Source organism: Triplophysa rosa, linkage group LG20 (assembly GCF_024868665.1).
Source record: "Triplophysa rosa linkage group LG20, Trosa_1v2, whole genome shotgun sequence".
NCBI classification, from domain to species: Eukaryota; Metazoa; Chordata; class Actinopteri; order Cypriniformes; family Nemacheilidae; genus Triplophysa; species Triplophysa rosa.
Genome location: NC_079909.1, coordinates 8080665 through 8151979, shown reverse-complemented (window position 1 = coordinate 8151979; position 71315 = coordinate 8080665). Strand labels below are relative to the sequence as shown.

Sequence of the window (71315 nt, the reverse complement as noted above, 5' to 3'; positions counted from 1 at the left end):
TGACACGAAAAGGGATAATTTTGATCTGTTCTGGGAGCGACCTAGGCTCTTCCGCCCTGACGGCCTGCACCCCAGCAGCATCGGAGCGGAACTTCTGTCTGACAACATCTCAAAGACGCTACGCACCGCTTGACTACGTCTCCCAGCGGTAAGTCAAAACTTTAACCGTAGTCTGTGTTCCTCCCACTCATCTGTTATAAATGTTACTGCTTCCAAATGCATAGAGACTGTGTTTGTCCCCCGAATAATACTACAAAATAACAAAATAGCCAAATCTCAGAGAAAAAATCTAATCGTGATTAAACCTGAGGACAATGTAATAAACGACCAAAACAAACTCATAAAGTTCGGCCTACTTAATATTAGATCACTAAATTCAAAAGCAGTTATTGTAAATGAAATGATCACAGACAACAGTTTTGATATACTTTGCCTTACCGAAACCTGGCTTAAACCAAATGATTATTACGGTCTAAATGAGTGTACCCCACCAAGCTACTGTTATATGCATGAGCCACGTCCGGTTGGTCGAGGTGGCGGTGTCGCAACAATCTTTAGAGACTTTCTTACTATAACTCAGAGAACAGAGCATAAATTTAAATCATTTGAAGTGCTTGCGTTGAACATAATTGATCCAATTGATAGTAAAAAATCATTGCTTTCTTGTACGTTGGCTACTGTGTATAGACCCCCTGGTCCCTACACTGATTTTCTGAAAGAGTTTGCGGACTTCTNCGGACCAATATCGACGGCACAGCACTGCTTTAATTTTAGTCTCTCCGCAAATCCATCGTCGACCTGTGCCTTGTTCACAAAATTGTGTTAAAAAAAAAAAAAGTTTTACCCACGTGAGCTGGAACGCCTTTAAAAATATACTTTAACCATGCATTACTAATGTGGGAATCCGAAGGAAGGTTATGCAGCGACTGTGTTCCACAACCAGGCACTGACTCCACAATATTTTGGGATCTTTAACGGCATGTTTATTGCTTGCTAGTTCTATCTGGTTCCTCGCCATTTGTGTTACTTAAGTACTGTCATGCACGAACCAGTGGGTGGGGCTAGAGAAGTAGTCGTTGATATTCTCCTGTGGAGGTGGTGTTCAACCTATCAATAAGTGCATTCCAGAACCTGCCGTTTGCTGGGCCTGGTGTCATTAACAGTTGTAATCTCAGTAACAAGGACGTTTTCTGTTCTGACACTTACATGATGTTCACATGAATACAATTCCCTCTTACAAAACAAAAGCTTGGGTTAAAATTGTGGTTTTAATTCATGGTAGAAACATCTGATACGTTTTACATACGTTCTTAATTAAAAACATTTTGCAGACATCTTCAAATGTCTATATGACATCTGACAGGAAACGTCTCGGAGACGTATTGCAAAGCAAACATCATGCAGATGTAAATACAGGTCTCCCACATGTTACTATATGTGTTCTATCAGGGTGGCAGAGTGAAATCAGTCATGGCATGTCATACAATAACCGCATTTTGTAGTAAATATCACTCTATATTTCGTTGTTTATTTTTTTCAAACTTTTGTAATTACAGATCAATGGAAACCTTATGAAAGATTTAAAAATCAAATCTCGACTGTGTGAGATGCATTGTGAAAATGGGCCAATAAAAAAACTAAAAGCAACAATAAAGAGGTACTATATTTACATTTTTAACTTGATATTGCATGTACATCCAACATAAAGAAAAATGTTTTTGTATTCAGTGATAAAAACTAAATATTTGCCATGTTGTTTTTCAAGCTGTTTTTAATGCAATTTATGATTTTAAGGGCCCTTTGCAAAATGGCTCAAGAAAATCCCAAAAGCTGGGATAAACACGTGGACAAACTCATGTTTACATTAAGAACAAAAAAAAAGAGTTCCCCCTTTCAAAGACTATTTGGACATGAGGCACGCCACCCATCAAAAGTCCCTAAACACTTTAAGGTGGGTGTGAATTGTCTGTTATTGATTTAATGTGATAAATTTGAGACATGTTAAAATGGAAATAAGATAGAACTTATTTTACAGGTTGCCAGTCCGGCATTATCAAGCCCGTCGTCTGAGGAATCCCCATCCAGCCCAGCGTCTGAGGTATCCCCGTCCAGCCCAGCGTCTGAGGTATCACCATCTGACCCAACGTCTGAGGCATCACATATGTCAGACACGTCCACCACTCCAGCTGCTGGAAATACATACATCGTAACACCAACAGCCACCCATGATCCAGCTGAATTTCCAATTTGCTTGAAAGCAATAGATTCAGAAATCATTAACAGACGTAAGTGAGAAACCATGTTACCCATATAATACATGTATTATGGAAAGTCATCTCATAATATATATCTTTTTAGATATCGATGAGGCCTGGGCTGGAAAAAAAGTCCAGGTGTTACTATCGAAGATTGGACCATACAAAATATTTTATTTTGACATTTATAACATTTCATCACAAAAACAACTTGAATGTGAAGTAAGACAATTAAATGTTTAAACAATCTTATTAAAGGTTTCAGTGATTACAACTATAGATAAGGACCGCTTGTGGAAATGAAACTATTTATCTGTTAATCCCCAATTGTTTTTATTTGTTCCTGTAGGTCATGAATGGATACATGACAAGTGTAATTAGAAATCTAAATGAAAATTCTCCCAAAAAAGCATTATTAATTGATTCAAATGAAATGACAAAGATATGGAAAGGAAATGCTTGGAAGCTGAAGGTTTGTTGGGTTTCTTATTTCCAGAAATTGATATTAAAAATGTTAAATAAATAATATTATAATACTCCTGTTTTTCAGATTGACCTCACAACGTACAGTTGTGTTTTAGGCTTTGTGAATGATCACAATCACTGGACTGTTGTGGTAAATGGAACACTTTACTTTAAAAAGACTTTCAAGATTTTCTATGATTAGATGCAGATATGGAATGCATTATGAATTATGTATATTGTATAATGCTTTTATCATAAATGTTTCGGTTACAACTGTAACCTCAGTTCCCCGAATAGCGGAACGAGACATTACCATATGGGACTCCTCCCCCTTCTGGACCCTTGTGAAGTAGTATAGGCTCACGCCAGTGTCAATGCACTGGACAATTGCCCTGTGGCATGCATACATCTAATTAAAGCAGCGGCAATTCCGTCAGAATCTAACCGAACGCTGACAGATATGCTGCGTGCACGGCGAGGTTTGGTAATGTCAAGTTCTGCTATTCAGGGAACCCAGGTTACATTCATAACCGAGACATTTCCCATCACTGCTTCACTCAACATTACCATGTGGGACAATAATAAAATCCTACCGTGGGCGCGGCACAGACAAGGAATGACTCTGTATACACTTTCAATAGCAATATCGACCCCAAGCTTCTCTACGCTGTGCTGAGAAGCTTGGTCAGTGATAAGTCAATTCAACCAATGATCAAGCAGCACCCATGCTCTAAAAAAATTGCATACTAAGGGAAATACGTACTACACTGACAGGGTTGGCTAAAAATAGTAGTATACTATAAAGATAGTAAAGTGACACGGCCGAAGCAGGGACAACTGTACCTAATAAGAACAGAAGGTCTTATTAACTATCACACAGCTCATGCTTAAAATGCATACAGAGGAAAAGACACTGCTGCACTAGTAGGGCAGGCTAAAATAGAAGTAGAAAATGTGTATGCCAGCACAGTGATCTTGCCGAAGCGGGGCTTACTGTAATTGTTCCCTGAAAAGCACTCTCAGAACTAAAGAATGTATATCCAGTTTATGGAATCTGGCTAACGTGTTCTGAGAAGACCAGCCAACCGTGAAACAGATCTCCTGAATAGACGTACCTTTTGCCCAGCTCCACAAAGAGGCGATGGCCCTAAAAGAGTGAGCTCGAACTTTAAGCGGGCATTCTTTACATTGGCTCGAATTTGCCTTCGCGATAGCATGCACAATCTAGTGAGAGAGTCTCTGTTTGGAGACAGCTCTTCCTTTCGCGCAGCCAACATAGCAAACAAAAAGCAGGCTAGCCTTGACAAAATGCAGCTGTGCGTTCAATATACTCCCTTAAGGCCCTAACTGGGCAGACAGCAGGCTGAGCTTCAGCACTCTGCGAGGACAATAGAACAATACCAATGGCCGTACGGAGGGAGGATGTAGCCTCCTTGCTCCTCTGAGAAAACTGTCCACCAGCTGGTGCTTGCCAATCAAGAGGCCGTCAATCGGGGAGCGAAAAGAGGGAATAGTAGCCACATAGACTTTAAGCGTGGATGGCTGACTGCCATTATCCATCCTGTGCTGGAGGAAAGTCAAGATATCCATCACAGAGCTCTTGAATGGGTCCCGCAAAGCCGGGAACCAAGGCTAGCTCGGCCAATACGAGGCGACGAGGATCACTAACGCTCTCTCCCTCCTGATTTTGCAAAGAGTCAGAAGCAAAATCTTCACTGGAGGAAAAGCATACAGTCTGGCTCTCAGCCAGCGCAACGTCAGCGCATCTCCCGGGAGAGGGGCTTGGGGTAGCAAGACGAATAGCTGGCAATGCATGTTCTCCCTGAAGTGACTCCATATCCAACTGACTGAGCTCTGAAGCCTCCACTCTCCCTGAGGTATCCCCATACTTGATAAGATATCGCCCGCGGTTCAGGGGGCCGGGAATGTGCGCCACTCTGATAGAGAGGAGATGGCAATCCGCCCATGGCAGGATAGGGCTCTAGATTGAGCAGCACCTTGGTGATTTATGTACGATTTATGCTGCCGAAACCATGAGATCCAGCAATCTCTGAAACTCTTTTAAATAGACATTTTTTCCCACCGTGAAGCGTTACAGCACTGACAAGAAAGCGCTCACACGCTCCTGTGAAAGGTGAACTCGATTCTCGAAGGAGTCGTAACATACACCCAAATAAGTTGTCTTTTGACTCCGAAAGAGCATGCTTTTCTGTCTGTTCGCTCAAAAACCCAGGGAACTCTGTGTGGCTTAATAGCACTTCTTTTGAATGGGCCATAATTAGCCAGTCATCCAGGTAATTCAGAATGTGCACGTCACTCTACCGGAGGGGGCGAAGTGCCGCATTCACACACATCGAGAATGTCTGTGGAACTAATGCCGAGCCAAACAGAAGAACAGTGTATTGTTTAGCGGCACCCTCGAATGCAATCCTTAGAAAGTGCTGGTGGCGTGGGGCTATTTGGACGTGAAAGTATGTGTCATTCAGGGCCAGCATGACGAATCTGTGCCAGGATCTGTCTCAAGGTCAACATTTTGAAGGGCCATTTCCGGAGCACTTTGTTTATACCTATCAATCCAAAAGTGACGTAGCCAGCCGTCTTTTTTTGGGACAACAAAATAGCGGCTGTAGTACCTGCTCTAATGCTCACTTGGAGGGACAAGCTCTATCGCTCCTTCTCAAGCAGACTTAGAATTTCTTATCTCAGTACTGGGCCATTTTGAGGCAGGTCTATATTGGAGCGAATAGCCGCGCTCAATCACCTCCAGAAGCCAGCTCGAAATTCCTGTGAGAGCTCTCCACACTTCTAGGAAATGAGCGAGGGGTGTTACCCATTCTGTCTGTCCCTGAGAAGCCCGAGCCAACTCCCGGTTTAATGGCCACATCCTCTGCAGGGAGTTGCGAGAGTCTGACATCATCAATATTGACGGCTCTGTGTCGCACCAAAAACGTGTCTGCAGCGGGAGAGAGCTATTCTGTGACAGTGTATCGTTTTTACTACACAACACATTTCAAGACATTGTGAACAGTGCACACTTCACCAGCAACGACCTGGGGAACGTTGTGCTGAACATTGAAACGTTTGGGAACCGGGCTCCCCGTGAGTTTTTCCTCCCTCTCCACCCACATGTCAGGACGATGGCTTGGCGGGACGGCCGGTAGCGGAGCATTGCCACGGGCTCCTGTGATCACAGTTCCTCTTTCTCGGAGCGGACCACTGTTTTGGGCGAACATCTGGGCTGAGTCGCTAGTTTGTGTGGGGCAAGCTGTCCAGAAGACAACTGTGCTCTAACTGAAGAAGGCTGAGACGGTCTGCGTGGCAAAAAATTACTCATTGCCTTGACCCTTTTTTGAGCTTCTGTGAAACGCTCGATAACCAACTCCACAGCATCACCGAAGAGGCCGGAGGGAGTGATTGAAATGCGTTAAGAAATGCCTTCCTGTCTGCGTCCTTGAGGTCAGCTAGGGTTAACCATAGGTGGCTCTCGAAGACTATCAGCGTTGGCGATGGGTCCCCGGCAGGTCTTGCAGAGGGTCATTACAGGAGTACTTGAAGTTCCCATGATAAGGCTTATTCGTGATGAATCAAACGATGGCAGCGTGAAGGTGAAGATTCTGATGGAATTGCCACTACAGCCTCCTTGATTAGAAGAGCTATTTGCATGCCGCAGGGCAACACTGGCGCGAGCCTATAAGACTTCACAAGAGTTCAGAAGGGAGGGAGGAGTCCCACAGGGTAATGTTGAGTGAAGCTATAATGGGGAACTTTTTTGTTTAGAAACCATTTAATGTACATTGAAGTGACCACTTTAAATCCTTACATTCCATTTTTTTTATTTTCAGCAATTATCATTATTTAATTATTAAAACACAGAGGCCCGGTTTCACAGACAAGGCTTAAGGCTAGTCCAAGCCTAAAATGAATGTTTGACCGGTCTTAGATGGCCAGAAACATCTTAGAAAAATACATTACTGTGTGGCATCTTGAGACAAAACAATGGCACTGAATTATTTTAAGGCATTTTTATAAAAGCCACATAAATATCTTAATTCAACTAAGGCTTAGTCATTGCTTAAGCTAAGGCGTATATGTGAAACCGGCCAACAGGCTTTGCTGCTGTCGGAGAAGAGAGCCATTTTTGCTGATCCTTTGGGAGAGAGCTCCAAACATTTAAAAACCTGCCAGGTCATTACAAGGTACTAGCTATTATTTTTCCTACAGAATGTGCTTTTAATGTTGAAACTGAGAAATAAACAAACAGTTTACCAATGTTACAATATGTTGTTTTTTTATGTGAAGAAAATTTTTGAAAGAAAATAACTGTGTCGTGTCTGGATGGAAGTTTGGGTCAGTGGCTCACCCACGACAACAAGATGCCACATCATGTGGAGTGCTGGCTTTGAAAGTAAGTAATGAAAAAAGTTTTTTTTCTTCTGTTATCCTCCTAACACGTCAAAGAACAACCATGAGAAATTATGCATTATGATACAAATTATGCCATTTTTCATCCTTAGTCCACAGGCAGGTCAATGTCAAGAAGCAATCAGGAGTTTCTCTAAAATAAATGATGATTGGCCAAAGGCAGTCATTCTTAATGGTTTTGTGCAGTCATCTGATACAAGCTCTTGTGTGTCATCATGTTAATTGATTTACCCATACTAGTTACACTTTACATTAAGGATCCCTTCATAAAGCATTTATAAATGTGTTTATTAATGATTAAGTCGTTTACAAATGCATTATAAAGCAGGTATAACGGCATAAATAAAAAGTGAGATTCTAACGAAATACCTGCCAAATAGTGAGCCATTTTTATATGTTCATTATTTATTTGACTCAAAAGCAGATTCATTATTATCTTGATGATGTTTGCAAAATTGGCTGTCAGACTGGAGACTGAAGGGTGTTATGTTGTTTTATTTATAATTATATATTGCATATCTTATGTCACTTTTGATACCATGTTGCTTACCTGATCCTATTCCGAATGTCTTATGGTGCCCTCCAGAATGCCTTCAGATCACGATGTTTATCCAAAGCAGTTTTTTCTTGCTTGCCAAGATAAATTCATCAAAACTTTGATCACTTTTTTAACACTACATGCACAAAGGTTGACCTAAACTTGTTTGTTTATGATGTTTTATTAATGCTTCAATTACTTCCAGTAGTTAATAGCAAAACCAGAAAACATGTATTTATTATTTATTGTAGAAACAGAATGCTTGCACTAGCACTTTGTCAATTCAAGCCTGTAACTTTATCTGTTTCACAGGATATTGTGGGCCAGATTAAAAAAAAATACAATAACCTTTGTGCAGGTTTTATGAATTTATCTTGATAAGCAAGAAAAAACTGCTTTGATTAGGCATCATGATCTGAAGGCATTCTGGAGGGCACTGTAAGACATTCAGAATCGGATCAGGTAAGCAACATGGTTTGAAAAGTGACATAATATATGCAATATATAATAAGAAGAAAAACCAACATAACTCTCTAGTCTGACAGCCTATTTTGCAAACAACATCAAGATAATAATGAATCTGCTTTCGAGTCAACTAAATTATGTAAACATACGTTTAATAAGCATTTATAACATGCAAGTTAAAAATGTACTAGTTTTATTTCTGATCAAACTTTCATATTTGTTCTTGTTCTGCTCTTTAAGTTTGCTGAATGCATTGTCAAGAACAATGCAATTGATGTAAACATTGTAGAGGAGGTTGAGGAATTTAGGAGGGAAATCGCTTACAGTGTAATTCAAAACAGTGGTAAGTATAATGTAACTCCTTTATTTTAGAGAACACCTTAGGTTTTTTAAAAATTGAATGTTTTTCAAATGCATTTTTCAAATATAATTGACTCTTTTAGAAGACCTAAGAGAGCTGTGCCATGCGTGTGGTGAAAAGAGTGACCCAAGCAACCGAGTAAGTGAGAAGTTTAAAGTTTTATTTAATGTCTAAATTCAGTACAATTACAAAAAGCTGAGCTGTACATGGAAAGAACAGAATGTAGGGTCTTGAAATGTGCTGTAAAAACCAGGGAAGATTTGGTACTGTAATGTTAATCATTAACTGTGATGTACTAATTTGTATCAAGGCCACACATTTCGCCGAACAAAGAGCAGCTTCTGTTCAATACACCATGACATCAACCATTTATTTAGAGCAAATAGTCTACTGAACTTTTCATTCCCTCGTCGGTAGGTAGGAAGCGGCCCTGATACGATGATCCTCGCCGTGGGCGATGCGTTGCGTACCATCTCGATCAGACTCCTGAAGTCCCTCTTCAGGATCTCCGACTGCCGCATCCTGACGTCATTCACCCCCGCATGCAGAACGACAGCTCCGACGTTAGCATCGTCCTTCAGGATCGCAGGTACCTGCGCAGAGACATCAAGAACACGGGCGCCGGGAAAACAATGAGTGCGCACCTTACCTTTAGTGGAGGAAGCGCGTACGTTCTTGACTCTGCTTTGACTTGTCCTGGTCTTGGACTTGTCTTGGACTCGACAAAGGTGGACTTGACTACAGCCCTGGTTACACTACATAGTTTGATTAATGGCATATGGCATTACGTCCCTAAGCGACACCGTTCAACGTTCCCTCCATTTCATGTATCAACAAACAGTTCGTCTTCGCCATGGTACCACATACAGTTTTTGGGGTTTCATTTATTTTCTAGAATTGTTGGCATCTTTCTTGTTTCCCGTTCGAACCAAAAATGTGCTTTCTTGCTTGAAGCCATGTTGTTTGCTGTAAAACGAAACGGCTGTCCACTGCCGTGCGTGTGTAACCTGTGCGCAAAGTGCCACGAAAGTTCCTACGCACCGGTAATAGTGCGATTAAGGTGTGTACATGTCTATACCTCACTTCGATAATGCGACTAAAATAGGAGTACTCCACCCGTCTTAATTCTATTTGTGTTTACTACGATTATGAGTTTAGACGGATTAAGCTAATCAAAAAGCTCTGTTTACATGGTCCATTCTTAATCAGAGTATTGTCTTAATCGTGTTAATATCGGATTATTGTTGTCCATGTAAACGTGGTCAATGTGTTGCGTTTGGAACTCAAACAGACAGAGAGGACTTCGACCACTGAAATGCTAATGGAAACTGAAGGAAGCGGGTTCCCCGACCAGCGGAATGCGATAGAGAACAAACGGTTGGGAAACCTGCGACAAACACTAGAGTGCCTGTCTCCCATGCCGGACAGATCGCCGGTTTGAAGCCCGCTTGTCGCAGATGCGAGTAAGGCCGAAACAGTAGCAAACTCGGGGAAGCTCGTCATACTCGGGTAAGCTTTTAGAAATGGAGACAAGTGGAGCTTTGGACTCGGTCATGAAGGCAGATTGCATCTAGAATGTGGTATCGTGACCTGAGGACTTTTCCATCTCTTCAAATGCGGTAACTGTCATATTTAAACTAGAACAGTTCTACTTGCATTTTGTTAAAAATTACTCATTATATTACATTTAGTGGTTTCTGTAATACCGCTTTGGCTTGAACATATGATTCGTGCAATGACTAATATATATTTTAAGAAATGGAATCAGATCACTTTCTCTCTTGCCCCGCCCACTCCCCCACTTCTTCTCACAGCGTTCACACCCATTTAGTCCAAATTTTTCAAAATGACAGTGAGGTAGACTGTAGCTGAAGCTACCTTTTATAATCTGAAGAAAGGTTCTTCAGACGTTAAGGGTTTTTTACCGAAACATTTAAACAAATTTTTTTCTTATAAAGCATTGTGAAGCCCCTTTATTTTTAAGAGTGTAGATGCTATCTTTATTAAAGGAGCTGTATGTAACATTGACATCTAGCGGTTGAGCTTGGTATCGCAGTCCAAATTCAAAATATTGGCGAGGGTTTTTCCCCTCCCCTCCTCCTCCTTAGACTCTCACAGGTGTTGCCAGACACTTACAGGAGTGTAATGGAAAGCATAAACTCTTACAATAATTTATACGTTTGCAGTGGTTTTGTTGTTTGCAAATATAACTCAATCAGCAGCTTGTTTCAGAGGTTGCGTCCTCCGGAGGTCGCATTTACGGGCCATATTGCTGTCTCGTTTAAATAACCATAATAAAATTGTATATTACTCCTCGTAAGTTGTAAAATAATGTAGTAATTCTTTATAAGTTTGCAACCTAATAGTACCGGAAAGGGTGGAATCTGCTCTGACCCAGATCGTTTGTTTGCTGCAATATGCAGTGATTGTCGCCAACTGGCAACCGAGCTGTCGAAATTCCCTAGTGGGTAAATCGTCAGTGGGCGGGGTCACATGGACCAAAACAAAAACAGACATTCCGGCACAGAATGCACATTTCAGAGTGGAATAACTGGCTATAGCATTGTTTTTGGACAAACCTGTCATGATCCTGCTCCGTCTTGTCATGCTTTTTTAGTCTTACGGCAGGATCATGACAGTCCCACGTGTTCAGTGTGGGTTAGAGGCATGGCATTGTTTGTTTCGGCGTGCCATGTGCTCTCTCCGGTATCGTCTTTGTCCCCGCCCTCTCGTTCCCTTATCAGTGACTGTAATGGTTTAATGCCCCGCACCTGTTCCTCCCTTGATTTGGTTCCCTATTTTATGCACTTGTGTTTTCTGTCCTGTGTGAGTTCGTTTTGTTCTATGTCTTAGAGAGACATTACGTCTTGTTCCTGCTCCGTGATTCCAAGTCAAAGTCTAGTCTAGTCAGTGTTAGTTTGTCAAGTGTTGTCTTAGCCCAGTTTAGTTAGTCTACGTTCGTTTAGTCTGTGGTAATTATTCCCTCTGTCATTGTTGTTTTACCCCCTCGTGGGTCATTGTTTTGTTACGATGCTGTCTGCACTTAGGTTCTCTGTCCGCACATACCATGACAAAACCAATATATGAACTTAGCATGTTTTCTAATTGTCTACGAACATATTTAGGTATTGTTTTGATTTAATACAGTAAAATTATTACTTACAGCTCCTTTAACTGACCACAGATTTGAACTGTAAACACATACATTTTCACCTAAACAACTCTTAAAACGACATTTTGTGATAACATATGCATTTCGGGAAATATAGCTGTTAAATGTCCACACAAGTCACCTCCCAATGCACCCTCTGTAAAAGGGGTGGAGCAAGGACACATCCGGGTATTTTAACGATTCTTGTCAAGATGTGAACTTTGAATTGTAACAGTACTTGGGCTGCTACTGATGACGTTTAACAAGTCCACAAGAACACAAGTACAGACAAGTACTCATATTGAGAAACGGCCTAGCCAGTATTATTTTGGGTTGCCAGTAGAAGAACCAGTGACAGACTGGCCGTCTGGAGCACTGGGAGTTTTCCTGGTGGGACGCTTCTCATGTGAGCAGCCTCGGGCAGCGTCAACGTCCAATGCGTATGCACGAGAGCATGCGGTGCAGACACAGGAGTCACTGTTCACAATGCATGTGTGTTGAGCAGACGCAGGAGCGTGCGTTCTACGTCATCACCACATGTATGCGTCGTGTACTCTTCTGTGCGCACGTTGGAGACTGACGTGTGCAGGGTTTAAGACATGCTTTTTTGGGGCGGTAATAAAGCGCAAATACCAGTACAATGAAGAGGGCAAACCTTAGTAAATTATGTTGCGTGATTCATTTAAATACTCTCCTCCCATAAAGTTTGCGTCTGAAGAGGAAACTCCTAAAAATGCATATGCAGTTAGGTAAGTCGCAAAAACAGTCGTGTCTGTGAATTTCTATTAATTACCACACAACAAATGTTGAAAAATTTTGTGTGGATCAGAAAATGTTTGTACTCAGGACCCACACCTTAACTGAGCAGGTGCCCATGCTCCACACTGCAATAGCTATTGTCAACTTTTTTCTCTTTTCCCAAAATATTTTGAATTATTATAATATTGTCTAAAAATTTCAGCCACAACAGGGTTCAGAATGAGAAAACAGACACATCACACCTACATATACAAAGGCACCGCAAGAATTTCAGAAACTACCTCTTCTGGATCTTCCAGGTAGGACAAACATTTCTTAATTGTTTAATTTCACTTCAAATACATTTTTATGTTAAAGTTTTAATGAAAACTATATGCTATAAGCTTATGATGTAGATATAAGTCCCTATTGATTGTGTATATAATCATTTATAAGTGATATATATATTGGCCAACAAAGGCTTGAAGTGAAAAATACTTTGTATTCAGGCATGCATAATTATTAAGTAGGATTTCTTTTACTCAACTCAACTCAACTTTATTTATATAGCGGTTTTTACAATTTTCATTGTTACAAAGCAGCTGTACATGAGACATATTGACTATAAGCAAATCAATTAAAGTTAAATACCTGTAAAAACAAGAAAAAGGTGAAAACACAGAAGACAGACATACCCATATACAAATGCTCCACACACACAATATGCACACGTACTAACACACATAGACACACACACGGACACGCACGGACACACAGACAAGCACACGCACACACACACACACACACACAGACAATATTATTTAATTAATATTGCATATAGGAATTTATAGTCTGTTATATTTGACCTGTGCTTCTCTCTCCTTTATCTTTAATGTGTGCTCTCACTGTGTGTGTGTGTCTATGTCTATGTGTGTTAGTACGTATGCATATTGTGTGTGTGTGGAGTGTTTTGTATGTGGGTATGTCTGTCAGACAGATTCATTTAAAGCTCGCGGCTGGCTACACGGTGCCTCGGGTTTGAGCGCGGCTCTGAGCCGCGCCCGCCCCCAGTGCCGTGTTTACCGGAAGTGCATGAGGAACTTAGTAAGACCTGGAACGCCCCTCTGCGGCACGTTCACGTCTAACAAAGTTCTGTCACCCTCTCTTCCCTCGAGGGTGAGACAGCTGGAGGATACGTCGATGTCCTCCAGGTGGAGTGTGCCGCTGTGGTGCACTCGTGCCCGTAGGCGGCGGCCACCTGGGTGGGGGCTCGACCTAGACTCCCATCCAAAGCATGTGGGGTCTCGGCATCTCTGGTGTCGAGAGCTTACATTGCGGCGGACAAAGCTGCCTCCTCTCTCCACGCTATGGCTCCTGCCAGGGCGTTGAGAGAGCTCAACGAGGGTAAGACCGACCCAGCGCTTATGCAGGAACTCCGCGCCGCCACCGACCTCGCTCTACGGGCAACCAAGGTGACCACGCGGTCCCTGGGTCGGACGATGTCCACACTTATGGTCCATGAGAAACTCCTCTGGCCGAACCTTGCACAGATGAGTAAGGCCGAGAAGGTCCGCTTTCTCGACGCACCCGTCTCGCAAGGGGGGGGGGCTGGTTGGTGATTCTGTCTACCCCCTCGACAGTAAAGAAGCAGACAGGGGATATCAAGCATATCCTCCCGCGCCGCGACTCGGCCGCCTCGGCCGTTGAGTCCCGTGCACCGTCTGCTTCCCAGCAGCCCTGGTCCTCTTCGACGCCCTCCGGTTCTGGCACCCCCACTCAGGCGGCCCCCCAGAAGAGACATCGAGGAGGAGACCATCGCCCCATCAGCAGCCGCGGCAAAAGCAGCGGCCCTCATGGGAAGACACCAGGGAGAACCATCGGGCCCGACCCCGGCCATTCCACGCTGGGTGGTCGGTCCGGGACGCCTGCCCCGTCCCCAACGACCCACTCGCTTAAGAGTTCTCTCTCTCTGGGTGTGTATCACAGCCGGTCTCACCCTCTACACGACGGTTTTCGGCAACTCGACTCACGGCGAGACCCAATGTCGAGGATAATCAGTAGCCCTCAGCACTCTCAATCGACAGTGCGTTGTGCTACATCATCGCCAGGCAGGTAAGTCAGCAGAGCCGATCTCCTCTCCGGGGGCCTCCCCACGGCAAGGAATCCGCACTGCCAGCCATCGAACCACCCCCTGGGAGGTCGATGAAGCAGATCGTACCCCTAGCCCCGGTCTCGGTCCCTGGGAGCCTGACTAGAGCCCCCAAACCGTCATGCCAGGGGGATACAATCTGTCTCGGCTACGCGATACAACTTACCAGACGCCCGCTCGAGTTCGGGACATCCTCTTACCTCAGTCAGAGGTAGGATGCTCCCGTGCTTTGGGCCAGGGTGACCACCCCTCTGGCAAGCGATCGTGCTCGTCCCTCTGGCCGAGATATTCAACGGGTTCTGCAGCCCGTACTTCATCGTCCCCAAAAAGGGGGGTTGCTAGATCTGCGTATCCTGAACAGGCACCTACTCAAGCTGGCGTTCAGGATGCTCACGCAGAAGCGCATCCTGGCCAGATGTCAAGATTGGTTCATGGAAATCGATCTGAAGGACGTTTACTTTCATGTCTCTCTTTCGAGGGCGGGCATATCAGTACAGAGTCCTCCCTTTCGGTCTGTCCCTGTCCCCACGAGTCTTCACGAAGACCGTGGAAGCCGCCCTCACTCCCCTCGGGGAGAGAGGTGTGCGGGTACTAACTGTCTCGACGACTGGCTCATCTGGGCACACTCGCGAGATCTGTTGTGTACACACAGGGACCTGGTGCTCCGGCACCTAGATCGGTTGGGACCTCGGGTCAACCGAGAAAAGAGCAAGCTCTCCTCTGTGCGGAGCATCCTCTTTCTCGGTATGGAGTTCGACTCTGTCTCCATGACAGCGTGACTGACTCAGAGCACGCTCAGTCAGTGTTGAACTGCCTGAAACACTTCAGGCAGTCAGCGGTCCCCCTGAAACTTTCAGAGGCTCCTGGGCACATGGCATCCTCAGTGGGGGTGGTCCCCCTCGGGTCGATGCACATGCGACTGCTCCAACACTGGCTACAGAGATGGGCTCCCTGGAGAGCGTGGCACACCAGCAGCAGGCGTATGGTTCTCACGCCTTTCTGCTGACGCACCCTGACCCCCTGGTCTTCAATGACCTTCTTGCGGACAGGGTCTCCCTAGGGCAGGGGCAAGGCACGTTGCGGTGACGACGGTTGCCTCCCTGCAGGGTTGGGGTGCCGTGTGCAATGGGCACGCAGTGTCGGGGCGGTGGATGGGCCCCCGCCTGCGTTTGGCATATCAACTGCCTAGAGTTGTTGGCTGTGCTACTTGCACTGAAGAGGTAGCAACCTCTCGTGCAGGGCAAGCACGTGCTGGTCCGGTAGGACAGCACAGCTGCCGTGGCGTTATTAGTCGTCAGGGTGGCATTCGCTCACGGCAGCCAACACGACTCGCCCGACGTCTCCTCCTCTGGAGTCAGCAGGTGATCAGCTCCCTGCGAGCCACACACATCCCAGGCGACCTGAACCAGACAGCCGATGCGCTCTCTTGTCAGTCGACGCCTCGCGAAGAGTGGCGACTCCATCCCCGCGCAGTCCAGCTCATATGGGAGCAGTTCGGCCAGGCGCAGGTGGACCTGTTGCCTCCCCGGACTCCTCCCATTGCCCGCTTTGGTACTCCCTGACCGAGGGACCCCTCGGCACGGATACCCTAGCGTACAGTTGGCCACGGGGTAAGCGGAAGTACGCCTTCCCCCCAGTGAGCCTCATTGCACAGGTCTTGTGAAAGGCCAGGGAAGAGGAGCATCAAGTGGTACTAGTTACGCCCTATTGGCCTAACCGGACTTGGTTCTCGGAGCTAAGGCTCTTGACAACAACTCCCCCCTGGCCGCTCCCCCTGGCGAAGGACCTGCTTTCCCAGGGGAAGGGGCACGTTCTGAGAGAAATCCAAAACACGACAAGGCAAGACAAAACTAGAAATCCAGACAGAGAGTGCTTAGAATTACAGTGTGACACAAAATAAGACTTCGCAATGATTGAAAGAACAGATCAGGCTTATGTAGACAGAAGTGACAAGGTTAACTACAAACAGGTGAGGGTGATCAACATAATGAGTCCAGCAAAGGGTTATGGGAAATGTAGTATGCAGTGACAGTCCGAGTGAGGGAGAGAGTGCCCTCTTGTGGACAAGTGGGCACTGCAGCTGACAGACATTACAACTAGAAACTATTTAGTCTGTTATCAGAGTTTAAACGCATAGAAATATGTTCTTTGACGTGTTAGGAGGATAACAGAAGAAAAAAAACTTTTTTCATTACTTACTTTCAAAGCCAGCACTCCACATGATGTGGCATCTTGTTGTCGTGGGTGAGCCACTGACCCAAACTTCCATCCAGACACGACACAGTTATTTTCTTTCAAAAAATTTCTTCACATAAAAAAACAACATATTGTAACATTGGTAAACTGTTTGTTTATTTCTCAGTTTCAACATTAAAAGCACATTCTGTAGGAAAAATAATAGCTAGTACCTTGTAATGACCTGGCAGGTTTTTAAATGTTTGGAGCTCTCTCCCAAAGGATCAGCAAAAATGGCTCTCTTCTCCGACAGCAGCAAAGCCTGTTGGCCGGTTTCACATATACGCCTTAGCTTAAGCAATGACTAAGCCTTAGTTGAATTAAGATATTTATGTGGCTTTTATAAAAATGCCTTAAAATAATTCAGTGCCATTGTTTTGTCTCAAGATGCCACACAGTAATGTATTTTTCTAAGATGTTTCTGGCCATCTAAGACCGGTCAAACATTCATTTTAGGCTTGGACTAGCCTTAAGCCTTGTCTGTGAAACCGGGCCTCTGTGTTTTAATAATTAAATAATGATAATTGCTGAAAATAAAAAAAATGGAATGTAAGGATTTAAAGTGGTCACTTCAATGTACATTAAATGGTTTCTAAACAAAAAAGTTCCCCATTATAGCTTCACTCAACATTACCCTGTGGGACTCCTCCCTCCCTTCTGAACTCTTGTGAAGTCTTATAGGCTCGCGCCAGTGTTGCCCTGCGGCATGCAAATAGCTCTTCTAATCAAGGAGGCTGTAGTGGCAATTCCATCAGAATCTTCACCTTCACGCTGCCATCGTTTGATTCATCACGAATAAGCCTTATCATGGGAACTTCAAGTACTCCTGTAATGACCCTCTGCAAGACCTGCCGGGGACCCATCGCCAACGCTGATAGTCTTCGAGAGCCACCTATGGTTAACCCTAGCTGACCTCAAGGACGCAGACAGGAAGGCATTTCTTAACGCATTTCAATCACTCCCTCCGGCCTCTTCGGTGATGCTGTGGAGTTGGTTATCGAGCGTTTCACAGAAGCTCAAAAAAGGGTCAAGGCAATGAGTAATTTTTTGCCACGCAGACCGTCTCAGCCTTCTTCAGTTAGAGCACAGTTGTCTTCTGGACAGCTTGCCCCACACAAACTAGCGACTCAGCCCAGATGTTCGCCCAAAACAGTGGTCCGCTCCGAGAAAGAGGAACTGTGATCACAGGAGCCCGTGGCAATGCTCCGCTACCGGCCGTCCCGCCAAGCCATCGTCCTGACATGTGGGTGGAGAGGGAGGAAAAACTCACGGGGAGCCCGGTTCCCAAACGTTTCAATGTTCAGCACAACGTTCCCCAGGTCGTTGCTGGTGAAGTGTGCACTGTTCACAATGTCTTGAAATGTGTTGTGTAGTAAAAACGATACACTGTCACAGAATAGCTCTCTCCCGCTGCAGACACGTTTTTGGTGCGACACAGAGCCGTCAATATTGATGATGTCAGACTCTCGCAACTCCCTGCAGAGGATGTGGCCATTAAACCGGGAGTTGGCTCGGGCTTCTCAGGGACAGACAGAATGGGTAACACCCCTCGCTCATTTCCTAGAAGTGTGGAGAGCTCTCACAGGAATTTCGAGCTGGCTTCTGGAGGTGATTGAGCGCGGCTATTCGCTCCAATATAGACCTGCCTCAAAATGGCCCAGTACTGAGATAAGAAATTCTAAGTCTGCTTGAGAAGGAGCGATAGAGCTTGTCCCTCCAAGTGAGCATTAGAGCAGGTACTACAGCCGCTATTTTGTTGTCCCAAAAAAAGACGGCTGGCTACGTCACTTTTGGATTGATAGGTATAAACAAAGTGCTCCGGAAATGGCCCTTCAAAATGTTGACCTTGAGACAGATCCTGGCACAGATTCGTCATGCTGGCCCTGAATGACACATACTTTCACGTCCAAATAGCCCCACGCCACCAGCACTTTCTAAGGATTGCATTCGAGGGTGCCGCTAAACAATACACTGTTCTTCTGTTTGGCTCGGCATTAGTTCCACAGACATTCTCGATGTGTGTGAATGCGGCACTTCGCCCCCTCCGGTAGAGTGACGTGCACATTCTGAATTACCTGGATGACTGGCTAATTATGGCCCATTCAAAAGAAGTGCTATTAAGCCACACAGAGTTCCCTGGGTTTTTGAGCGAACAGACAGAAAAGCATGCTCTTTCGGAGTCAAAAGACAACTTATTTGGGTGTATGTTACGACTCCTTCGAGAATCGAGTTCACCTTTCACAGGAGCGTGTGAGCGCTGTCTTGTCAGTGCTGTAACGCTTCACGGTGGGAAAAAATGTCTATTTAAAAGAGTTTCAGAGATTGCTGGATCTCATGGTTTCGGCAGCATAAATCGTACATAAATCACCAAGGTGCTGCTCAATCTAGAGCCCTATCCTGCCATGGGCGGATTGCCATCTCCTCTCTATCACTAAAATGAATGTGTGATCTGAAGACGCACATCCTGCCGGTTAAGCAAACACTGGCGTGTTTAGCAGTGTTCAGGCTGCTTTAGTATTAGAAGTTTTACTTAACTTATTTATTATTACATATACAAATGTATAGTCTATTTAATATTTGATATATGTTTCTCTCTCTTTTAACTTAAATGTGTGGTTCTCCGTGATAACCACTGTGCGCGTGTGTGTGCGCACGAGTGTGTTAGTACGTGTGTATTTTGTGAGTGTGGAGTTGTGAGTCTGTGTTTTGTATGTGGGTGTTTTTGAACCTGTGTGTGCGCGCGTGTCTGTCTTCTGCGTTTTCACTTTTTGTTGTTTTTACTTGTATATCTTCAAGTTTTGATTATAGTCAAAATGTTTCATGTACAGCTGCTTTGTAACAATTTAAATTGTAAAAAGCGCTATATAAATAAAGTTGAGTTGAGTGTTTGACTGCCGCTGCTCTTCGGAATACATGTTTTTAAACTGTTTTTGAACTCTGATACTGATCTGTAATCTTCGATTTTGCTTTGGTTTTATAACACGACCATTTACAAACTGACCAAGATAATCTCTTCAGTCAAATTGTGCTACCTGCCAAATGCAAACTTTCGCCACTACGCAACAGGCTGTTCTTCTGTTCTCCGTAGGTAAGCTAACACTATTTCAGTTGTCGTTCGTACGCCAGTGTTGATTGTTGATTGAAAAAAGACGGCTGGCTACGTCACTTTTGGATTGATAGGTATAAACAAAGTGCTCCGGAAATGGCCCTTCAAAATGTTGACCTTGAGACAGATCCTGGCACAGATTCGTCATGCTGGCCCTGAATGACACATACTTTCACGTCCAAATAGCCCCACGCCACCAGCACTTTCTAAGGATTGCATTCGAGGGTGCCGCTAAACAATACACTGTTCTTCTGTTTGGCTCGGCATTAGTTCCACAGACATTCTCGATGTGTGTGAATGCGGCACTTCGCCCCCTCCGGTAGAGTGACGTGCACATTCTGAATTACCTGGATGACTGGCTAATTATGGCCCATTCAAAAGAAGTGCTATTAAGCCACACAGAGTTCCCTGGGTTTTTGAGCGAACAGACAGAAAAGCATGCTCTTTCGGAGTCAAAAGACAACTTATTTGGGTGTATGTTACGACTCCTTCGAGAATCGAGTTCACCTTTCACAGGAGCGTGTGAGCGCAATCTTGTCAGTGCTGTAACGCTTCACGGTGGGAAAAAATGTCTATTTAAAAGAGTTTCAGAGATTGCTGGATCTCATGGTTTCGGCAGCATAAATCGTACATAAATCACCAAGGTGCTGCTCAATCTAGAGCCCTATCCTGCCATGGGCGGATTGCCATCTCCTCTCTATCAGAGAGGCGCACATTCCCGGCCCCCTGAACCGCGGGCGATATCTTATCAAGTATGGGGATACCTCAGGGAGAGTGGAGGCTTCAGAGCTCAGTCAGTTGGATATGGAGTCACTTCAGGGAGAACATGCATTGCCAGCTATTCGTCTTGCTACCCCAAGCCCCTCTCCCGGGAGATGCGCTGACGTTGCGCTGGCTGAGAGCCAGACTGTATGCTTTTCCTCCAGTGAAGATTTTGCTTCTGACTCTTTGCAAAATCAGGAGGGAGAGAGCGTTAGTGATCCTCGTCGCCTCGTATTGGCCGAGCTAGCCTTGGTTCCCGGCTTTGCGGGACCCATTCAAGAGCTCTGTGATGGATATCTTGACTTTCCTCCAGCACAGGATGGATAATGGCAGTCAGCCATCCACGCTTAAAGTCTATGTGGCTACTATTCCCTCTTTTCGCTCCCCGATTGACGGCCTCTTGATTGGCAAGCACCAGCTGGTGGACAGTTTTCTCAGAGGAGCAAGGAGGCTACATCCTCCCTCCGTACGGCCATTGGTATTGTTCTATTGTCCTCGCAGAGTGCTGAAGCTCAGCCTGCTGTCTGCCCAGTTAAGGCCTTAAGGGAGTATATTGAACGCACAGCTGCATTTTGTCAAGGCTAGCCTGCTTTTTGTTTGCTATGTTGGCTGCGCGAAAGGAAGAGCTGTCTCCAAACAGAGACTCTCTCACTAGATTGTGCATGCTATCGCGAAGGCAAATTCGAGCCAATGTAAAGAATGCCCGCTTAAAGTTCGAGCTCACTCTTTTAGGGCCATCGCCTCTTTGTGGAGCTGGGCAAAAGGTACGTCTATTCAGGAGATCTGTTTCACGGTTGGCTGGTCTTCTCAGAACACGTTAGCCAGATTCCATAAACTGGATATACATTCTTTAGTTCTGAGAGTGCTTTTCAGGGAACAATTACAGTAAGCCCCGCTTCGGCAAGATCACTGTGCTGGCATACACATTTTCTACTTCTATTTTAGCCTGCCCTACTAGTGCAGCAGTGTCTTTTCCTCTGTATGCATTTTAAGCATGAGCTGTGTGATAGTTAATAAGACCTTCTGTTCTTATTAGGTACAGTTGTCCCTGCTTCGGCAGTGTCACTTTACTATCTTTATAGTATACTACTATATTTTGCCAACCCTGTCAGTGTAGTACGTATTTCCCTCAGTATGCAATTTTTTTAGAGCATGGGTGCTGCTTGCTCATTGGTTGAATTGACTTATCACTGACCAAGCTTCTCAGCACAGCGTAGAGAAGCTTGGGGTCGATATTGCTATTAAAAGTGTATACAGAGTCATTCCTTGTCTGTGCCGTGCCCACGGTAGGATTTTATTATTGTCCCACATGGTAATGTTGAGTGAAGCAGTGATGGGAAATGTCTCGGTTATGAATGTAACCTGGGTTCCCTGAATAGCAGAACTTGACATTACCAAACCTCGCCGTGCACGCAGCATATCTGTCAGCGTTCGGTTAGATTCTGACGGAATTGCCGCTGCTTTAATTAGATGTATGCATGCCACAGGGCAATTGTCCAGTGCATTGACACTGGCGTGAGCCTATACTACTTCACAAGGGTCCAGAAGGGGGAGGAGTCCCATATGGTAATGTCTCGTTCCGCTATTCGGGGAACTGAGGTTACAGTTGTAACCGAAACATTTATGATAAAAGCATTATACAATATACATAATTCATAATGCATTCCATATCTGCATCTAATCATAGAAAATCTTGAAAGTCTTTTTAAAGTAAAGTGTTCCATTTACCACAACAGTCCAGTGATTGTGATCATTCACAAAGCCTAAAACACAACTGTACGTTGTGAGGTCAATCTGAAAAACAGGAGTATTATAATATTATTTATTTAACATTTTTAATATCAATTTCTGGAAATAAGAAACCCAACAAACCTTCAGCTTCCAAGCATTTCCTTTCCATATCCCTGTCATTTCATTTGAATCAATTAATAATGCTTTTTTGGGAGAATTTTCATTTAGATTTCTAATTACACTTGTCATGTATCCATTCATGACCTACAGGAACAAATAAAAACAATTGGGGATTAACAGATAAATAGTTTCATTTCCACAAGCGGTCCTTATCTATAGTTGTAATCACTGAAACCTTTAATAAGATTGTTTAAACATTTAATTGTCTTACTTCACATTCAAGTTGTTTTTGTGATGAAATGTTATAAATGTCAAAATAAAATATTTTGTATGGTCCAATCTTCGATAGTAACACCTGGACTTTTTTTCCAGCCCAGGCCTCATCGATATCTAAAAAGATATATATTATGAGATGACTTTCCATAATACATGTATTATATGGGTAACATGGTTTCTCACTTACGTCTGTTAATGATTTCTGAATCTATTGCTTTCAAGCAAATTGGAAATTCAGCTGGATCATGGGTGGCTGTTGGTGTTACGATGTATGTATTTCCAGCAGCTGGAGTGGTGGACGTGTCTGACATATGTGATGCCTCAGACGTTGGGTCAGATGGTGATACCTCAGACGCTGGGCTGGACGGGGATACCTCAGACGCTGGGCTGGATGGGGATTCCTCAGACGACGGGCTTGATAATGCCGGACTGGCAACCTGTAAAATAAGTTCTAACTTATTTCCATTTTAACATGTCTCAAATTTATCACATTAAATCAATAACAGACAATTCACACCCACCTTAAAGTGTTTAGGGACTTTTGATGGGTGGCGTGCCTCATGTCCAAATAGTCTTTGAAAGGGGGAACTCTTTATTTTTGTTCTTAATGTAAACATGAGTTTGTCCACGTGTTTATCCCAGCTTTTGGGATTTTCTTGAGCCATTTTGCAAAGGGCCCTTAAAATCATAAATTGCATTAAAAACAGCTTGAAAAACAACATGGCAAATATTTAGTTTTTATCACTGAATACAAAAACATTTTTCTTTATGTTGGATGTACATGCAATATCAAGTTAAAAATGTAAATATAGTACCTCTTTATTGTTGCTTTTAGTTTTTTTATTGGCCCATTTTCACAATGCATCTCACACAGTCGAGATTTGATTTTTAAATCTTTCATAAGGTTTCCATTGATCTGTAATTACAAAAGTTTGAAAAAAATAAACAACGAAATATAGAGTGATATTTACTACAAAATGCGGTTATTGTATGACATGCCATGACTGATTTCACTCTGCCACCCTGATAGAACACATATAGTAACATGTGGGAGACCTGTATTTACATCTGCATGATGTTTGCTTTGCAATACGTCTCCGAGACGTTTCCTGTCAGATGTCATATAGACATTTGAAGATGTCTGCAAAATGTTTTTAATTAAGAACGTATGTAAAACGTATCAGATGTTTCTACCATGAATTAAAACCACAATTTTAACCCAAGCTTTTGTTTTGTAAGAGGGAATTGTATTCATGTGAACATCATGTAAGTGTCAGAACAGAAAACGTCCTTGTTACTGAGATTACAACTGTTAATGACACCAGGCCCAGCAAACGGCAGGTTCTGGAATGCACTTATTGATAGGTTGAACACCACCTCCACAGGAGAATATCAACGACTACTTCTCTAGCCCCACCCACTGGTTCGTGCATGACAGTACTTAAGTAACACAAATGGCGAGGAACCAGATAGAACTAGCAAGCAATAAACATGCCGTTAAAGATCCCAAAATATTGTGGAGTCAGTGCCTGGTTGTGGAACACAGTCGCTGCATAACCTTCCTTCGGATTCCCACATTAGTAATGCATGGTTAAAGTATATTTTTAAAGGCGTTCCAGCTCACGTGGGTAAAACTTTTTTTTTTTTTAACACAATTTTGTGAACAAGGCACAGGTCGACGATGGATTTGCGGAGAGACTAAAATTAAAGCAGTGCTGTGCCGTCGATATTGGATACGATAGGAACGGCGCAGCAATCTTATGTCAGTAAAACATTTTTGTACTATGCGTCACTATTGCTTTGTTAGAGATCGCTTGATATGCCCTGTGTGTAACTACGTTAAGTGTCTAACCAAATTCACAGAAGGCTCCAACTAAGTTTACTACGCAAACTGCTATCCAATCATAGCAGTGGGCGTTTACTTCCAAGTCTTCATGGCGGAACGCCCATTCAAACCAATCGTTTGTCGAGACTGCCTCAAAACCCGGGTAGAAAATAGCCTATTACTTATTGATTTTGATGTTTTTGAATGTAAAAACCACGTTAACGTCATACGTAGACCTTATACAACAGCATAAAACAATAAACAAGCCCAGTTCATCACACCTTTAAGACTTCTTTCACTATTGTTTTCTTGCACCTCAGATTCAGGTGAAAACGCTCTCTGATGTGTTTTAAATATGCCATTAACAACACGTTGTTCACTTCAGTTCTGTACCCACAATGTTGTTTTGTTTGTAGTACCTAAAAGCATCTGCCAAATGCATAAATGTAAATTTAAATGTAAAAATACACACAATCTGATATCCTTGAAGGCAAAGTATTTTTTAAATATGAAAAAATACATATTTATAATTCAAGTATTTTAATATTACGTATACCTATACATCTCCTATTGCAATTGCTGGTAATCTGTTTTGAAATAAGAGGAGGAAGTAGCCAATAAATAAACAAGATTGCAAATGTATTTTGAAATAAGTTGTTTTTTAAATGAAGGTTTCAGAGTCAAGGATATCAGATTGTGTGTATAATTATTGTTCTTACCCTGTAACTTCGTGGAACAAAAAGGTAACAAGTCCCCACTTATATCTGGTTGCTACCCCTTATACCCAAACTTAAAATACTGTTCCCTTATACCCACACATATAGGAACACTATAGTTACGAAAACTTGAATGACACCATGAATTCACAAACACCATGAATTCAGTTTACTTAAGCAGTTCTTTGCAGGTCGTAATCTAAAGCATTACCCAAATTCTACCCGATTGACATACAATCTTTCATAAGGAGAGAACACGTGAGAGAACACGGTCTCTCGACGTTGTGTTGAGAGAAAGACTGGGGTTTGATCTTGAGAACCAATCATCTCTGAGAGGAATTTAAAATGCCAATGGGCTTTGGCGAATGGCACACGCACGCCAGTCCCCGCCCCATGCATACGGGTATAAAAGGGAGGCGGCGGCAGCCATTTACGCATCCTTTGTTCTTCAGAACAACAGAGACAGAGGACGTTTCTCATGTGAGTCTCATAGCGAGAACAGCCAATAACAGTGCTTCTGGCTACCGCGAAGCCCCGTGTGAATGCCGATGGAGCCGGAAAAATTGAAATAATTATTTTATACAAGATATAACTATTTTTGACTGCATTATCTTGGCATTGTAAGCACATGATTTTTTTAAAACATACAAAAATATTTTTATTTAAAATGATTAGTGGAACATTTATGCCGCTATATTTAACGTCAAAGCATGTCAAATCCCGCGCCACTCATGTGAACTCTGGCGCCCCCCTAAGGGGGTCGCGGACCTCAGGTTGGGAACCACTGGTTTAAAGGGACAGTTCCCCCAAAAATGAAAATTCTGTCGTCATTTACTCACCCTCCGATTGTTCCAAGTCTGTATAAATTTCTTTGCATTGCTAAAAACATAGAAAGATATTTAGAAGAAGGTCAGTAACCAAACACATCTCATTCCCTTTGACTCCCATAGTATTTCCCTACTATGGCAGTAAATGGGGGTTACTGACATTCTTCCTAATATCTTTCTCTGTGTTCAGCAGAACAAAGAAATGTATACAGGTTTGGAACAATCTGAGGGTGAGTAAATGATAACATAGTTTTCATTTTGGGGTGAACTATCCCTTTAAAACAGATTTATGAGAGGGGGTTCACTTCAGTGAAATAAATACGCTTGCATTTGGCCAGATGCTAACAACCAAAGTTCATTCCTGTAAGCTAAAGAGGTTTGGTCATGCAGTTACAGGTCTCTCTTTCCGGTTGTAATCGGAGTTTTTCGGTCGCTTCTTGCCTCCATTTTGTACCGACTCCTGGATTTCCGGGATTTCGTAGAACTGGGTTCGCTCAAACCCAGTAAGTCAGTAGAGTTATGTCGCCCTCAATCACAGGGCAGCGATGTTATTAGCAAGCAGGAATCCGATTTTTTGATTCTTGACGTTTTTGCTACCGTTTTACGCTGTGACCTATTTGGGATTCATTTATAGAGTTGTCAGTATGACAGCGGACGACAGCAAGTTTTCTCCCGTTTAGTTAACGTTACTTAGTTACCAGTTTTTATTCGGTGGCTGGATACAAAACAAGTAATCGGTGGAAGATCCATCTGATACTATTTAACATTAATGTTGTTTGGGACAAAATCTTAAAGCGCGACAGACAGGTAAGCCATGAAGCTTTGCCAACATTTTTACAGCCGGAAGAGAGGAACAACTTTTCGTGTTTATTTGTTTGTTGCCGTTCTTATGACATGTTTTAACGTACACCTCATGTACAGCCGATTTACAATGTTTCTCGAGAGTTGTGTCAACGAATATTAAACAACAACAACAAAAAATCCTCAGCCACATAAGTTAAAGCTTTACGTTTGTTTTTCTTTTAGGCTCGTTTGGCTTCTCCAAAGACATCCTTCGCGTTTTTCTTTCTTTAAAGTCTGGTTTTTGTTCCAGTTGTGCCATTGCCTAAGTTACATGTAAACTTGTAAAACTTTTCGCGACTGATTTTTAGGATCTTTTATGGTTTGACAGGTATGGTCACTTCAGTCTGTGCACGCTAGTTACACATTTTCGTTACGCGTACAACTCGCCGTCTCTATCGACACTCGCGTTTATTTTCACGTTATTTATTTCCTTGTCCTGAAATATTCAGTCGACCAACAAAAAGGTAATGTAATATATTCACTTCCATCAAAACTTTTAACATGACCGTAGTTGACTTTATATGACACCAGTAATTTCTATGTCAGTGTTTTAATGTTAATTGTGATATGCATTAACTGTTGTCAGTTCGAGTGCAGGAACTGAAAGCTGGTTTTATTACTTTTTATCTCATGCACTTTTTTGCTGGTAATTATTCACAAAAGCATAATCGAAACAGAAATCCATGTTCTGGGTGTAATAAAGAAGGCCCTGGTAGATTTTATATGGGTGATCAGAGCTGAGATATACTGCCTGTTTTGGCCTGTTATATGACAATGTCAAGAATGTTTCTTGAAGCCTGTTTTTCTGGAGCTCAGCAATGTTTCTGGCCATTTCACAGCATATTCAAAAACTGCTTTTTTTGGGAGATGAAATTTATTCTGGCTGTTTGTTCTACTAATTTTAAACTTTTTATGGTTCTTGTGTTTGCAAGTGGGTCATGATTTCAGAACGGAAGTAGTTCTGTTTATAAGTCAGTTTTATAATGATTAATTATCTCTGTTTTTTTTCCAACAGTCCTTCTCAGGGACATTGCTTGTCTTTCAATGTTGTTTTGCATAGAAAATAACATGCATCCATAGTCACATAGTCTAAAGCAACTATGGGGTGTCAAATACAAAGATTGTTCGTGTAATAAAGATGACCCTTTCTCTTTATACATAGGTTAAGGCTCCGTTCTGGTTCGGTTACTGTGCTTCCCCCATTTCAAACTAACATTAGTCGTTGTGTGATCCTAGATCCTGCTAAACAACATTCCAGTTAGCCCTGCTAAAGTTTTGTATCACCCCACTTCATCCGAGCGATCACTTCTCTCAAAACTGTCAGGAAAAAGAAACTTCAAGCCAAGTTTCTGGAGTGTCCCTTTGGAACCACAGTGAAAAGGTATTTTTAACCTTCTAAATACTTTTGAAACTATTACCTGTTACAATAGCGTACTGTGCCAAGCTTGCTGTCCTATGCATTGTAGTTTCTGGAACTGTCATGGTTTGTGGGGTAGTGTGATGTTAATGACGCTAACCGGTCTGAAATATAGAGTTATGCTTCCTTTTCTCTTTTCCTCAAGTACTTCTAAAATATCTGTGCAACTGAAATGAAACTGGTTGTAATTCACCTTGCAGAGCTGTTTTGTGGAATAGTCAACAAACGAAGATTGAAGTGACCGCTGAGGTCTTCAGAATTCACCAACATGCCCATTCCTCCTCCCCCTCCACCTGGACCCCCACCACCCCCCACCTTAAGTCAGGTCAGTGTAAAGCAGAGCTGGTGTCATATCTGTAAAACCATCACTGAGACAGAACAATTCATTCTCCTACTTGCTTCTGAATGATGATAACCTGTCTATAATCTCTATATTGCCCTTTTAAAATATTACAAGTGCTTGCTTAGACAAGCTTCACATTTACCTTTATTTAACACTAAGCAATGTGTAACTTGCCCTGCACAGTTGTGCTACAGATGTAAATGATACATCGAATTGTGATACTTTAGTAATTTGCGTAGTGATTTACACCTGGTTGATGATAAAACAGAAAAAAACCTGATAGCACACAAACATCTGGCAGATATCTATTCCCTGTGATTTAATTTAATTATTGATTGTAAAATAAATTTGCAAATTAACTTGCATACATTCTCTTTTCTGAGGACCAAGACCAAATTTTGGTTTTAATTCATTTTGAGAGAATAATTGGGGAATGATTGCAGAAATGTCTATGTGGTGTAACCGTAAAAAATCACCTTGTTTAAAAAAGGTGAAATTCTCACCAAAACACCATATCAGATAGCTTGGCATAATCTTACATTAGTCTTATTTAATAGTAAATAAAAGTTAATGGAACACCATTGTTCTTCATGTTATAATTAATTTGGGGAATCGTGTGAGTCAAGTCAAATTCATGAAATGTCAAGGTGGTGTAACCACCATTCAAGGAACAATTTTGTTAATATTATGCAAGAAGACATGTGACAGGAAATAAAATCACAAAGAAGAACCCCTGGTGATGCTAACTGCATGCAAAGGTTAGAAACTCTTTTTTAAATGTGAGATAATTTGACATTTTAAGGGTATGGTCAGGTATTCTTAGGTATGCATGTCAAATGGTATGACCCCAAAAATATATTGATAATTCATTATTATAGAAATGAGAATCAAGCGTAGCGTCAGTTCTGGCAGGTCACGTGAGTCTAGCTTGCATCAGCCGATCACATCAGGTGCAGCTAATCAACGTTAACCGATAGTCATACAACACATACAAGACTGCTTCCTATTTATGTCGCCTTTCTCTGCTCCTTATCAGCTGCTCAGTCGTGTCGCACTAAAAACCCACCTCCATCCCCATCTCCTACATATCTGCCTGTATCTGTCGGATCATTTTAATTTAATCAGGGCTCTAGACTAACTTTTTGCACTGGTGCGCCTAATTTTTTATCTTAGGTGCACCAGCACAAAAGTTAGGTGCACCCAAATTTTCGACCGCATCGCCTTTAACACCGCCATTTTACCAGTTCATTTCTTTTTAAATCGCTGTCCATATAGGCAAAAGTGACTTGTAAATGATTAACTAACAATCTGGTCAACATAAAGTTCTTTATTTGAAGCACAATTCTACAAGAAAGGTAACTTACTGAAAAAGTGTTGGTGCTTAAAGTGCTTCACTGAACTGAAACTTAAAACATCTCAAGATAAATGGACCAGGGCTTGACATAACCTGGGAGGTTGATGGCTCCGTGTCAGAGCATTGCTTATGATTTTCGGACGGATCAGGCCTTAACTTAACATTATTCACGAAAAAGTTGTCAATCGTTCTTTTCATCTTCTCTCATCATCCGCGGCTACATCCACTCTGTTAAACTGACGGGCCTATAGGCTCCTCCCCTCTCTGTTTAACTGACTGCCTATAGGCTCCTCCCCTCTCTGTCTGACTGCAGCACACGCATTTTCACACGAACACACCAGAGGTCGCGCTAGACTTTTTTATTGTCCATCATTTTGACTGACAGGCTCGTAAAAAATCCGTCATAATTTATTATTACCAGTCACTATGGTGCAAGGTGGCGTTAGGTGGTAATTAGTATGTTCGTGACGTCATCACGCTGTACTTGCGTCTCGGAACTTGTTGTATTTTAATACAACTGAATGCCCAATAAAGCAGTTGTTGTTTATATTCATCTATATATTTAATGTTTTAATGTTTATGTTCATATGTGATTCGATCTGGGAAACCCCAACACATGGTGCAAATTTATATATTACAGTTTTTGATACCATATTCAAGCCCTTTCCAAATCAGTTTTTATTTTGCTCATACCTTGCATATGTAACAAAAGTTATGGCTGAGTTCGGCTGAAGCGCTATGATTTTCAGGAACGGAATTTGGAGGAAAACGGGTTTAAAGTTAAGCGATGAAAATAAAAGCACAACAGTCCAGTATCACAAGTAAAATAAGTCTTTATTTTTATATATGCACAATTTAGAATCTTTTAGACTGTAAATCGTATTATATTGTATTGTCATTGTGTTAAATGTCTGTACTAGAAGCTTCCAACACCAAAGAAAATTCCTTGTGTGTGCAAGCACACTTGGCAATAAAGCTCTTCTGATTCTGATTCTGATTCTGAAAAGTCACTTTACAGTGGTAAAAGACTTACTCTAATAACAATTTAATAAAAAAACATTTCCTAGTGTTGAAGTCTAAAAATACTGTACAAAACCGTTTGAATAAAACGAAAGCAAGGAAAATGGTGCGGGCACACTTAAATAACGAGAGCTCTGCCATTATCACTGCACAAGGAAACTAACAAACATTACGGACAACAACTAATAAGCAGTGAAGCAAGTTTTACCTTGTTTATCATGTGCATAGTGTCTAGACTTCTGATCATCCCTTGTATGTTTTGCGATCGGATAACTCCCGGTGCTGCAGACGGGGAGCTCTGTCATCTCATGAAAACATTGTATAAAAAACTTTGCATGCCGTAGTTTACACAGGACTGGCGGGAAATGTGCATTGATACTCCGTCATTCTTCATGTTATGTGGTTTACTTTGATAGGTGAACTGTCTTTCCCGCGTCCCAGCGCGACTTCCGACGGGTTTTCCCAGATCGCATCACATACTGTATGTCTAGTCAGTAACAATGACAGGTGAAAACACGCACGTCCCTTCGCGAGCATATCACGCTCTAATGAAGGGAAACGGGGAGTTACAAATTGCTCTCATTGTAATCCGTCAAAATAGCTGACAGACGGCCTTCAGATTTTTCCGTCACTGGTAATCATTTTTTGTCAATGACAGAGAATTTTCATTTAACGCGACCTCTGGTACACACACGTACTGGAAAATCTGGACCACGGCCGATCAGAGGGGGGTCCGCCCTTCACTATCTCTGATTGGTTTAGACCACGATATGGGCCTAATGTGTGTCTGTTGTTGAATCACAGGGAGACTTTCAGAGTCGCGGAGACTTTTTTTCTCCCTCGAACGGCTGGTTGCACCGGTGCGACCTCAGATTTTTCTTAGTCGCACCATTGAGAAATCAAGTCGTATGTGCGACCAAATTGGTCACACTCTAGAGCCCTGGAAATCCTGTTACGCATCATGAACTCTTCTGGTTCCCCAGGTGGGGGGACATGTTTTGCTGCGCTCGCGCTCTGTCTATGCAAGGCTGCATGGACAGGCGGAGAGTTAGCCCAGAACAGTTTCATTCCAACAACCTTAAATATTGTTATTGTTTAAATATTTGACGACAGTGGTCCTGACAGAAATGACTTTAAGAATGTCATCTGAAATATTCCAATCAATGCCATATTTTTTTACATAGGTGTCCATTTATACCTGTCAAATTAGATTTTCAATTGAAAATTCAAACAGTGTAACTAGTTACACCATTGGACTTGTATCACAAACCTTTCTGTTAGGGGCCAATTTAGTCAAATATCACTAGTTATGATGCTAATTAAAGATGTAAAATAAAATAAACTACTATTTGGATTATTTTCAGGTGTTCAATGTTATATTTTTGAGAAAGTGGTGCTCAATCCACATCTTCAGAATTAAAGCTCTGAAACTTCAAGATAAATAATGATAAATAAGATAATTATGTTGCTCAATAGGGGTGTGACGAGACACTTATCTCACGAGACGAGACTGGGTTCACGAGAACAAGACTAGGTTTTTAGACTTTTTTAAAGAAATCCTCAATGATGAAATATAAAGGGAAAAATAGTCTTTTATTCACCTTAACATAAAATGCAAAAAATGTAGGCATTATAAAATCAACTTGTACTTTGTGAAACACATTAAACTTCTATTTTAATGAATTATATAATGCCATAAAAAACTATACGTAAACACTGCAAAATGTTTTGTCACAAACTCGAATGACAGGCAGTAATTGCACAATATGTATGCTTTGTTTTCATAACAGGCGTATATTTTAAGTAAAGAGCTATGGTTGTTTTCTTGCTTTTGCATAGTGGGCCAACACCTAAGTGTTGTATGTTTTATCCATAGCTTAAAAATTGTTATATATCTGAAAATACTTAAATTAGTGGTTGGATATCATTCTTGATACCTTTGAATTTGTTTACATTCAGGCAAACACCTCTCCTCCCAAACTGAATCGAGATGAAGCCAAGGGAAGAGGAGCTCTGCTGTCAGACATCTGCAAAGGCACCAACCTAAAGAAAACCAACGCGGTCAATGACAGAAGTGCGCCTATAATTGAAAGTAGGTTATCGGGTTGGATTCATGCTTGGTTGAAAATACACGTTTGAGAAGATCTATAGCTAATAATGCAATACTTTTCATGACAGAAACTGGAGGTCGAAGTGGTGGCAGTGGGGGAGGTGGAGGAGGTGGTGGTGGTGGTGGTGGTGGTGGTGGAGGGTTTGGAGGTGGTTCTGGGCCGATGGCCATGGGTGGGTTGTTCAGCGGAGGAGTGCCTAAACTACGACCAGTTGGAGGTATGTGTTGGTCAGATGAATGACTTTGTATTGACAATCTCCAAAAATATTACAAAAATGTTGCATTAAACGTGTCCAGAGTTTATGTTGCTTGTGTTATTGTAGAATTGTTTTTAATTGATGTGTCCTCACAGACAGTTCTGTAGGAAGGTCAGCACTGCGACCACCCGGCTCTCGCCCCGCAGTACCCCGTGTTGCGAGTCATTCCGAGCTTGATGGTTCTGGACGTAGTGGTGAAGGAGATCGCCCCTCAGCTCCTGAGACGTCACGAAACCATCGCCCATCACTGCCGGACGTCACCAAACCATCTGCTGTCAGCAGTTCCACTAAACCTAGCAGCTCCGCCCCTCCTCCACCTCCGCCGTTCAATCGCGGCGGCAACCGTGGACCCTCCTCAAACCATCAGGCTTCTGGGTCGTCATCTGGGAGTCGTGAGAAACCCCTTCCACCTCCACCTGTAAACAAAGGGCCTGTATACAAAGGGCATCCTCCACCTGTAAACAAAGGGCCTCCTCCCCCTGTAAACAAAGGGCCTCCTCCCCCACCATCTTCTTCCCGTGATGGACCTACTAGAAACCCCCCCATTTCATCACGCTCCTCTTCGTCCTCTAGCTCCTCCAGTGCTCCCCCACCCCCACCTCCCTATCGACAGCCACCTAATGTCTCCAATGGTGACCCAGCGCCCGAGTTACCACAGAGGCGAAACTCGCTGAACAAGAGAGGCCATTCCAACGCTAATGTTCGCGGCCAGGCTCCTCCACCCCCTTCCCAACAGAACCGACGACCCCCGCCACCGACACGTGACCCAGTGGGCCGTAGCACAGGTGTGTTTCTTGTTTTGTTATCATTTACTGAATAAATGTATCTCTTTAAAACGTGCTATAGCCACTAAACACTCCAATGAAATGGAGATGCCATTTAAAATAACTTGCTCATTCAGCTCCTCAGCCTCCTCCTCCTGGGTCTCGTAACGGGGTTCGGGAAATGCAACCCCCTCCACCTCCTTACCGGTCACAGAATGAACCTCCTAGCCGAGGGAAACCTCCTGCTCTCTCCTCAACTGGACGTCAGGCTACAGCACATGCACCTCCACCTCCTCCACCTCCACCTGTCCGCAACGGACACACACCGCTTCACTCCAAGTCTCTTTCTGGTAAGTCTGATACAAACATGAACAATAATTTTGTATCTGTGTTTTGTAATTTAATAGATTTAACACAATAAACATCAACTCATGTTTATTCTCTCCGATATTCACGAGGTTTATCTGTTCATAGTTGACTAAAGATCAAAACATCGAATCCTAGCTAGTTTTCCGCACTGGATCTATAGCCATCAGTGTTTTATCAGCATTCAAAAATATCCCTGTAGTCAAATGACCTCTTAGTAATGCAAATATGGGCCCTTATTTCCTTATGCAAGGCAGCAAAGCTTTCTTAGAACAGCCGTGTATTGTCAAATAGTCCTTAAACATGAGGTCATTGTCACCATTCATTCACACCAAACCGGACATCGTGTATTTTTTTCTATGCTTCCTGCAGACAGCCATAGATCACATGCAAAGCGTTTTAACCCTTGAATTGAATGAAGGACTTGCGGTATAGACGTAAACAACACTGGAGCACTTCCTGTTTTAGTTTTACACAAACATGGCAAACTAAATACAACCAACAGGACATTTAAAACCGAATTGAAATAATAAATGAACATCTTTAAGGGAGTGGGTATACTTGACTTTCCGCGTTCGTCTCGCGCACAAACACGTCCGCACAGCTTCTTGGGTCCGAGTTCGACACATGTGCAGTACAAATCGTCGCCTTAGTATTATAAGGTTCTATCTGACATTTTGGTCTAAATTGAGTTATTTACATATTCTTATTCTGTGACAACGTATTTACATTATGCCATGATTGTTTTTTTAAGTGTGTGGATTTTGGGACTTTATTTTAAGAAAACAAAAAGGTTCCATCTACAAAATCGAATTATAATTTGGTGCTATAAGGTTCTATCTGCAAGAGCCAATCAGCACTTTGAATGCACACAAGAGGGCCAATCAGGATCAGCTTTCTTTGTCATGTGACCGGACTCCTCAGTGACAGGGGAATATCTGAGGAAGCAGTGCAACACAAAACAATGTTTAAAAGAAAACGGCCAGACAGCCGGACCATACTTGCCCCTTAAGGGGTTTCCTTGTCTGGGCTTAGATTAAAGGAAGTGTTCACCCAAAAAATTTTATTCTGTCTTCATTTTCTCACCCTCAGTTTGTTCCAAATCTGTATACATTTCTTTCTTCTGATAAACACATAGTAAAATATTGGCTTGTTTTTCCGGCAAATGACGGTGACGAAAGCTCCTGCACAGAGGAGACGATATCCTATTGGAATAAAACGAAAAATGCCACGTTCGTCACCAGAGCTTACCACAGGCCTGTGTGATTTGCCGGAAAAACAAGCTTCAGGTTCACAAGCAGCAGAGGGATAAGGGAAGTTAGACATTAACGTTAATAGCGCTGTCAATATGGATAAATTTGTTTCTTGGCCGAAATATCCCTTTTAATAAAAAAACCCATCTGCTAAATAATAATTTAGATCCAAGTGTTAACATGTGAGGAGGATAGGTAAGAGTTTTCCAGAACATATGAAGCATCAAAACATGAAAAAATGCAAATATATATATATACAGTATATATATATATGGATTAAATAGATTTGTCCTGAATTTTAGGGCATTAAATGTTTATGCATGTTCATGAAATATGTTTAACTTTCTCAGATGATTTCGAATCCAAGTACACCTTCCACCCTATAGAAGACCTTCCCCCTCCAGAAGAATACAGATCATTCCAGAAGATCTATCCCAGCAAAACCGACAAGAGTAAAGACTTGTTCATAATGAACTTAAAATAGATTTAAACCAACTCTGGTTATGTCTGATCACTGACTGCAATATTGTGGTTTAAATGTCATATTTATAATATTGTAGTATAAATTAATATTACATGTAAATATAATATTACACGGGTAATTTTATGTTTGTTGTATAGCTGAATAGATGTGTTTAGGAAAATGGTGACATAATTGATTTCTGTTTCTCGTTTTTCATGCAGCTATGGTCAGAGGTGCTCCTCCACTGCCTCCTGTTGTAAGATGAGCATCCAGGGAAAAGGACCAAAAATAGATGCCAAAACATTCACACACACACAACTATGTACATAGTGAATACTGTACATATTGGTGCCACACAAACAATAGTTATTCATACCAAACATCTACTCGGATAACACTCCTAGGACAACACTATATACCAGCATGATTTCTTATGCAAACTACTCCAGAATGCTGTACCTCTAGACCTAAAAACACTGTGCAATATCCCTGTGCTGCCTAGAAAAGCACCTTCTAATATTGTGCCTGAGAACAGGGACACAGTTTAGCGACCGGCCAGAGCACACAACTCTATTGACCAGGGGTTGAATGTACACATTCCACCTCTTCCTCAGACCGACCAAAGTTTTCGTTTTAATAAATGAGAAAATGTGTAGCACTTGTAGATTATTGATGTCTATGCATATAAGACGACGTTCTTAAATGAGTCACGTCTGTAGTTTTCTGGACAATCATTTTATTGCGTATCAGTTTATGTTAGATGTTTGTTTATTGTGTTTTATACATTTTTTAATCAAGAATAGTGTGTCCAGGATGGAGTTACGTTTAAATTGATAAAAACGTGTTTGCATACACTACGAAAAGCTATGAATGGCTGTTCATTTTTTTTCAAGCCATAGTTTTCTGTTCTCCTGGCCACATTCATTGAACATCTCAGTATGTGTGAATGAGAACACTTGTTTCACTGATCACTTTATTTGCTTCACCTCTGTAAAGGGAACTGTGTTTAGCTCAATAATGACCAAATATGAAGTGCCACAGGTTCTCCCAAATACACCTGTATATATGCAGTTGTGTAGTGCCATCTTGTGGCTTATTTGCACCATTACTCCAACTGGGTACCATAATTTATACATTGCCTTTTATCGTTTTTGTTTCAAACTAAAGCTGAATGTCAGGAAATACATTTTAATAGATTTTGTATAAACACTACAGGCATGGACGTCTGCCAATGGGTTCGTTTTAAATGCGTGACATTTGTAAGTATTAAAAGTAAAATAGCATAACACGTTTAACATTGTGTCAGGTTGCCTCAGTTCAGGCACTTTTGGGCTGTTAGTAATTCTAAAAGTTATTTTGGGGGATTTGGTGTCTATTATGTATATTATGTGAATGTCATTTTAACGCTGTTTTAGAATGTGTTAAACACCGTGATAATATGATGCATTTGAAATAAAGAAGGGCATGGGACAAATCGTCTGAGCTTCAGTATTCTGTTTACAATTTCGTCTTGTTTTAAATTGGGTGACTTGATAGTTTACACAGTGAGGATTTCTTAAGGTTTAATGATAGTCAGACTAAATACAATATGCTCTAACTGTAAAACAGCGTATATTTGAAGTATTGCCTAAATAAGTGCGTGTCTTACTCTTAATGTGCAGAAAGTAACACTTACATTTCCCGGGAAATTCTGTCCGCCAAAACATCGACAAAGAAATAACCCGCCTTTACAGTCAAGTCAGTGGGGGAAGTGCCAAGAATCTCATTGGTTACTGGAGAGCCGCTTAACTTCCGTAACCAATGAAAAGCGTTTTCATCAGCATACGTCAGAGATCAGGGAGTCAGCTGTTCAGTGTTTAGAGGGATTTGGCGCTTGTTTGACGGCAAGTCGGTCTGTGTGAGAGAAGTGGAACCAGTTGCATGATCTTTCAGCGATTATCGAAATAAATCAACAATTTTGCGGATCAGGTAAGATATAAAGTATTATTTTTCTTATAAGGTTGTCGCACGGACGTTTTGGATGCTTTTTATTCGCAGTTGTTTTGCGGTTGGGTAAATAGTTTGGCGCTAAGTAACCCATATGTGTAACGTTAACTGAGACTTGGCTGTATTTTACAGTTTTGTGATCAAATCTCGTCTGATTTATAAAGTGACCCCTTTTGACGTGTGCGGTTTTTGTAAATATGTTAATGTGTTTTTCAGTTTGGGGTGGAAGAATTGAATGAGCTAGTGAAAGATGTGTGCGCTTCCTGAAGCTATGCAAGATGAAAGCGTCGCGTTTACGTCATATATATATAACGTCATGTGATAATGCATAAAAATAAATTTAATCTCATTGTATTGCTAGATTACTTCATGTAAATTTGAACACCCCACCACTTTGTCAATGATTCGCACCCTAGAGGACGTCTTGTATAAACAACACTCACTTGCTAAATTCCACACGTGTGCTGAATAACACTATTGAATACATCTAGACCTGACAAACAGTATAAGAATCATTCATTTGCATGATCACATTAAATAATAATAGATCTGGTTTCAGACTGAAAATGCCCAGCACCCGCTCACAGAGTCAGCCCACCCTACAGTTCCCCAGACGGAAGTCGTCCAGATTGGGTTCTCGACCTAAAGTCTCCTCTGAGAACACTGTGGATATACAGGCAACCCCACTGTCTCCTAGAAAGACAAATGTGCTGGATCCACGAAGCATCCCCCTTTCTCCTAGGAGCTCGGTGTTGAAAAACACCTCTCTGTCTGAACGGCTGCCTCTGAGTCCTCGCAAACGCACGGGTGAGTTTGTTTTATTTAAAATACTGGCAAATTGCTTACAGTATTTAGTCATGGTTTACATCTTGTACTTGTTAAACTCTTGAATATGTGTTAATGCGGTCTCATGGATGTTTCAGGTGATGAGAATGGATGTAACCTCCCGGCCTCTATGTTTGGCTCACCTCCCAAGCAGAGTCGTCCTGCTTTATGCTCTCCCCGTAAACTTTCCTTCAACGAGAACACGCCGGTCTTCTCCTCCCCTCCACGTCCCGTCCCGTCCTCACCAAAAATCCCCCTATCTCCTGTTCCCCGTCCGTCGCCGGAAAAGCCGCAAGAGTCTGCTCGTTCCAGTCTACTCCTCCAGACCGAAGGAAAGATGCCTGTTGCTCGGCTCTTCACTACAAAAAGTAAGTTTTGTGAAACGTTTACATTTTGTTTAATGCTTGCTAATGTGTAATAATGCTGACACTTGGGTCTTTCTTTTTTGCAGAGTCGGGGTATCAAAGTGTAAAGCAGGCTCTGCACACCGCAGTACCAGAGCGTCTGCTCTCCCGTGAGACGGAGAGAGCCGCCATTGTGTCTTTTCTGAAGAATCATGTGGTGGAAGCAAAACCTTCAAGTCTTTACATCTCTGGGGCTCCTGGCACGGGCAAGACGGCCTGTTTGAACTGTGTCCTCCAAGAGCGGAAGGTGAGTTCAAGCAAAAAATGAAAATGGGTTTCGCACAAGAATTAAGATGGGTGTTTACTTGGGTGATACATTGAAGTCACATGACGTCTGCTTCATTTCTAGGCTCTGTTGAAAGGAATTCAGATGGTGGTCATCAACTGTATGAATCTGCGAAGCTCTCATGCAATCTTCCCCTTGCTGGGTGAAAAACTGGGGATCTCCAAGGGTCACAGTGAAGCTCGGCTAGCGAAATTTCTGACCGGCTCAGGACCCACTGTGTAAGTTCATATTCATGTGCAAAAAAAACTTTCCTTTCTTTCTGATAAGTTTGTGGGACATAGTATCATCATTTGTTTTTGTGTGCAACAGCCTTTTGGTTCTTGATGAGATGGATCAGTTGGACAGCAAGTCTCAAGAGGTGCTGTACACTATCTTCGAATGGCCTTATCTGCCCAAATCTCGCCTCTGTCTTATCGGTAAGCTGGTGTTTTGTACCGTGTCAGTTTGAAAATGCTGAATAAAACTTTATTGCTGACCAAGATATCTGAACTATTAAGATGTTTGTACTTTTATATACATGACTAGTGAACTATGAACCCCTTAGGGATTGCTAACGCATTGGACTTGACGGACCGCATTCTCCCCAGACTGCAGGCCAAACCGCATTGCCGTCCCAAACTGCTTAACTTTCCCCCGTACAGTCATGAGGAGCTCAACGCCATCGTCCAAGACCGAATTGCACAGGTTTGTATCTGTACACATACGAACTAGGGATGTAACCATTACCGGTTTAATGGTTTACCGTGATAATAACATCCAATGGTTAGTATTACCGTGTCATATTTTAGTTACTGTTAAACCGTACCAGTAATACGGCTTGAAAAACCCAGTCCAGCATCAATGTTATCAAGAGTATAATGTAGGTGCAAATTGTTCATTTATGTCAGGAGAGTAAATCAGGAGTATTGACACTCGGAACAAAATAACGTGAGACACATCTATTTATTTACGTCTGCTCCTGTGAGTTTGTGATGACAGTTCTTGGCTAATTAGAACTTTAATCCAAAAATGTGCACATTTGTGGAAATTTAGATATACTGACACACGTTGACGTCATATTTCTTTATACAGACCCATCATTTCTATTCATTTTTCATTAAATGATGTGATATGATGAGTTTGAAACTCTGTTCAGCTGGTTTCTTCTGCTATGAGCGCAGATGTCATGCCGCTTTCTCCTGGGTCCTAAAGTACACCCTGATTCTCACAACAGGCGCAGACAGATGATTTGCTGAATTGCGTTGCGTTTATATGAAAATCTGATTTACTCACTTAAGGTTGTTTAATCTGAACTATGAAACTTTTACCTCATGCCCCCAACGTGCCATAACTAATATTAATGTTATATATTTAATGTAAATCTAAAGTACATTTACAGGTGAACGCGATATTAAATTTGGTTTAAATCAGTATTTTTTTACATTTCCAGAACATGTCAATAAAATTGCGGTAATATTGGTAATAGTGATAATGTGGTTCACTCTAACCGAGATCTGAAATTTTCACACTGTTACATCTCTAATACAAACTGTCGCATGTTTACGTGGAAGTGTTCAGAGGCAATAATGCATTGGCGTGTTTGTGCGTTCAGGTGTCAGGTGACGGTCTTCTGGATGCAGCAGCTGTTCAGTTCTGTGCAAGGAAAGTCTCAGCAGTGTCCGGAGACGCTCGCAAAGCTCTCGACATCTGCAGGTAAGCGAACCAGCTTTACGCTAACCAGATTGAAAAACATTGACTGATAAGGTGTGATGTTTTGTACGCTGAGGGTTTTATGAATTTTATGTATATCTATTAGGAGAGCAGTGGAGATTGTGGAAGCAAGCGACAGGTCTAAAGCAGCGTCCGAACCTTCAACCAGCCCTAAAGGTAAGAATTCTAATAAAATTCTGACACTGCGAGTGTGAATGTAATGTGACTTTGTCATAGCCAATAAGAACATATTTATTGCACAATTATGATGTGTTGAAAAAATATGACCATGGATTTGTCTGTAATCTCTTACAGCAGCATCACGGGTGAGCGTTCCTCAGGTGGCCCGGGTTTTGTCTGAGGTGTACGGCGACCGCATGGCGTCCAGCAGCGGAGAGGACGGTGAGAGTTTCCCTCTGCAGCAGAAACTACTGGTGTGCTGCCTGCTTCTAGTTATCCGTAACGGAAAAAGCAAAGAGGTCCAGTTGGGAAAAGTAAGCTTACTTTATTTTTTAAAGTTGAATTATAATTATGTCCTCGATGATAGTCATTACCCACATACTTAACCCTGTTTATTTTCTCTCTGTAGCTGTGTGAAGTGTACAGTAAGCTGTGTAAACAGAGGCAGGTGGGTGGAGTTGGACAGACGGAGTGTTTGTCTCTCTGCAGTCTGCTGGAGAGCAGAGGAATCTTCACGCTCAAAAAGGCCAAAGAGGCTCGAATGACTAAAGTAAGAGTCTTTCCTGATGTTTTATTCATATTCATCTTATTTAGTAGAATTCAGCGAGAGGTCTAAAATGACACTGTTCTTTTCTAGATCTCTTTGAGGATTGAAGAGCGAGATGTGGAGAACGCGCTTAAGGATCGAACACTCCTGGGCAGCATTTTGGCCGCTGGTCTGCCATGATGCTGCTACATGTAGTTTTTATTTAATTTTAGACCTAGTACATTGTAAATATTTTAACTCGTTCATGAAAGTCTTGTTTAAAATGAGATTATGTGCTAGTTTGGAAGAGATTTGATCCAAAAGGGTTTTTAATTTTATGTTTGTGTCAAGTTTTTTTTTGCCAGCTTATTTTTATTGTTTTAAATGGCACATGTTCTTTCTGAACGAGACAGAAGAAAGGGCCTATTTTGTTTTGTGCATCAACTTTTTAATGTTGATTTGAACATTTTGAGATGTACATTTTAATAAAGTGAAATGCACACCAGTACATTTCAATAATGTGGAATCGTAATAGTTTTTGTGTAGTAATTGGATGGTGGTAACTGCTGTGTTATAGTAACAGTATTCCATCTCTAAACTGATGTTTTGTGGAACATAGAATGAAAATGCACTTAATATTTTTTGAAAACCTAGTTATTCTGGATTGTTAAATTTATCATACATTGTAACAATATCAAAATTTCATTGTACGATAATACCTCGGTATAAAGTCCACGGTACAATATTTATTGCATTTAAAATGATGACATGGAAACGTGCCATAAGCAAACTCTTTTCTTTATCTAATCATAACTTGCTTGGAGGTATTAATTATAGTATCGGATGGGTCAAATGACCTAAAAATCCCTTTTATAAAGTAATTGCACCAGATGGACCATGCCAAATGTAACATCTATTATTTTTTCTAACATGTTAGGCCCGAAAGACCTATTGTTTCATACAGTGACCATGATCGTATTGAGACAATTTTGCTATAACGATATCTATAATATTAATACATTCCTATTAATGGGTTTCGCTGCATGCCGAGACTGTTTGGTGTTTATAACACAAGCAAAAAAATGTATGAATACTTTAATCTTATATCTGCACTTGATACATTTGTTGTAGTAAATTCGTTTATCAAAAGTTCTCGTCATTGTTTTGGAAAAAACCTAGCATTCCATCCATGCTCCATCTTCAAAAAACTTCAAAGCTCTTTATGAAACCTTTGGCATCCTTATTTGAAGGCAATATTCTCTCTTTTTGTATGATGTTGTTAAATTGTATATTGACTCTGGTAATTAAAAGATATTCCATCTACTCAAAACTATTATAGTAAGTTTCTTAGCTCCATTTAGTAGCTGACACAAATATATTCTGATAACGGTATTAACGATATACTGTTTATTTGCATTGGTACATTCTGATTCAATATTTCAATGTGACTAAATCTGCCCACAAAACTATAAAGTCATCAAAAGTTAATCACAATTTCCTTGATATATATCAAAACGAAAACACGACAGCATTTGATAATATGATTTTATTTGTACTTTTTGGACAAAGATGTAAAAATGCTACAAAGACAGCTATCCCTTTTTTGTTTATCTCGCTTCCTAAAAGTTAAATATCCTAAAAGCTTGTAAAGTTAGTTTTAGTAACTTAGTTTAGTTACGCGTTAGTCCCTTTTATTCAGCACAGCATTTATTCATGTAAATATCAAACATTCTCCATACACTGTAAGAAATAAAATCAGTATTTTCTTGTCTATACATGAAGACAAACTGGAAATAAAACCTCAAGTGAAAACCGTGTATAAAAATGGTCACGCACATGTAAGAACGCTTCTTTAGATGACAGTCTCAATAGGGGAATAGCTACTGTATAGAGTGTTAAGAGCTGTAGAAAATCAACATGCCAGACATGTACACTCAATAAAGATATTGATGATAACCCTCATCTGACTAAAACCACTGAACAAAACTATAAAGCTCAGTTATTGTGAGATCACAAGTCTAAATCACTGACAGCATCCAAAATCTTAAAACTATAAAAAGCGACATAATTATCATTATAAAATATTTTGATAAAATCTCTTTGGCATAGTTTACCAGTCCTGTTACCAACAACGTATTAATGCACCCATAAGAAACGCTAAAATAGAGCTGTCCTTCTTGTGAAGGCAGTGTGAGGTTGTGTTCACCTCTGCCTCTTCCAGCATAGTAAGAATTGCATATATTACAACAACAGTGTCAATATGTGTTTGTTTACAGATTAATGGACCACAGGCACCCAGCAATGAAAAAACTGCCTCTTCTGTAGTTTGACTTTCTGCCTCTTCTGTAGTTTTCCTCATTCAGTGGAGCTGAAGGCTGTGAAAAAGAAATCAGTTCAGTTATTACCTGTAGTCCATCTGATCAAATTCAAGTATGACAATTTTGTACGTAACCGGTAGTCTTTGATAACTGACACATTGCTGTTTTGGTGTAATAACCTTAGTAGCGTTCATTGTAGACTCTGGGCATAGAATCATAAGGCATGCCGTGTGCATAATCGTCTTGCATATCATGATCTAGAGGAATGCCTTCCATCTGCATGGCATCACCATATGGAGGATATGCGTAGCCATCAAGCTCTGAAAGGGCCAAGAAACAGGAAGGTGTCGTAATGTTGTACAATCTTACCACATGATGCAATTGAATTTGTTGTTAAAAACACAAGTAACAGACAGAGATATGAATAGTTGGCAAATCTGTGAGAAGATATACTAACCATCGACTGGAAGGCCAGGATCCATCATGGCACTGTTGTGGGCCTACAAAGGCAACAGGAAATTGATGAAAAATTGAGTGTCAAAATATTTCCACATTGCAATAAAAATAAGCCAAAAATGGATAATGTGAGAGCCTCTAATACATCCTTTCAATACAATAACAAGAGGACTGTCAAGGTTCGAATTGACATGAAATAAAAAGTAAATTGTTTTATACAGTGAGGAAAATATTTATTTGATCCCCTTCTGATTTTGTAAGTTTGCCTGCTTACAAAGAAATGAAGGGTCTATAATTTTTATGGTAGGTTTATTTTAACCGAGAAGACAGAATATTAAAAAAATCTGGGGAAACAAATGTTATATAAAGGTTATAAACTGATTTGCATTTCAGTCAGTGAAATAAGTATTTGATCCCCTACCAACCAGCAAGAATTCTGGCTCCACAGATTGGTTATGTGCCTATATGGACCACAGATTAGTCCTGTCACTTTAAGAAAGTTCTCCTAAGTCAGCTTGTTATGTATATAAAAGATGCCTGCCAACAGAATCTGTATCTTCCATTCAACCTCCCCACCACCATGGTCCAGACCAAATAGGTTTCAAAGGATGTCAGGGACAAGATTGGAGACCTGCACAAACCTTGACTAGGCTACAGACAGAAGCTTGGTGAGAAGGAGACAACTGTTGGTGCGATTATTTGGAAATAGAAGAAATACTAAATAACCATCAAATGCTCTTGGTCTGGAGCTCCCTGCAAGATTTCCCCAATGGGGTAAAGATGATCATGAGAAAGGTTAAAGATCAGCCCAGAACTACACGGAAGAAGCTTGTTAATGATTTCAAGACAGTTGGGACCACAGTTAGCAAGCAAACCATTGGTAACACGCTATGCCACAATAGATTGAAATCCTGAAGCACCCGCAAGGTCCTTCTGCACAAGAAGGCCCACCTGGCTCGTCTGAAGTTTGACAATGAACATCAAAATGATTCAGAAAAGGTTTGGAGAAAGTGCTGGCACTGCTGTGAGACCAAAATTGACTCCTGTGTTTGGAGGGAGAGAAATGCTGACTATGACCCCAAGAACACCATCCCTACGGGTACAGGATGACTTCACCGCATTGAGGGGCTGAGGGACGGGCCCATGTACCGTAAAATCTTGGACGAGAACCTTCTCCCCTTAACTAGATCACTGAAGATGGGTCGTGCATGTGCCTTTAACATGACAAAGACCCAAAACATATTGCCAATGCCAAGACAGCCAAAGAGTGGCTTACGGAGAAGCACATTAAATGTCCTAGCCAGTCTCTAGACCCTAGTCCTATAGAACCTCTGTGAAGGAGGCGAAAACTCCAATTAGCTGAGCGACAGCCAAGAACCCTTAAAGATTGACAGAGGAGTGGACTTAATGTATCCTGACACATGTGCAAACCTGGTGACCAACTATCAGAAATGTTTTACCTCTGTGCTTGCCAACAAGGGTTTCTCCACCAAGTACAAAGTTATGTTTTCTCAGGGATCAAATACTTATTTCACTGACTGAAATGCAAATCAATTTATAACCTTAACATTTCCCCCCTGATTTTTTTAAATATTCTGTCTCTATCAGTTAAAATAAACCCACCATAAAAATTATAGACCCTTCATTTCTTTGTAAGCAGGCAAACTTACAAAATCAGCAGGGGATCAAATACTTGTTTCCCTCACTGTAGGGGGATATTACTGGGAACTAGAAAATAAAATCTAACATTCTTTAACAATATGTAAAAAGTTAACAATATTTCAACCAATTGTTGGCAGTCTATCTACAAAATCACCTCAGCTAACTATACAAAGACTTTTCATAATCCAACCAATTTCCAATAGATTCAATTACTCAACTGTTAAAAGATTGAATTATTAATGTTGTTTCAACCAATAACACTTTGAAGTGTCAAACTCACCATCTCCCAAGCAGCAGGGTCGTGTTTGAAGAGCGAGTGTGTGAGCTCCACTGATACTCGTTTCTTATAGTCCTGGTTTTTGTCCTCAGAAATTCGGAAGAGTACAGCAGCGGCATAGGTGGCTGATTGAAAAAACATTTTTAATAACATCATATTTACTCAAACCTAATCTTGCTCAATCTTTCTCTCACTCACCAATGCCTTCATTGCTGGAGTGCAGAAGCTCCATGAGAGGAGCACAGGCTCCCTCTCCGTCAATGATCTCAGCCGACTGTTTATCAAGAGCCAGTTCACACAGAATACCAGATGCCACACGCTTGACGTTGTCAACTGGCGAATACAACAGCTGCAAACGGAGAAAACAAAAGTCTATAACACCATAGTGTCAGCAGGACAAACCCACTCTTGTACCAAAGTAGGTGCCAAATCTGCAATTTAAGAAGGTTCTTGTGGCAAGCCAGTTGTCAGTCACTGTTTGGCTCTCAACTTTAGGATCTGTTGAAATCTTTTACCTGAACAAACAGTGGAATGGTGTCCATGCCTGCAATAATGTGTCGGTTTTGTGGATCTCTGGCCAGGATATGCAGAGCACCAGTGCAGCCCTCCACAATCTCCTCCATTCTCACTCCATCCTAAAACGATAAAATAATTGTTAGTTAATTTGGAAATTGAATCACAGCCTCGACGAATTATATGAACAATACGTGCCTGGTATGTTTGTTGAGCAGAGGAACCGAGTTTCTGTGCATCCTGGTGAGATTTCGTAAGCAAAGTGACCAGTTTGGAAATGGCATCAGCGTCTCTCAAAGGAGCTTGGTTTTCGGGACACAGGGCCAGGTTACGGATAAGACCGACCACAGCCTGGAGAAGAGAAGATTTGGGATCAGACATTGTAAGACCACATCATTAACAGTGACCACGGGGTTGCCAAGTCCACAGTTTTCCTGCAAAACTGGTCTACTTTTTAACTGTTGCAATGGGTTATTTTGCATTTTGTGGGTTAACGGTGGTTTACTTTTGTTTATCAGCCATTATTCATCAAGTAAAATGAAGTTCCTTATGAAAAAAGAATGTGTTTATACAGAACGGAATAGAAAGAAAAGAAAACAGGAGTGGCTTTCTTGTAGCTCAGTGGTTAGAGCATGGCATTAGCAACGCCAATGTCATGGGTTTGATCCCAGGGATTGCACATACTTAGAAACACATGTATAGTGTATAGTATAATGCAATGTAAGTCGCTTTGGATAAAAGCGTCTGCCAAATGCATAAATGTAAACGAGTGACATATTTTGAGTTTCGTGTATTTCACTCTGGGGTCATTGGACTAATTTTGGGCTAGTTTTGGCCATTGGACTTTTTTGTTATGCAGATCTGGCAACCCAGACTGACCCTGTGATAAAGGGGCCCACACTGGCCATAGGGGAAAGGGGCCCAACCATAAATTTTTTCCAGGCCCCGTGAATTTGTTCTTATCAGTATAAACGACCACTGTTGTGGAAACTAGCAAAACTAAATATTAAACAATTTTGTGCATTTCTAAAACTAAGAGGGTTCTTCGCTCACCTTCACAACTGGCCAGTAGTAAGGCTGATTCAGCAATTTGACGATTGCGGGGATGCCGTAATACATTCGTACGGCGTTCTGTGCGGCATCAGCATCCGGGTGCCGGCTGGTGAGGTGTCGCAGGGCACACACGGCTGGCTCGATTATATCTTGTTTGGAACCAGCTCTGAGGATGGTGTGAATCAAAGACTCCACCCCATTACTCTGGGTCACCTGCGTTTTGTTGCGCGTGTTGTTACAGGTGAGATTGGACAGGATGCCCGTGGAGCAGGTTAGCATGTTGACATCGTCTGAGGACAGCAGACCGACCAGTACCTGCAGCAGATTTTCCATTCCGTCCTGCAGGGGGCGAGAGAGAACACGTGTTGGTGCCGGCTAACAGAGCTCAGTTGAAGTTTCATGGCTTTTGTATAGAGCTGTTTAAAACAGTCTATTTAAAGTGACAAGTGTAAATTGGGTTCCTCAGTCAATGACGAGCACTGTTTCAAGAGTCAGATGTAAAAATAGACCTGTTTGGTTGCAGAGTCTGACAAGTTCCTCAAGGTCCACAGGCAATTCTGCATTAGACGTTGAGAAGAGCCATTCAGATGCTTTCCAAGCGCTTGCATACCACCTGAGAATGATAACGTGAGATACATACTGTGTTATATATCTGGATTGTATACTTTAAGTTAATGTGATGACATGTCTTTCATTGCAAAACTCGAAGCTGTTCAAAGTCTTTATAAAAATCAAGTCACGTAAACATTATGCAGTATGGTTCAGTACCCAACTTCACTGAAAGTCTATTGGAATGCTCAACTGAGTAACACTATAATAAAAAATAACGGTGATGTTTGCCTTTAAAAGCACCATTAATTAACACAAACTCAAATGTTCACTTTGACTTACCAGCATCCACAATAGCAGGCTTGTTACTAGGACAGACAGACAGCACTTTGAGCACACGGCTGGTGGTCCACAGCAGTTTCTCATAGTTGTTGATCCTCATGATGTTAACAAGACCCTCAGGGCCACCATTAGCCAGAATAATCAGCTGAGAAACAGTTAGACTGATGTCACCATGGGCATTAAACAGATCTATATGATCCATATCTTTTCTCATATCTTTGAAATAACCTACACATGTGTGTATTACACTGATTTGTGCAACAATTTATTCTGATTGAGGTGTTCTACAGTCAAACATGTTTAGCATAATGACCGCTAATCTTCATAATTGAAAGCTCCAGGCTGTCATGGTTTATCTTGTATATTACTACATGATCAAAAGGTAAACATAAAACACCTTGCTCTCCTGGTTTCCATAGGACAGTAGCTGAAGGCAGTCTGTGGTGATGGCCAGGAATTTAGGATTGCTCTTCTTTAGCAGGGGGACCATCCGCTGCAGCCCATCAGCCAGACGTACCGCCATCTTGGCTCCCTCCTGGTGTAAGATCAGGTTGTGCAGGGTGGTGATGGCGTAGAAAACAACAGAATCCATTGGAGAGCTGAATAAAAGAAGAGAGATTGCATGGACAAATATTGAGTGAAATGATTTCATGAATGAACATGCTTTTATTTTGTGAAGTTTTGATGTTTTTATGTACTTAAGTACTATATAATCGCATCGAATTTTGTTTCTCACCTCAGCATGCGCACCAAAGCGGGAATGCCTCCTGATTTAAAGATGGCGAGCAGCCCCTCGCGCTGGTGCGAGAGGTTGTGAAGGATGCTGGCCGTGGCACGGGTGGTCTCCATGTCCGATGTGTTCTGCATGGCCCTCACGACTGCCGCCACCATCTGCGGGGACTGCATCAGAGCTCGCCGCGACGCATCCTTACGGGTCAGCTGGTTCACAATCATTGCTGCCTTATTCACCACCGCCTGAAGTCAAAAAAGTCAGAGGTCAGAAGAAGAAACTAATGTGCTTAAGTCTTAAATTAAGATTTCACATTTTCTTTAAACAAAATTATAGGATTACATTCCAGCGATGAACTAAATCCATATAAAATTCTGTATCTCTGTGCATCATACACTCAAACCCTCTGTTCTGATTGGTGTGAAAACATGACATCATCGCATGTTTAAACCAAGTATTTAAGCACCTGGTCATCATCATTAAGGAGTTTGGTGAGTTCTGGAATGGCGCGTGTGGCGAGCTCAGCGTCGTCCTGGTAGTTGATGAGATGAACGATGGCGGCTTTGAGCTGCTGAGAGGGTTCGGCCAGCTTCTGTACGTTGGTCTGTTGGGATGGATCGATCTGTGTGGAGAGGATGGCTGTTCCCTCCGTCACCATCTCTGGAAACATGGCCGCCCTCACGCGTTGAGCACGTGTCATAGTGTACTGAGACTCGACATCTATTGTAGACAGTGAAAGAGAGAGAAACACTATTAATATAGTACTACTAATACAGTTTATAACGAATACAGACTTTATACTCATACATAACTTAAATGCAACATATTACACCTGTTGAATATTATTAATATTACTTTTATAGACGTTTCAATTATTGAAAGTTTCAGAAAATAGAAGAATAATGAATTCAGAAGCAATTCAACAGCAAACTTGTTTACGATCGTACTCTGAAGTGTTTCGATGCAAAAGGGTTTTCTTGCACAAAACAAGCAAAAAAAATCTGATCATGTATCAAAAATTAGACCTATTGTGTTATATGTTGGGCTAAAGGCTAATATGAGAATGACAACGAGGAACTGTAATCTAACACAGCACATGGAGTGTGATGTTTAATCTATATTAAAGTATATGAATATATATATATATATTAATGAGCTGTGTGCAGATGATGGGATTGTATTTCACCTGCAGGGCTTTCTGTGTATGAGGATGTATAGGTTAATTTCTTGCTATACTCTGTTCCTCCATCATCTGAGCGAACCGTATTGGCTCCTGACTGGATGCCTGAATCTGTCCCGTGGAACGTGTGCCACTCCTTGACCTTCATCACACCTGTGGGCTCTGTCACTGATACACAATCGCATATATGTGTTCCTTAACAACATCATATGTAGAGTCAGCATAACACTTCGTATTTATCATTTTAAAAAAAGAGGAAACAAGCACTGAAAACCATTTGAGAGACCAATTAATTGGACAAAAACCAACACAAGTCATCCATTTTTCCCCCATACGGGAGAAAGACTGTAAGTGTTAAAGGGATACTTCACCCAAACATGAAAATTCTGTCATCATTTACTCCTCGAGTTGTTCCAAATCTGTATAAATGTCTTCGTTCTGATGAACACAGAGAAAGGTATTTGGAAGAATGCTTTTAACCAGACAGATCTTGCCCCCCATTGACTCCCAAAGTAGGAAAAATGTGTTCTGTTGAACACTAAAGAATGTTTTTAAGAATGTAGCAAACAGTTCTGGGGCACTTTTGACTACCATTGTATTTTTTCCTACTATGGGAGTCAACGGGGGGGCAAAATCTGCCTGGTTGTAAGCATTCTTCCAAATATCTTTCTGTGTTCATCAGAACAAAGACATTTATACAGATCTGGAACAACTCGAAGGTGAATAAATGATGACATAAGTTTAATTTTTGGGTGAAATATCCATTTAAAACTAACAGACAAACAAAACGTCAATTCCAAAATGTCGTCCATAAATTATTAAACAGATTGTATATGTTATTTCTTGTTTTTTTATTTTAATTCAAACTGTTTAAATGACATTGACTTACTGTGCATTTCCATTTTGGCCTCCTGGACTCAAACCAAACAGTCCAAAAATAAAACCTGTACAAAAAAAGAGAGAGAAAACATGGATTAAATTAATATTCCAATTTCAACTAAATCAGAACGTCAGATTTTAATCTCAAATTCAAACGACATTGAGCAATCAAAACGGGTGCAAAGGATCATGGGTAACATGGAGGGGGGCTGTGATGGGTTAACGTCAACATTTTGACCCTTGCCTTTCCAAGCAAGGCGTGTGAGTACAACCACAACAACCTCACGAAACCCGTTCTGCGTGTTTTGACATTTACACACCTATACACGCCAAACCCTTCCCCGATCAAAAACGCTCTCTCTCATACTAACACGCACACTCGACACATTGCAGGCCAAGCTTGGACTACTGTTTCTAATATACATTTATGACACAAATCAAGACACCAACAAAACCTTGTTATCAGTAAAAGCAACGAAGAGACAAGAACACCCTGCTCAACACCACACCGCTGCCATTTTAGTTCTCCCTTTCGTCCCGATTTAAACTCCAGGTTAAGCTTTTTTTAGAGACGTTATTAATTATTTCTCTCATACAGGTTATCTTCATTCTCTGAGTGCCTTGCTGACATCTTGAACTCCTGAAGAAAAGTTTTCTAAAGAAGACCATACCATCATTGGATGCCGATGCAATAAGATTCAACCTGAGATCTATAGTTAACAGGGATTGGCTGTTTTAAAATGTGTGGGCAGGTTTAAGATAAGAATACTTACTACTAGCCTTAGGGAATGCAAAACACAACAGCCAATGAGAATTAACTAAATATTTGTCCAAAGAAAGCAAAAACTGTATAAACCTGCAGTATGAAACTAAGCTTCTGGATGCACGGCAAAGCGGTTCGATGGATTTCATCCAACCAACACTGCAGTTTTCAAAATGCACTGCAGAAAACAAGAGTGGAATGTAATCAGAGGGTTTCAAACTAGCAGGAAACCAGTAGGAATCTGACACCCAGCCACAGTCCGTGTGCACGAAAACCAAAAAAGTAAGAGAATGAAAGGAAAGATATGACCTTTATTGACTTCACAATGATTACATAACTAGAGGCATTCCTGTTGAACAAACACAGCATGTTGCTTTCAATATCAAGATCTTGTGTTCGATTCCCATGAAAGGCATGAACTGATATACACCTTGTATGCTGGATAAAAGTGTATACCAAATATAAATGTAAAAACAATCACTGCCCCTACGTTGTGAAGATGTGCGTGGTCTTTACAGAAATACTGAACGCAGAACATCAGGGGCGCAGGCTGAACACATATTTTGGATGCCTTGCAAGTTGACACTCGAAAAGAGTGTGAACACACACGCATGTGGTCTGTGCAGTTGGGGTTGCGTGACCAATAAGAACAGAGTATCGTGGAGAATGTCATTTTCAAAGAATACAGCCAATGCTAAGCAGATGTTTGCAACAAATTGGGTGTTTATCTACCAAAATATGTCCAAGCATTGACATTAGCGATTGGTTATGTGTCACCAGAATTGTAGTTCTGCTTAATGAGAACCAACGTCACTAAATATAATGTTAACAATGCTGATTTGCATATCGTGGTCGTCCTTCTGAAACTTTGGACCTTTATATTTTGTGATTTTTTATGTTTGTCACTGGGTTTAGCAAAAATCTAACCATTAAAAAGTATTTCAAAAATACAGTGCTTTTCCATTTCCTAAAAAACACCAAATCTGGACATATGAGGACAGCGACGATATCAGGGTTTTTTTGAGTGAAAAATCCCCTTTCTGTGGAAAATGTCACGATAACACGCCTAGCTGGGTGTAGCCCAATCACAAGCATGTGGAAACATGCAAGACGCTGTGACTCCTGTCAGCCCTGCAGGTGAACGAGAGAAAGCGTCTGTATGATCATTAAGGCGTGGTTTTCTCAAGCTTGCATTCTAGTGAGCACATTTACACACCCATTCTGAAATACAAGGTTTACACACGGTCCTACAATTTACACAACGTAGCAAATTGTGTCAGTATGGCGAGTACTTCAAGATATCACTCAAGATCAGATTTACATCTTTCTGATTTTGATCCCAGAACAAGCCGTTGCAGTTAGTAAGTCTAAAGTGCAACATTTCTACATGTAATTTTATATGAAGCGTGTTATTAAGGGTGTGGCAAATTACAGTGACACACCCAAAATAAACTAAATTCCGTCTTTTCCTACTTTCCCACTGCATTATACACAAGTGGCAGGTGGCAGATTTACTAACAGCACTATTACAAGCAACAGTTCACCCAAAAATTCTGTCATCATTGACTCACCCTCAAGTTGTTCCAAATCTGTATGCATTTCTTTGTTCTGATGCACACAGAAACACATATTTGGAAGAATGCGTGTAACCAAACAGTTCTTGAGAAAAAGAAGATATTTTGAAGAATGTAGGAAAGCAAACCGTTCTGGGGTACTCTTGACTACCGTTGTCATTTTACCTACTATAGTGGTCAATGGTGGCAAAGAACTGTTAAAAGCATTCTTACAAATATCTTTCTCGTGTTCATCAGAACAATGGAATTTATACAGATTTGGAACAACTTGAGGGTGAGCAAATGATGATACATTTTTTTGGTGAACTGTCCCTTTAACCCTGCAATCTGTAACATTTTGAAGTAAAAATAAGTTATTCAGACTTAAGTCAGTGTTCAAAACTATCTTATCTTACCTTACCCTGTTGTGCAACATATTATAAAAACATTTAAAAGGTATTATAACATAAAATATACTGTATAAATGATAAGTTGAGCAGTCAGGTACAATTTCACAGTTAATGTCATCTAAACTCTCACAATAGAAAACAACTCAAGTAACTTGCGGTTATGTTTCAAACAGAGATGGCAGTAGAGAGGCAAAAGTTAGAGGTTGCATCTTTAAAATAAAATTAAGTTTTCATTAAAATAAATAAATAAATAATGCACATTTATCTCAGAATGTTTTGCTTTAATGTTCATGTTACAAAATAGTAAAGACTGCAGCAAATGTCAGCGATTTTATTTTTTTATCATAATAACAAATGTAGCTTCTTCATATTTGTATATATTCCTAAATAATACTTAGATTTTTGTTATTTCATATTTTTATATTTTATTTTGATGCATATTTTTATATCTACTTATATTTACATTTTTATAAATCAAAAAACAGTTTCACTGTGATGAGTTCTGATATGAGTGTGTGTACTGCTGCCTCTACTTTGAACTTAACAAATAACTGTGATGAAAATCTGTTAATGAGTAACAGTTTATTACTGTACGTTCACTTTCACAGTGAGAAAACTGAGCAACTAAAATGTCCCACGCCCTTCAGAATCATCTCCCACCCCCAGCTGACTGACTCCACCCACTCATCCCTGCCCAATAGATCCAGGGTCTTTATCAGCTTGGGCGACTCTGAAACGAGGCTGATATTTGTGTGACTAACGCTGTGAGAGTCACAATGGGCTGTGGACCGATGACCAATACCATGGCAGATTCCCAAAACTGTAATCCTGGTGAGACATTCTACACCAGACCATGGTGTGCTACCTTTCTCACCCGATCTCTCTCATACAAACCCTGTCTGTCCTTCTATCACAGATATATACACAAAATAAAATGTCCCCACAGACATATAAACGTATATATATTTTTGTTTGTAAATTACAAACATTGATATGAGACGAAAAAGCATAATGTATATAAAAAAGCATATGGTCTAAATTTAGCAATTAAACACTGTCTTCAAATGTAAACTTTCATGGTCAGCCGTGGTTCGTCCGCTTTAGTATATAAAATCTGTTTGTTTCTCTCGGCCACAATCACTTCCAGCGTCCGCTCTCCCGTGACCCGACAGTTAAATAATGACAGAAACGTGCTGATGGTGCTCATTTGCAGAACAATGGTGAGCACTGACAGTGCAGTCACTATAAGCTCACTGCCCTGCCCTCAGGACAGACAGGGAGTGCCACTGACGTGACTCGGGTGTAACCTACTGTGACTGCGTCTATGTGTACTGGCTGTGTGAATTACTCAGAAACAACCTGTCGAAAAAGCCCTCCTGGTTTCTGCAGACTTTCAGTACTGATAACAATCAAAAGTGTCATTTCCTTTTTAAGTGAAAGAGAAGTTTCAACATATTTTACCTTTTAAACATCCTCTTTGATTGTAACAAGTTCCTCCAACAGTGACCTCAAAAAACTCTTAGAATGCTTATAACCAGACAGATTATCCCCCCCATTGACTATCATAGTAGGAAAAAATACAGTGGTAGTCAAAAGTGCCCCAGAACTGTTTCTGTCCGACATTCTTTAAAATCTCTTATTTTGTGTTCAACTGAACAAAAAAAATAATAAAGTAATTTTGGGAGTCAATGGGGGGCAAGATCTGTCTGGTTAAAAGCATTCTTCCAAATATCTTTCTCTGTGTTCATCAGAACAAAGAAATGTATACAGATTTGGAACAACTCGAAGGTGAGTAAATGATGACAGAATTTTCATTTTAGGGTGAAGTATCCCTTTAAAACAAACAATGTGTCCAAATACTGTTTCAAATTTATGAACACCCTTACGAAAATTAACCATGGTTTTACTACAGTGACCAAACTAAACTTAAACTGTGGTATTTGAAGTAGTGAAATTCAAGTTATACAAAATTACAATAAAAACTACAATAAAACCATGATCATTTTTCTAAGAGCAAATCTCAAACCTAATAAAACTAGTGGAATATTTTATTACTTGAACTTTTTTTTTTTTAACTAAAAATAATTGTACTTTGAAATCTTATTTAATAATGTGATTAGATTCATACATTAAGAGTTGTTAAACTATTGCATTAGCGCTCCATTATGTTTTGAGGCTCACTGTATCACAGCTCATTCAGGATGTCTGTGTTTTTATAGTCGCCGTAATTGCGCCATTAACACATTTACATCTGAATTACTACCAATAAGCAGCCATATTTTATTTCAGAGTCAGTCTCCAGAGATTAAACAGCTGCTGTATCTCATAGCTTTCATTCAGTAGTATGAAATCCAAAGCCACCCACACACACTGTTAATGACATTGTGACCTGGCAGTTACCAGCTGAGGCCGTAGTGCTGAGAGCCCGCTGTGTCCGAGTTTTCCCCAGACACTCGGCTTGCTTCCGCTGTAGACAGCAAGTGGGCGAGCAGGTGGTCAGCAGCACCGGCTCGGACCCACGGGTTTCTTTAACCCCAAATGCACATGCGGGCCTCTGAACATGCAGATCTATCAAGCAGCATATCCAATTACAAAGTTATCATAGCATGTTACCAGAACACTAGATGTGTTCAGAGGAGTGTACTACATAGCTGCCTACATCTGCAGGTATCCAGAATATTTACTGCAACTACAAATCAAAACAACAAGGCAATGGATCTATTCACAAAGGGGCAAAGAACAAAGATTTGTGCCCAAACTCACCACTCAATAAGATATAAACTTGTGAGTCACATGGTCAGATTCGCTACTACATACTGCATTGCAATTGGTGCATTATTAGCCATTTCTCCACTAAGTTTAAAAAGTTTTCTCTTTCTAGGCAATTACAACGTTATGGATGTGACATTTTCAGTCGAAACTTCGAATACAAATGCTCAGAATATGTATTTATTACCAATATATTGAAACATCTGTTCATATTTTACTAAACCCCTGATGAGAGAGTCCTGACATCAGAAAAATATCAGTCTATGCACAAGTTTTCTATTTTAATAAAGACAAATAAACATGGGTTATGGATGTGACAAAAAGAATGCACTTCTTTGAGGGACCACATACTTTGTAAGATTTCTGTGAATTAAAAGATGCAAACCTTTACAAAATGGAGAAGGTATGGGTCTTAATAGACCACAAAATAGTTTTATTTTAATTTTCATCATCCCATTTATGAGGAATATGTCACGTTATGGATGTGACAACTCACTTACCTGACTATGGAAAAACATAAAAAATGCTTTAAAAGACTTCACATAAGTATTTAAACCACCAAATATTAAAATCTGACCTATCAGTATGATTAAACCTTTGGTAAAAACTTGAATTTCTGTCATTTTGAGGTTGAAATTTACATGGAATTGCCCTTTTCCTCTTCCTCTAATAAGAAAACCTGTAGAACCTTTCACAACATTGGGACCCATCCTTGTATTTCCCAATGCAATAACAATCTTTCTACACCTGTTATTTTTTAAATTCTTAATAATAAAATTGCGCAAGATGGGTCTGACTTTTCAGAAATGGTGCTTCAGTAAACTTGATTATTTTCTTGTAGATACTCAGCACAAAAACATGCAAATCCAGCTCATTCTAGTGTTATTGCACAACTCTATTGCATTAGAACGCCCCCAAGTTCAACCTACTCTGAATGCAGCTGATGTTAAATTTCACAGCAGTGAGATCTTCAGGCATGTGATGACAAGCTGTGTTATATCAGCCTCTAGCTAAACCATTACAAGCACGTAGAAAATACATTTTCAATTACTGCCAACAGTACATACACTAGTGCTATATAGCACTAAAAGTGGTTCTTGGCTTGTGATCATAGGGGAACCCCTTTTAGTGCCATATACAACCATATTTTGGTGCTTCAGTGGTTCTTCAGCGGTTCTTTGGGATGACTGAGGTGCTATGTAGAACAGCTGAAGAACCATACAGGGGCTTATAACAGGTTCTTCATACGGAAACGGTGCTATATAGCAGGGGTTCCCAAACTTTTCAGCCCGCGACCCCCAAAATAACAGTGCCAGTGACTCGAGACCCCGACTATACTCGGAAGTGGTTAAAGTACACAAACATTGCGCACAACTGCACACATGCACTTATTAAGTCTATCCACACAAAAGAGCACAGTCTAACATTATTTTTAATTGCTTTATAGTTATTTGCTCATTACTTAACTTGTTGTTATACATAAACTATGAACTATTACTACAAATGGTCGAATTTCATCAAACTGATTCGAGTGCTGATGGATGTACCCTTTATGCAAACCTCGGCCTCTTTTCGTACCTGAAGACGATGGCCTTTCTGCCAGCGTCGCTTCTCTGCCCTCCTCCGCTGGGCTCCCTACATTGTCTCTGGTCGATATTAACCAATGTTTCATTTCGACAAATAAAAATATTGTAAACTTGAAGCCTGAAAAATAATCTGGGTGCACATGGGACTGATTAACATGGTGCTGTAAATTGACTTGCTTCACCTAACCTAATGCGATTGCTAATGTTGTTACTGTGACGTAATCACATCAGGGGTCACGATCGAGGGGAAGGAAATTTCAAAGGCTGATGGCTTTTTATTTGCATTGTTTTATCTTTAACTTAACTAATATGTTTATACTTTGTTACACTTATTGATTAAATACCCTATTTCTAATCAAAATAATTCTGAAAATCATCTTGCGACCCCGCCCTCAAAGCCTTGCGACCTCCCGTGGGTCGTGACCCCTACTTTGGGAACCAAAATATAGCATGTCGGTCACCCCAAAGAACCTCTGATGAACCACTGAAGCACCAAGATATGGTGCTATATAGCACTAAAAGTGGTTCCCCTATGATTACGAGCAAAGAACCACTTTTAGTGCTATAGCACCCCTTTTTTTAGAGTGTACAATGCTAAAAGCTGCTTCAAGAACAGCTTTATCTCCAAAAATTTCAATCTAGTTTTACAATAAACTAATCTGTTTATCGGTGTTACTACAGTTGGACACACAATCCATACTTCAATGTAAACACTTTTTAAAAGCTGACCAAAGCTAAATTACAAGCATTTGGTCATGGGTGTCACTTGCAGTAAGTGCATAGATGAACCCAGACAGGAAAAGAGAGAGCATAAGTCAATGCAGTCTGTCTGCTCAATGCACCCTTGTGTCTCCTTTCATTGTTCAATGCGACTGATTCATAGATACGCGATAGCAGGGACTAAGAACAGTGGCTGAGATCAGTCTCCAGATTCATGCAAGTATTCAAACATCCACTATCCCATAATCCCTTTTCTGTTTCAGTCCAGTTGAGATGAGAGAGGTCTTTCTATTTGAATGGAACACTTGACTAAATGTAGACGCTTTATGAATGAATATGGCTAATGGACAATCAGACACAATTCACGTTATTGTAAGACGTTTCTCGTATGAGTCATCAGCCGAGGCACTTAGCTTTAAGTGGGGCGTTCTCTGAGACAGTTTCTGACACTTTACCAACATTTGTGACAAAGTCACTCTTTTGTTTTGAAGGAAACCATGTCTGCGGCGCTCCAAAATGTCCAAATTTAGTCCGCCGTGTGAAAACAGGTACATCATCATCGCTATGCATGAGCTCGTAGGGCAGAACTGTCGTTGAATATTTCATCAGTATGAGATAACCTAAGGGAAAATGATTCTGCATAAATCTGAAGGCATTTGGAAGAACACCACACAGTTTTGACAATTCGGTTAATTTCGGACTGAAAAAAAGTCTGGGCTACTGTTTTACACAGAGCTGGAGTATAACCAGAGCGTGCAGTTTAAATAGCTCATGAAAGCTGGATAATATAGTTAAATGTGTTTGTGTTCCACTCCGTTTACCAAATTCTTACTCGTGTTCCCTCTTTGGAGCTCTGAGTCACTGGTACAGTACAGATATCTACAGAGATCTAGTGAACAAACATGTAGGTGTGGCCTTGAAAAGTTAGTAGCAGTGATATGAAGTGTTAGATAAAACCTCTCGTGGGTCAATAAGGAACAAATACTCTCTTACATACGACTATGGGAATGTTCTCTGCCATTTAAAAAGAGGCCTCTTTGGCACGATTGCTCATTATTGTGAGATGGTGTCTCTCTAGTGTGAGAGTCCCTAATCCCTGAATGGCCCCTTTCTCCACCTCTCCTTGGTTACTCTACACCTCCCGAACACTCCAGTACGGCTGAATTAAGGAGTGGAGATGTTCAGTCTTGATGATACATGCCCAAATCCTCCCACAGACGTATTTCACTCTCTTCACTTCTCTGTCACACTGGCTCTAAAATGTACAGAGGTCCTGATACCATTACAACAACACTTATGATATCACACCTGATTTCTAAATCTGAGGTTGCATCATAGGTGCGAGTGGCTTCAAATGACGCCAAGCTACTTGCTCATCATTTAACAATAAAAATGACTTTGTTGTTGCTTAAGTGAACTTATTTTCTTGTTCAAGTACACACTATGCAATCTAGATCACATTACCCATTAAGAACGGGGTGTAATGTAAAGCAATACCAGTGCAACAAGATATTTCCCTTGTTCAAACTTCTCACAGAAGATTCAATTATTGATGTTAAAGGCAGTTCGTTTTCTCATTCCGTCTTGATATGAGAGTTTGAGGTTAGTTTTATATTAGAAGTGGAATATGAGGAGACTAGCGGGATAGACGGCCTGCTGGGTTCCTTTGTGACTGCTGAGTGTTAATTCAGTGGGTCCGAGCTGCTGTTGGGACTGTTTATTGACATCCGAGGAGGGCTTTGTTAATAATTAATAAGAGCAGAGCTGACCAAATGTCGGAAGCGCGTAGTGTATAGGTCTCACTTGAGGAGGTAGGAAACAAACCGTGTCGAAAAACCTTCTAGGGAAGAAATAATTAAGATCATATCTACAGAAAAAAACATTATTATTGCAAGAAATGCATTTCACGTTTATAAAACAATCAACCGGTAAAGTCTCAAGGAGCAATTGACTTAACCCTGAATAGCTTATGAGGCTATATAAATCCATAGAATCCATCTCAAAGCAAGCTGGGCATTCACAACAGATTACATGCGGCACATTTGGAGATACAAATATGGAGTGAGTCGACAGATCTTCTGTGCAACAAAAAAAAAACACATATTCAACACATATGCTACGACTACAGCCATCTCAAGAGGTCTGTACTGTATAAAGTGCTTTAGATATGAATTATAAACAAGAAAGAGCCAGTGAGCAGAAACCATTGGAGGGAAACAGATCTAAAAAAGTTCTCAAGAAGCTAAAGTAAAAAAAGCAAACCAATCAAGCAAAGAGTGATGAACAATCTACGCATGTTAACCGAATGGTGCCCCATCTGAAAGTGTAATCATGAAGGGGATCACACTGCCCATTGCTGTCCTAATGTAGGGCAATTTCAGGGATTTGTGCTTGTATGAGGATTAACAGCTATGTGTGAGCCCAGATGCCATAAATCTCAGCCTAAAACCCAACGCCAGTCTCACAAACTCCTACATCCTGCCTGTGTTAATGTGTGCAGGACCTGACCCATACAGATATATAAATAGACCGTCATACGTCACGTTAGCCACTGATGTTTATTTAACATTTTGTAAGTGAGGAGAGCATGCTCTCTTAACAATTATCCTCTCGTTCTGTGCCAGCACGGCCTTCCAAAATCAAAACCGTTGAGCACATCAGTACAAAACTACTTAGACTTGCTGGCTAAATCCATGTCATTAAAGTCTGCTGAATTGAGTTGGTCCTAATCACTGACAGAGGATATGCTTCTTTTGCTTCCCTGCTAACCAGACAAACAGGAAAGGGTGTATTTTAAGGAGCGTTGTTCCCTTCGATGCAGATTATTAAAATGATTCCTTTGACACTCAAGGACTACTTGACTATAAACTTCATTAGCACTGAACCATGAGGAAACCTTGATTGTATCATATTGCTGATGATGAAAGTGTTAATAAAACAGATTAGCCCCGCCCAGACACACGCATAATAAGACCCTGGCCAACAATGTAAAGACGTCATTTCTGAATTTAAAAAATGTATAACTTGTTTTTATTTATTTATTTCCTAACTATAGACGATACCTAGATTCATGAAAATAGACACCTTCTGTGAATAGTCACCTTGCAAAGGTGTTACAGGTGAGGCAACAGACCAAAATGCAAGTCCAAAATTACAGTATGTCAACAGTCATACACAAAACTACGTTACACTATAAATGTCACAAAATATTTCACGCAGAGACATCCTCGTCTAAAATGTCTTTAAATTGTTTACACGTATTATTTATCTTTCTCTACTCCATAATAACGTCGACAGCTGACTGGGTAGCGCGAGGAGGCTGTTGCTTGCTCGTGTCCGAAAAAGGGAAAGATCGGTCGGTTCTTTGTTTTGTATTCCCGGCTTCCACCTTCTTTGTGCATAAACACAACTGCTCCTAAATTATATACAACTATACGTTCATCCAAAGCAACCGTGTAAGTTAGAAATAACGTAGCGAGGGTTTGTGAAGTAAACGCATTTAAAGTTGCTATCAGTTGAAACCCGACACACGGAAGTGGGAGCGAAGCTCGTACAGGTAAACCAACACCGACAACCCAGATCACCACAATAAGAGAATTTCCCACGATATGTACCGCGAAATAAAGCTTGCTTTATTAACATCAATGTTTAATTGTTCTTTAAACGGAAATTACAAACGGTTTCTCTAACAAACCGCAACAAAACCCGTTAGAAAACCAAAACGCAGATTTGAATAACTTACATGTCTAAAATAAGCTTTAACTTACCTTTAAACACTCCAAAACTGCTGCTGCCAGTGATTTAGGAGCCGTTTAGTTTCCCCCACTACACAGACTTCCAGTTAGTGCGACACTTTCTCTTGCATTCAGATGAGGGTGAACAATGTTCCCTCAACAGAGAGCAAAGTCTCTTCCAAAGCTCCGCCTCCCGATACTATACGATCCCTGCACCACACCCAAACCCACACCCCTGCACTCTCTTAGCAACGCGGTCACATAAAGACCTCAATAGCACAGAGCTATAACTTTCAACATACAAACATATAGACGTTCAAATCTAACGTCTATGATTATTGTGTTTTATCTAGTTAAATCGTGCATGCAATAGTTTCAACAAGTGTAATATGTCTGTTCCCATAAGAAGGGATCTCCTACCTGTAGGGCATATTCCCTCAGAGACCGCACCTTTGTTTCGACATACTAGTGATGAGTCATGCAATTCTCAGACACTTTGATATGATGACTGTGTAGTCACTTCATGTGACATTAAATTTCAATATGCTTTTATTTAAAAATATCACGGATTAAAAACACAAAAGGAACAATTCCCTGTTTATGTTTATAGTTATTCTCCTCTTGCGTTATTGTCTCTAGTTCATTTGTTTATGAAATCTTCCAATCAGGGATCACCGTAATGTGTTTTTTAATCTATGAGCAATAATAAACTCACTTGAACTCCTCCTGACAGACTTTTCTTCTGTCCATTTTATTTGTTAGATTAGTTTGTATTTTCAAATACACCAAAACAATGACCACTCACTCAGTCTTAATTAGCTCAACACTGTCTCAAAGTGTAGCACATTCTTCTGAGTGACTGATGTTGACCTAAAATAGCAATGCGTTTGGAAATGATTCACTTGTAAAGAGAGTATTGTTATAGTTCAGTGAAAATTAGCTAGAAGGGGCGGAGAAAGGGTGTGGCTGGGCCGCACCTTTGTGGTAAAAACATGACAAATTTAAAAGTTGAAGTTTAAATTAATTTAGCGGGTTTAGCAAATACAAAGAGAAATGGGCATTTAAGATTATTAATGGTTTTGGATTAAAGAAAAAAACAACTCAAAACGACTAAAAAATGACTAATTTCAATCCGGAAACCATTAATTGGGATCAAATGCTTGGAATGCGTTACAAATTGAACTAGACAGAATGAGATGGATCTATAAAAAAAGTAAAATGTTTGATCTTTGTTTTGCATGGTATATACAAATAATCCAGTAGGCAATGCTGCATCATTTGTGTTTATATATTTGATCCAAAGTACTGCACAAATGTGTTATAAAAGCTAATATAGTTTCATAGTAGCAACACAATTTTAGCAACATCAGTTTCTGGTCATCATTTTATAGTCCTCATAAAAATCCTCATAGTCTGAATAGAGGTCAGAGGTCAACATTCCTAGGCTGCCTTTCATGCTAGCTAAGGAAGCCAAAATAACCGGACATGTGCAGCAGATACAGACAGACATGTGTTTCTGAATTCACACTCCTACACTGAATTCAACTCTAAACACTCTTTAGGGATTAACAACAAACAAGATGTTGCATTATGAACAGCCATCATTGTTTAATGAAAGACAGATATGGATATGCTTTTGAAGAAGTATCCTCTCCCAAATCAATAAAGTCTTTTGCTGATATATTTAGAAGTTATACTTGTGAAATATAACCCTCCTTACTTAAATTTAAGTGTGAATATAACATTAATGCAATATATACAATATAGTCATATAAAACAGATGAATATGCTGATCCTGTAGCTCAGATGGTAGAGCATTGCGCTAGCAATACCAAGGTTGTGGGTTCAATCAGGGAACACAGTGATCAAATGTATACCTTGTAATGCACTATAAGTCTATTCAGATAAAAGTGTCTGTCAAATGCATGAATGTAAATAAAAAATATGATATAATACTGATTATATTGTAAATATGGTACACACATTCCTTAGAATATTACAATAGAAAATCATGTTTCATTTTGACATGTCATCTGTGTCGCATTCAGATGTGAAAACTATATAGTGTGTATTTTTTGGAATATCTATTGACAGAAATGCAATATAATATACATGTGTAATTTACTATGTGTTCAGGGGTGTTTAAAGATATTACATAATGAAGCATGATGTTTTTATTACCTTAGAATGAGTTGTTTCTATCTACCTATACCGCGGGTCCCCTTACATGGAATTCGGCATGTTGTTTCTACAGTAGCCCTAAACGGACAAACTGCTCCACAGAGCGCGTTTCGTAAATGCGTTATCTCCTTCAGCAAAGAAGCGAAAATGTGACAACTTAATCCCGTGTCAACCCCCGTAGTGCTTCGAAAAAGAGGGGTGAAGTGACCGCTAGATGCGGTCGGAGCCCGCCCACGCACCAACCGACGAGCGAGACCCGTTTACCATTAAGGTAATCTACGCTGCGTCAAGATGGGCTGCGCTGCAGCTCCTTACTCTTGCGATATAATTTATTAATTAATAAAAACTTAACAACACAAAATACTATTCTAGTAGTTTTGCATATGTCAGGATTTTTTTTATATGTTTCATTTTAATAATACAAAATGGGCTTCTCTGGGTCTGCATAATTTTTCCTTTGTGTATAAATTAATGATTTATTTAACAAAAAGGAGTGCTTTTACAATACAGCAAGTAGGCATATATATATATATATATATATATATATATACAGTATATATATGGTCTTTGTCTTCAAAACCCATCTAATAGCCTATATATAGGCTACTGTAGCCAAATGCAGTCTACTTTTACTCTCTAACAGGTTTTTCTACTCAAATAGAAGTGAGGAACAGCTGAGCGCGTTCGTCGGTGATGTGGCGACCTCTCATGGTGTCTGAGCTCCTGTTCCTGCGCGTTCAAAGCGACAGATCTCAGCAGTGCCTCTTCTTGACAGCCGACGAAAACTTCACCCACCCGTGGCAAAAAGTCGAGTGATACATGGATAAGACAGATCAAAACAAAAGAGATAAAGTAAGTTTGACGCGTTGAATCAATAAATAATCAACAGAATGTACTGTTTGGTTGCTGATTCGGAAACACTGTTCCTGTTGTCTGGCAGGGTGGGACGTGTTTTGTTAGTTAGGGGGCTTTTCAACTCATCTCCGCTCATGCATGACATGACAAACATGTAGCATCACATTATAACTCATAAATCTTGTATTGTCTGTAAAGATTAGGGTGTTAAAAGCGCCTGTTGGGTTCATTGCAGCATAAATGCGAGAATGTAAGATTTTCTGTTTCTTTACTTGACTTGACCGGTCCGCTTCCTCTCATCCAAATAAGGTTTAGTTAAGCCATAGACAGTTTAAGTATTGTTTTCTATTTTTGTTTTCAGTGTTAATACTGAATTGACCCATACGCATGAATATCTAGTGTCTTTTACACATACAGTCGGGCTGTGTGCCGGTGTACACGTTCTTCACACAATACAGACAAGTAGACCTGTGAGCTATACTATTACCTCAATAGGAGATTTATGATGTTTGGAGATTTGTGTGTGCATACTATTTAAAGGACTATTTATTTCCCATAACATACAAAGAGTGAAGGTCATTTTATTGTAATTCCTTTATGCCTTGTGCTTTGTTTGAACTGGACTTTACCCTGAAGGACACGCCCCATGGTTTCTTTTCTCCTGAGTTAATACACAGCAACTGCACAGATATATCAGACACAAATGAAAAATTCATGGTCTGTTTGTATATAGGCATGGGATTTTTAGTATTTACAAATATAGAGCAAAACAAAACTCTACAATAGTAAAGCAATACTGATACAGTTCAATCATTAAGATGGTCGAAATTATATAGGTACATGTATGTTGAACAAACTTCATTTTGTAACGTAACTGCAGCTGCTTGCTATCTGGGTATATGTATTTATTTTCTGAATAAAGATAAACGCATTGTCTTCCAAAGGCTGCGCTTACATGTGAAGCTTTTCTAACAAATGCAAAACAGAGAAATCTGTAGTGACAATAAAGGTGCTTCACAATGTCATAGGAACTTTTTTTGGGCTAAATGGTTCCATAAAGAACCTTCAACACCCAAAGAACCTTTCTGTTTTGCAAAAGGTTCTTTGTGGCGAAAAAAGGTTCTTCAGATTATAAAAATCGAAGAAAGAGATGGTTCTTCAAAGAACCTTTGACTGAATGTTTCTTTGTGCAAGCAAAAATGGTTCTTCTATGGCATCGCTGTGAAGAACCTTTTAAGCACCTTTATTTTTAAGAGTGTAGTGCTTCTATTATTGCGATTTAACTGGAGCACACAAAGTCTTGTTCAAGTAAGCAGTCTGGTGACTCAGGGGTTAGAGTCTGAGTCTGGACTGAAGGAAAGATTTACTCTTATCATACAAGATTAATAATGAGGAAATGTAAAATGTGTGATTGGAAATGATTACTAGCCATGGCCAGAACTGATTTCAAAAGTTGTTCTGAGAGACAATATAATACTCATGTAATTGTACATATGATGCGCACATATTTTTATACAATAGAAGTTTTATACATATTTTGCGGTCCTAGTTGTGTTACAATGCAGTCAGGTGTTACTGTAAAAACTCTTTGTATTCAAAACAGGTTCGGTCATAAACTGACCAATTCATACAGTGATTAAAAATGAAGTGTAACACGAGTATCACTGTTGTAACATTTTGTTTGGCATATAAATGGACGACAGTGGAAGCATTTAGGAAACTTGTTCGAAAACATGAACATTATTTTTTAAATATAATGGTGGTGGCATGGAAACTACACACTTCCGATTTAATTTATCAGTAAAACAGATTGGCTCCATGAATTATCTCAGCTGTTTGATTAAATTGACCCAGCAATATTGAAACAGCTTTTGGCCTTATTACCATATGAGCTGCAAAGTGCTGGCTCACATATTCTCTCTCTCTCTCTCTCTCTCTCTCTCTCTCTCTCTCTCTCTCTCTCTCTCTCTCTCTCTCTCTCTCGCTCTAGCCCATACTGTCCCTCCCCCACTGAGTCCTCTTACTCCACCTCTCTCTCTCTCTTTCTCTCTGTTCTGAAAGTGCTTTCTGTTCATAAGACAGTCAATAGAGACAGAAACAGGGCAACATTGAGCAGGTGCAGAGGACAGTCAAACTGGACACTAGCTTCTGTATTTGACCTCCGGTCTGTCGCCCCTGGTGAGCGTCTGCTTTCACCCAATGTGAGGATCATCTATCAGTCGCTGTAAGTAGCTCTGCACTTGTTCTGTGTGTGTGACTCTCAGCTGTCTGTATGTCCCATTACAGGACTCTCTGTTGAAGCATGCTAAAGCATGTGACTTTGTTACTATACATGTTTATGAGACATGGGGACAGATTGACACTTTACGTATATTTTTTGTTGTTACATATTAAAACTGAATCAGAATTTTGATTCGAACATTAATCTTGTATTGTATGGTTTTAAGGGTTATCACGAACATGTGTGTGTAATGTTTCTCCTTTAAATGTATCCAGCAGTCAGTATTGACTAATGGCTTGTATTTTTTTGTATCTGTATTTGCATGTGTTTGCGTCTGCTTTATATGCAGATCCTCGCCAAAACAGAGCCAGCAGTGTTAATATGACAATCAGTATTATGAATCACACCCCTTTAATCATTTTTAGTTTACTGTACAAACACACACACACACACCCCAGTTTGTACTATTGATTCCTTTCAAAGTGTTGTTAACGTGGGGTCTTGGTGTTTTCCTTTAAATTCAATCAACTGTAAGCAGCGTACCTTTCATCAACTGAGAAGATCCACAGAGATTTATTGGTTTGTTTATAGGGCATTTAAGGACAGCACCTTAGACTACACATGAGACAGTAGGTATGTTTAACTAATATAAAAAATTCACTTAACATTTACAAACACAATTTAAGTAAAATATTTAGTGCCAGTTTTCAGGGAGTTCATGTTGTATTATATTAAAACAACGTGTTTCACAGCATTGCTTGTGTTATAAAGGAATTATGTCATGTTGATACAAAGCCTTTTTTGTCTTATTTCTTACACTTGTTGCTAGTGCTTTCTAGTTTTATGTTCCGTCAGTAAATTGCAGCAATATTGGATCATTTAATTTCATTTAATTAAGTATTTCTTGAGGTTTTAGCAGCCACTAATATATAGTAATTGTTAAATAGTAAAACTTTCCTGTAGCTCAGTGGTTAAAGTGTGGCGCTAGCAAGGTCATGGGTTCGATCCCAGGGATTGCACATACTCAGAAATAAATGTATAGTACAATGCAATGTAAGTCGCTTTGGATAAAATGTCTGCCAAATGCGAAAATGTATGTAAATAGTAATTCATTTTCAAGTGTAAAGCAATGTAACAGTGCTAAAAGACAAAATACAAGCGTCCAACAGAAGGATATAAATACACTGGAACAAATTGTTAACAATCCTCTCATGCATATAGAAAATAAAAGACCAGTGAAGACTGAAAACATTGGTCTTGTTTTGTTTGACTGTTTTACATGCGATTGTATATTTTCTGAATTTAAAGCAATAGTTTGCTGGGATAATGTAATTTTGCTTCAGTTAGTAAGTATTCAAGTACATCAGCTGATATCATCTATAATGGCTGATGTCCTTTGATACGTGTGACGACTCGTAGCATAACCACGCTTCATCCCAGCCCAACTGTACGTGTCATGTTTTACATCTTGTAAGGAATAGTTGTTTCTCACTTCTCACTGCTCATCACTGAGGAAAAAGTTTTGACCGATAGATTGTAACACTTTTTTGAATGGGTAGAGTTTTGTGGCTGATGGAAAGTTTTTCACTGATCACTGATCTGGCAACGCAAACTGAAGTTAATGTTTAACCTCTTTTTGTTAGGTAGATCTGATTTACAGTGAGACCTAAAAAGTGAGAGAGAAAGGGAGGGGCTGGACTGGCAGAGGTGATGTCACTGAGCCAGCATGGCAGGAAGCAAATGCTTTAAAATTGATTCTGCTGATGTCTGAGTTCAGAGCTGTGTGGTCAGGTTTTGTGATTATTTATGAACTGTCAGATTTTAAAGGCCTCATGTAAATGGATAGAGGCTTACCCTGTTTAAAGGGATAGTTTCAAACCTGTATGGCTTTCTTCTGCAGAACACCAAAGAAGATATTTTGAAGAATGTTGGTCACCATAGAATAAAATCATAAATAGGTTGGGTGTTACTGTTTGCGCAAGCAGGAAGAAATAAACTCTTAATAATTCAGTCCTTACAGTACTTTGCTTCAGGAAACTTTGATGTACATTTACTGTACACCTGTTGCATCATGTGTTGGTACTTTTATGATTTGTTTGTCGGTTTAAGCTCAGAGACACTGTGTGCAGGACTGCTCGTAGGCAATGGGGATTGTTTAAACAGTCGGCACTCATGATCATATACAACAGTGATAGGGAGAGCTTATCTGTCATCTGTGGGGCAGAGAGGAAGATCTTCCATATATCTGTCACGGTCCTACCTTCTTGTTTATGAATTCCTAGTCGTGTGGCAGGATCGGGACAGAGCCCTTAGGTTTTATGTGAGAAAGCCACGAG

The 71315-nt window shown here is 40.6% G+C and overlaps 4 protein-coding genes and 1 long non-coding RNA gene across 6 annotated transcripts; 3 read left to right on the top strand and 2 right to left on the bottom strand.

Annotated features, from left to right (window-relative positions):
* Window positions 1–1891: 1891 nt before the first annotated feature.
* On the top strand, window positions 1892–2463 carry LOC130570909 (uncharacterized). The gene is made up of 3 exons (XR_008965029.1): window positions 1892–1951; window positions 2036–2285; window positions 2359–2463. It is a non-coding gene; the product is annotated as an uncharacterized LOC130570909 (long non-coding RNA).
* Window positions 2464–21077: 18614 nt separating this feature from the next.
* On the bottom strand, window positions 21078–25482 carry LOC130571539 (uncharacterized). The gene is made up of 7 exons (XM_057362592.1): window positions 25319–25482; window positions 23590–23690; window positions 23296–23452; window positions 22962–23211; window positions 22770–22888; window positions 22520–22642; window positions 21078–22441 (listed from the first exon to the last, which is right to left on the bottom strand). The coding sequence occupies exons 2-7, from the start codon at window positions 23673–23675 to the stop codon at window positions 22325–22327; spliced, it is 852 nt and encodes a 283-aa protein (XP_057218575.1). The 5' UTR covers window positions 23676–23690; window positions 25319–25482; the 3' UTR covers window positions 21078–22324.
* Window positions 25483–26527: 1045 nt separating this feature from the next.
* Window positions 26528–37813, top strand: wipf2a (WAS/WASL interacting protein family, member 2a). Of its 2 annotated transcripts, none has more exons than XM_057361539.1 (9): window positions 26528–26949; window positions 28222–28366; window positions 28603–28727; window positions 33079–33211; window positions 33298–33447; window positions 33582–34271; window positions 34388–34600; window positions 36220–36321; window positions 36554–37813. In XM_057361539.1, the coding sequence occupies exons 3-9, from the start codon at window positions 28671–28673 to the stop codon at window positions 36595–36597; spliced, it is 1389 nt and encodes a 462-aa protein (XP_057217522.1). In that variant the 5' UTR covers window positions 26528–26949; window positions 28222–28366; window positions 28603–28670; the 3' UTR covers window positions 36598–37813. The 2 variants fall into 2 exon arrangements, with proteins under 2 accessions (XP_057217522.1, XP_057217523.1); XM_057361540.1 differs by having other exon boundaries at window positions 26528–27449.
* A 104-nt stretch (window positions 37814–37917) lies between these two features.
* Window positions 37918–43648, top strand: cdc6 (cell division cycle 6 homolog (S. cerevisiae)). The gene is made up of 12 exons (XM_057361537.1): window positions 37918–38300; window positions 38878–39125; window positions 39242–39511; window positions 39595–39794; window positions 39897–40051; window positions 40143–40249; window positions 40378–40517; window positions 41425–41525; window positions 41629–41699; window positions 41838–42016; window positions 42112–42252; window positions 42340–43648. Exons 2-12 carry the CDS (start codon window positions 38885–38887, stop codon window positions 42427–42429), a joined length of 1695 nt encoding a protein of 564 aa, XP_057217520.1. The 5' UTR covers window positions 37918–38300; window positions 38878–38884; the 3' UTR covers window positions 42430–43648.
* Window positions 43649–43759: 111 nt separating this feature from the next.
* jupa (junction plakoglobin a) lies at window positions 43760–63886 on the bottom strand. Its single transcript, XM_057361536.1, has 16 exons — window positions 63756–63886; window positions 52198–52252; window positions 51315–51476; window positions 50595–50848; window positions 50135–50373; window positions 49796–49997; window positions 49399–49543; window positions 49017–49120; window positions 48508–48846; window positions 47653–47805; window positions 47457–47576; window positions 47140–47290; window positions 46945–47066; window positions 45004–45046; window positions 44726–44866; window positions 43760–44603 (listed from the first exon to the last, which is right to left on the bottom strand). The coding sequence occupies exons 2-15, from the start codon at window positions 52208–52210 to the stop codon at window positions 44727–44729; spliced, it is 2187 nt and encodes a 728-aa protein (XP_057217519.1). The 5' UTR covers window positions 52211–52252; window positions 63756–63886; the 3' UTR covers window positions 43760–44603; window position 44726.
* Between the last annotated feature and the right edge of the window lie 7429 nt (window positions 63887–71315).

Excerpts from the sequence above, each read along its gene's own strand:
- LOC130571539 (XM_057362592.1), bottom strand. The coding sequence starts at position 23,675 with ATGAAAGATTTAAAAATCAAATCTCGACTGTGTGAGATGCATTGTGAA. Across the intron at positions 23,453-23,589 it reads CTAAAAGCAACAATAAAGAG|GGCCCTTTGCAAAATGGCTC; the intron begins GTACTATATTTA and ends TATGATTTTAAG. Across the intron at positions 23,212-23,295 it reads AAGTCCCTAAACACTTTAAG|GTTGCCAGTCCGGCATTATC; the intron begins GTGGGTGTGAAT and ends CTTATTTTACAG.
- wipf2a (XM_057361539.1), top strand. The coding sequence starts at position 28,671 with ATGCCCATTCCTCCTCCCCCTCCACCTGGACCCCCACCACCCCCCACC. Across the intron at positions 33,448-33,581 it reads TAAACTACGACCAGTTGGAG|ACAGTTCTGTAGGAAGGTCA; the intron begins GTATGTGTTGGT and ends GTGTCCTCACAG. Across the intron at positions 34,272-34,387 it reads CCCAGTGGGCCGTAGCACAG|CTCCTCAGCCTCCTCCTCCT; the intron begins GTGTGTTTCTTG and ends TTGCTCATTCAG.
- cdc6 (XM_057361537.1), top strand. The coding sequence starts at position 38,885 with ATGCCCAGCACCCGCTCACAGAGTCAGCCCACCCTACAGTTCCCCAGA. Across the intron at positions 39,512-39,594 it reads TCGGCTCTTCACTACAAAAA|AGTCGGGGTATCAAAGTGTA; the intron begins GTAAGTTTTGTG and ends TCTTTTTTGCAG. Across the intron at positions 39,795-39,896 it reads GTGTCCTCCAAGAGCGGAAG|GCTCTGTTGAAAGGAATTCA; the intron begins GTGAGTTCAAGC and ends CTTCATTTCTAG.
- jupa (XM_057361536.1), bottom strand. Across the intron at positions 48,847-49,016 it reads CAGACTCTGCAACCAAACAG|GACGGAATGGAAAATCTGCT; the intron begins GTCTATTTTTAC and ends CGCCCCCTGCAG. Across the intron at positions 44,867-45,003 it reads TCCTGGCCTTCCAGTCGATG|AGCTTGATGGCTACGCATAT; the intron begins GTTAGTATATCT and ends TGGCCCTTTCAG.